At 62.1% G+C, this 51,990-nt stretch overlaps 1 protein-coding gene across 2 annotated transcripts; it reads left to right on the forward strand.

The window, feature by feature from the left end:
• The first annotated feature begins 329 nt into the window (after positions 1 to 329).
• SDK2 (sidekick cell adhesion molecule 2) lies at positions 330 to 51,655 on the forward strand. Of its 2 annotated transcripts, none has more exons than XM_037404336.1 (45): positions 330 to 1,042; positions 21,547 to 21,706; positions 29,347 to 29,453; positions 30,857 to 31,004; positions 31,846 to 31,979; positions 33,046 to 33,157; positions 33,319 to 33,509; positions 33,686 to 33,769; positions 33,841 to 34,035; positions 34,232 to 34,348; positions 34,553 to 34,720; positions 35,005 to 35,107; positions 35,367 to 35,543; positions 35,630 to 35,766; positions 35,973 to 36,120; positions 36,191 to 36,331; positions 36,425 to 36,606; positions 36,894 to 37,009; positions 37,695 to 37,890; positions 38,140 to 38,238; positions 38,367 to 38,558; positions 38,648 to 38,769; positions 38,839 to 38,948; positions 39,038 to 39,188; positions 39,333 to 39,570; positions 39,655 to 39,770; positions 40,009 to 40,198; positions 40,413 to 40,511; positions 40,846 to 41,040; positions 41,129 to 41,330; positions 41,554 to 41,657; positions 41,762 to 41,832; positions 41,944 to 42,079; positions 42,768 to 42,824; positions 43,066 to 43,167; positions 43,367 to 43,482; positions 45,093 to 45,279; positions 45,772 to 45,909; positions 45,989 to 46,150; positions 46,290 to 46,415; positions 47,252 to 47,416; positions 47,761 to 47,901; positions 48,476 to 48,695; positions 49,026 to 49,152; positions 50,270 to 51,655. In XM_037404336.1, exons 1-45 carry the CDS (start codon positions 964 to 966, stop codon positions 50,621 to 50,623), a joined length of 6,615 nt encoding a protein of 2,204 aa, XP_037260233.1. In that variant the 5' UTR covers positions 330 to 963; the 3' UTR covers positions 50,624 to 51,655. The 2 variants fall into 2 exon arrangements, with proteins under 2 accessions (XP_037260233.1, XP_037260242.1); XM_037404345.1 differs by having other exon boundaries at positions 48,557 to 48,695.
• Positions 51,656 to 51,990: the final 335 nt, after the last annotated feature.

A 51,990-nucleotide genomic window follows, 5' to 3' on the forward strand; every position in this document is an offset into this window, starting at 1 on the left:
GCTCTGAGCGCTGTCGGAGAGGCTGGGGGCAGCGCGGGGTGGGGGGCGGTTCCAGGCGCTCGGGAGGGGGAAGCTGCAGAGGGGAGAGGCTGCTGCTCCCACAGCCGGGGGTACGGCGGTACGCGCCGCCCGCTCCGCACGAACCGAGGGCGGCCGGGGGGACGCGCCCGCTCCCCCCGCGGCACCCTGCGCGCCCGGCCGCGGCCGCTGGGTAGCGCTCGGAGCCGCGCCGTCTCCCCGCCTCCCCGGCTCGGGCTGCCCCCGGCTCCGCCGAGCCCCGCCGCCGCGGCTCACACTGCCGCCGCGCCGCGCAGGAGGAGCAGGCAGCCGGCCGGAGCGCCGAGAGGGGACGGCGCGGCGCCGCCAGCCCGCCCGCCGAGCACGGCCGGCGGCTCCGAGCGGGACCCCGCGCCGCTGCCCGCCGCCGCCGCACTTTCTCCGTTCCCCCGCGGGTGCCGGGGCGCAGCAAGGAGGCAAGGGGGAGGAAGAGAGCCCCGGCGCCGGTGATGTCCCTAGGCAGGAGCTGAGCGCTGGGGAGGGGCCGCCTGCCGCCCCAGGCCCCCGGCCCCCAAACTTTTGGGCGGCTGCGGGAGCGGCCCCCATGGTGCCCCCCCCCAGGGCCAGCGCGCAGCCCTGCGCTTCCCGTCCCCCTCCCTGACGCGGGGCGCAACGCCCGGGGAGGAGCCCGGCTGCCAGCCCCGCTCCGGATTTGGGGGTCCCGGCTCCGCACGTCCCCGGGGAAGTTGCACGTGGTGGGGAGCTGCCCGCGGACGCCCCCCAGCCCCACCAGGAGCCTTTGACCCCGCCGTCTCCACCTCCCTCTGAGCAGCGCTGCTGCGGGGGTCCCTGCGCCGGAGCCCGGAGGACGCCGCGGTGCCCGGCCGGCAGCGGGGACCGGTGCCGCAGCCGCCCGGATTATAGAGTCGGGGAAGTTGGCCCCCCGCACCCCGTCTCGGCGGAGCCATGGCCCGGCTGCGGAGCTGGGGGCTGCTGTGCTTCGCGGTGCTCGCCATGCCCGGCCCCCCGGGAGCCGGCGCCCAAGGTAAGGGGATGCTGGGTGGGGGCCGGGACACGACGCCCTCCAGCTCCAATTCGGATGCTGGAGATGGACCGCGGAGGGTTGGGGGTGGGTGGGGGTGTCCCAGCGCTGCTCCCCTCAGCCGGGCCCCCACCCTCCCGCGCCGGGGAATCTTTCTGCCCGCCGGGGGGACGGCGACCGAGGCGGCCCTGGAGCTATTGCCGGGGAGGGTGGGGGGGCACAGAATCGATGATGCTGGAGAAGCTCCCCCGGAGCTGGGGCCCGGAGCCCGCCGGTGCCGAGCACAGCACCCGGGAGAGCTCGGTAGGGGCAAACAGCCCGGCCGTGCTCTGCCTCCTTCCCCCTGCCCTGGAACTTGCTCCAAGGCTGGGGCTGGGGGGGGGGGAATGTTGCTCTGAGCGCGGGGTAGAGACTGCCCTGGACCACTTTCGAGAGGTTGAGCGTCTCCCTGGAGACAGCAGGGGTGAGGGCACCATTTCACCCCCTCCTGGGGGACCCCCATTACACCACAAGACCTGGGGTGCAAGTTTGGGGAGCTCCCTGTGAGCAGCTCTTGCCCTGGTGTTGGTCCCATTGACCTCCAGCTGGCTGGTCAGACCGGGTGGGGGGCTGGGGCTGGAGGGGGGTTGCTTAGCCCTGAGCCCCTCTGGGTGCCCAGGGGGCTCCCTGTGCCCCCAGCCCACCCTTGGGGTGAGGCAGTTTTGCTGGGGAAGGATGAGCCCCTTGCCCCAGGAGCTCTGGCACAGCACAATCTGGTTTTGGCTGCTCCGCTGCCGGAGTGGGATGTAGAAACAGTTTGTGGCCCTTTGAGGTGCAACTGGGGTTCAGAGATGCTGGGGGGGGGGGGCAGGATCCCATCCCCTCCCCAGTGGTGAGGCTCCCCGTGGGGCTGCAGAGGAGGCGCCCAGCTGGTAGGGTTGCAGCACAGCCACATCCGTCCCTGCTGCTTGGACCGAGCAGATCCAGGTTATGAAACATGGGGGGCACAGTGGGGTGTAGCGCTGGGGGTCCTTGCCTGAGACATTTCTTGCCCTTGTTTGCAGCAGCAAGTGGAGCCAGAGTGTGTGCTCCTGTCCTCCCGCTCCCCCTGAGCCTCCCCCAGCACTGCTATAATTTCTCAGTAATTAAGTTCAGAACATAACATCTAAAGCGGCAGTATATTATCCGGGCAGGCCCTGTGTGGGGAGCTGTGAAGGTCTCTTTGATTGATTCACTCCCTTGCCGAGTTTCTCTTCTCCTGGCTGGCGTCTCTGGCTTGGCGGGTCTCCTGTGGTCTGTTTGTTCCCCGCCTGCGGGACGGGTTCCTGGTGTGACCCGATCTTCCATTTGTCCGTGAGGCTCTGGGGTCTTGCCGTGGGGTGGAAGACATAGGGCTGTGTTGTGCTTCAGCCCTTGCGAGGGGTGGGGAAGGGGCTTTGCCCCCCTCTCTTGGTGCAGGAGCCAAGCTTTATGGCTTTGGCTCCCTGCGGTGTGTGTCACGTCCCCGCGGGCGGTATGACATTGCTCGGTGCCCGGGCCCGGCACTGCATGGCAGCAGCAACCACGGGCGAGCGCCAGCGGTGGCTGCCCGAGACAGAGTCACGGCAGGGGGAGCATTGCCGAAGCCTGGCACGTGCCCATCGCCCCTGCCGCGGATGGCACTGGGGACGCGCTGGCAGGGTCACCTCCCTGGCTGCGATGCCCGGTGCGTGTGGGGGCTGCTGCTGCTCACTGCTGCAGCCCATTGGGGTGGGTTGGGCGCTGGGGTGAGGGAGCTGGGGAAGGGGCTGGTGTGCCGGCAGGGTGCCCAGTTTGGCCTCCAGCTCAGCCCCGCGCAGTGGGGCAGGCAGGGCAGCCCCGCGTGGGCATCCCTGCAGGGCTGGCAGCGGAGCTGGAGGCAGGCAGTGCTTTGTGCCGCTGCTATTGATTCAGGTGGCCGAGGAAAATGGGATCAATAGAGAAGGGAAGGAGGAGGGGACGGCGTGAGACCTCCCTGGCCAGGGCACGGGGGCTCCCCAGGCGCAGGATGAAACACTTTAATACCTGCTGTTGGTAAAACAAAGGCCCCTCGCTGCCGGGGAGAGAGGGGATGGAAGTTTAATTACAGCCCGTCTGTGCTGTGTAGTTATTAATTACCCCTCGGCAAAAAATAACTTATTGATTAGGGGCCTCGCGCTAATTACCCAGAGCCAAATGCGGTGCTGGGTGGAAGGCTAATCAGTCAGCACCGCCCAGGCGGGAGCTGTGTCGCAGTGCGACCTGTGCCGGGGCTGAGTGCCGGTGCCATGGCTGGGGGGGCTGTGCCGTGGTCAGGGGGAGCAAGGGCAGCCCGTTGCTGCCAGCCCTGCCCCAGCCAGCCCATGCCTGCAGCAAAGGTGCCTTCAGCTGATTAACAAGACAATAAAGGCCCCCCCAAGAGCTGGGAGGGGGGGGGCTAGCTGGCTGGGGGGTCACAGCCCCCCTACCTCTTTTGTAGATTGTGACCCCCAGGGATACGGCTCACTTCCACACCCTCCCCAGGGCTGGGGGCACAGCTTGGGACCCTCCTCGCTGGCACAGTACCTCTAATGGGATTGAGGAGGCTGCGCCCAGTCCCAGGAGGGATTTGGGAGGCTTAAGGTTCCAGACGGGATTTGGGGCAGGGGCCTGAGATGGGCAGCTTCCACCAAAGAGGCTTATTAGAGGCTGGTGTGGGGGAGTGTCGGCATCTTCTGGCACCCACGCGTGGTGCCTGGTCACATCTGGGTGCATGGAGCCCTGTGGGGCTGAGTAGGATGGGGGCAAGACCCTGCTCCTGCCTGGGGACGTGATGCGGCTGACAGGCTCACGCCTGGACTTCTGTGATGGGTGATGGCGGCAGCAGGGGAGGGATGGCCAAGCGTGGGTGTCTCCTGCCCTGGCTCCATTGTCTCTGTGAGCACAGCCAGCATGTTAGCTGGTGGCCTTGTGCAAAGCTCCAGCTCGGGAGAGAAAGTGGCTTTTAGGGGAGGGGAAGGGAAGATTAAAATTTGATGCTGCTTTGGAAGCCATTAGTGACCACCACGCACAGCAATGAAATTTTGATGACCTGATAAGTGTAAGGGGAGGGGGATACGGTCCAATCCCAGGCAGCCTGTGTCACCACTGTGCTTGGTGCCCTGGCTGGTCCCCGGAGGTTTGGGGTGCCACTGCTCCGAGCCACAGCAGCACTGAGGTGTGCCACCATGCCCGCGGGCTGGGAGCCAGCGCCCTGGGGGAGAGCAGGAGGATGAGGGCTGCCGGCAGCAAGGAGGGTGGCTGTGGGCTCATACCCACCTCTGCTGCCCAGCGGGGCTGGAGCTGCCAGCTTGGCTGGGCACACATTGGTGGGCTGGGGTAGCTGGGGGTGGCTGAGCGGCCCCTGCCCCGGTGCCAGCCAGGGGCCAGGGTGGCTGTGTCGAGTGCTGCTTGTCCCTTAGTGATGGGGATTAGGCTGCGGTGGCGTTGCCGCTCAGTGGGCGCAAATGAGGGAGCTGGAGGAGAGAGGGAAGGAGGGATGCAGGCAGATGCAGATTGCTGGTGAACCTGGGAAAACGCTGATAATTAAACCTGGGAGTAGGGAGGCTGGCTCACGGGATGCTGGCAGGGCGGTGTGATGGGGGGTGACCCTGCGTTTGTTTTCGTGGGTCTTGACAAACTATGCCCTTGTCCCCAGCTGTGCCTGGAGCTGATCCCTCATGTGGCTGGTTCGTGCCTGGGGACAAGCTCCAGCCACAGCATGCATTACTGTAGGCCCTACACAAACTGGCTGGGGTGCACTGATGTTTTGCAGCAGCAGAGGCTGTTGTCTGGGGTGAATAAGGCTCTGCTCAGCCTGGAGTGCAGAGCTGTGTGGGAGCAAAACCCTTGGGGTGTCGGGTCCTAGCTGGGGTGGGTAAGCAGCGGGTGCTATCACCTCCAAGTCCTTGTTACCTCCCAAGATTGTTAGTACGTCGCGTGTCACTGGGTGAAAAATGGTCAGTGTCAGGCCAGTAATAAATATGCTGCTGTCAGTGGTGATGTGATCGTGCTAACGAAGGGTGATCTGAGTCCTCGCAGTGCCCGGGGTTGTGCCAGGGCTGGTGCACAGGGTGGTGCAGAGGGGCCGGTGGCTGTGATGCTCTGCTGGTGCTGCCTGGCACCAGGCCTTGGTCTTCCAAAGCGCCTGTGGGTATTCAGCATCCCTGTGGGGCCAGGATGTCTCAGAGTGATGGGTGCTGGGAGCCAAAGGGGTGTCCTGGGAGCTTCTCCTCCTGTGCGGGGGGGCGTTGCTTGGGGCTGCTGGAGAGGGCACAGGGCCAGGGTCACTCAGAGCTGCTGGAGGTGCAGTGATGATGCTGGGGACCTCCTGCATCCTTGTGGCTGCTGCTCTGTTTTGGGGTTTACCCTCTGCATTCCCCAGGGCCATCTGTGGAGATGGATCCAGGGGGTGCGTTCCTGCCACCCTTCATCCTGCCAGCAGGCAGGAATGTGCTGGCAGCAGCTCCCTGCCTTGCCGGCCCTGCATGGCATCCCTCACGCCATGGGCACGCCAGCAATGCTGCCTGCATGGGCACTGCCCTGAGCACCATGTCCATGGGGCTGGGGACCGGCTGTCAGGGTGTGTCCCTCATCCTGCTCCCAGCGATGCTTTGGGGGTGCATCCCCCTGCTACTGGTGATGCTTTGGGGGTGCACCCCTCTACTTCCAGTCACGCTTTGGGGGTGCAACCTGCACCTCGCTCCTAGCGATGTTTCACCTTCTCCCCAGTCTGCACCCGTGGAAGGCGGCGGCCCCCTCGGCGGCCCCCTCCCCTTGCCCCCAGCCCCGCGGGGTGCAGGAATGCCGGTGCCTGGAAAGCCGTGCCGGGCTCGGGTTGCCTGGGAACTGGGTAACCTGATCCCTGGGAACGGGGCCGAGGGCAGGGGACATTCCCGGGCTGCAGCTGGTCCCCGGCCCCCTTTGTCTCCCCGTTCTGATGGGGTGGCTGTGCCCCCCCGTCGCCACACCCCACCTCCCCCCCAGCAATGGAGACTTGGGGCGCGGGGGCTCTCGGCCTCATGTAGGACCATCCCTGGGGATGCTGTGACTGGCAGCTGCTGCCTGCTCTGGCGTGTCACCTCCCCGCGTGGAGCAGTGTCACCTCCTGGCCAGCAGCCACCGTGGGCTGGGGAAGGCCCTGGGCACTGGGACCAGCTGCCACAGTGTGCCAACAGCTGGGCATCCTGGCCGGCAGTGGGGATGGCACGGTGGCGATTCCAGGAATGCTGGGGCCCCCAGTGCTGAAGCCACCCTTCCTCCCCTCCCTGTCCTCGTCATCCGCCTCAGTGCATGGCAGCTCTGGCTCAGCTGTCCTGAGCGTGCCGGGAGCTCTCCCTCCCCCCCTGGGCAGCTGGGGGGAAACTGAGGCACTGGGCAGGGGTGGCAGCGGGTACGGTGGGAAGGGGACTGTGGTGCGGTGCCAGCCGGTGTCCTGCTGCCGCACACGTGAGTGGCTCTGTCGGCTCTCATCAATCACTGCCTGCCCACGCAGAGGTGCTGAGGCCCCCAGTGTAGGGAAACCTTGATGAGTTTGACCATTAGCAGAAAGAAACCGCTGAGCTAATTTTAGCTGTGATAGCTAATTGCTTTTTGCACTGCTGGGCGAGACGACAACCTGCAAGTCCTCATCTGTAACCTTGAGCCCTCCTGGGCGTGCGGCAGTGATACTTGGGTCCTGCCAGGGCGAGGAGTGGGATGTGGTTTCATTCGCAGGGGTGCTCGTCTCCGGAGAGGTTTTTCCAGGATGCTCGGTCCATGTGCAAAGCTGGCAGAGGCTGGGGTGCCTGGCAGGGCCCTGCTACCCCTGTTGCAAGGATGGGTGTCCCTTGTGCCCCCTGGAGAGCAGGGACATGTGGCATATGGGGGGAGACTCTGGCTGTCCCCTGATGCCAGCAGGTCACCCCAGCCGGTGAGAGACCCCCAGCTCTCAGCAGCATGGCTGCGTTTGTGGCTCAGAACAACGTGATGAAGGGAAACGCTGGTTTTAGAGCCTCTTCACTGGTCAGGGTATATGTGCCCGCTGCTGGGTGTGTGAATTGCCTGAGCATTTCCCCGGGGTGAGAGTGGGGCTGGGGACCTACATGATCCTCCCCTGTCCTGTGTCTGCAGGACTGGGGTGCATTTACCAGGTTGGTTGGAGTCTGTCCCTCTGCCCCCATCCTGCAGAGCCATCCTGTGCAGCACATCCCGGTTCACTGGCTGCGCTCTGCGGCCAGGTGAGGAAACCAGGCTGAATCCAGGACACGGCTGGGCAGTAACTGGGGCTTTATGGGGTCATTTTTGTTCCTTATTCATCCTTTCCAGGAGCCTGTGTCTCCCTGATGGGGAGCAATCGAGCTCTGGGCTGTGCAGGTGACTGTCCCTGGGGCTCAGGCTGTGGGTCTCAGCATGGTGAGATGCTCAGTCCTTCCCCCCCCTCCTTCTCTTCCTCCTTGTCTGGAGCTGGACCACACAGGTCAAGCTGAGAGCTTGGGGGAAGGTGAAGGGGAGCGAATCCTGCGTGGATCTGGCATCCCTATCCCCTGGCAGTCCGTGAAGGTCGGGCTGGGAATGGTGCTGGGGTGGGAGCTGGGTGTGGACATGCTGCTGGATCGTGGGGCCAGGATGGATGGATGGAGGGGGCTGGGGTGCGGCAGCCACAATAGCTCTGGTTGTAGCAACCCGCCTCCTGAATGCCTGAAAAACAGCTGATGGCCGTGAAGGGGGATGAAATGGGATTAGCTGCTGTTTCCAAAGGGAATGTGTCCTGCTGAGCCGGACAATGCGCCCGCTGTGCCCTTGCTTCACGCCTCGGTGCGCTGGCCCTGGCCAAGAAGGGCTTGGCGCTGGCTTCCTGGGGCTGGGGTGATGCCTCCTGCCCTGGCTGTCCCTGGGGGGCCTTGGGGTCTGCCAAGCCCCCCGTGCTCCAGTGCTGGGTGCTGCACAGGCTCCTGGGGGTGCTTGCAGGGGGCTGGAGAGCCTGGGGCAGGGTGGGGACTTCTGCCTGCCCTGCAGCAGCAGTGAGTGGGTCCCAGGGGACCCTGCACAGCCCGTGCTGGGGTGGCAGGAGCTCGAGGCTGCCCGACGCCAGCAAGCAGCAATGCTGGGTGCCCAGCCTGAAGCCCCACAGCCAAAATGGAGAAGCAAACCTTATGGTACGAGGGGCTTTGCAGGGTGGGTGCCTACTGCCCCTGCACCCCCCTGGAGCTTGCCCGCAGTAGGTGCCAGGGCTGGGGCGCGAAGGGGACCAGCAGAGTCTCGGAGTGGGAGCTGCACGCGGCCTCAGCTGCAGCGCTGCTGGGTTGTGCGCGTGTGTGGCACTGTGCTCGGTGGAGTGAATTGATGTTTATTTTGATAATGAGTTCTCAATGCATTCGCAAACTAATAAAATCAACTCATTAGGGTGGTATGTTTAATTCAGAGCTCTGCCGTTGGGAGAACCCTCCCCGCTGGCTGAGCACCGGGAAGTGCCTGAGCACCCGGCCTCCGCCTGCATGCTGAGGTGCAAGGAGAGGAAGGTGATGGGCGCCGCCTTCTCTCCCCATTTTCTCCATTTCCCTCACTTGCATAGTGGAAAGAAGGGCTGGGAGGGCAGTGGTGGGGAGCCGAGCTGTGCAGTGAAGGGTGGAAAGAAGGCATGTGCTGCGAGCAGGAGCAGTGAGCTGCTGGAGCGCTTCACCTGGGGCAGTGGTGGAGTCTCGCTCGCTTGGCTTCTCCCCGTCAGCTTCACGTCAGGCTGGGCAGTGGCACTGGCTTTGCCGCTGGAATCGCTGGCCCAGCTTCATGGCATTGGCTGGAAAAGCCCCTCTGGCTGGGAGAGCCACAAGTGTGCAAATAAGTGCAATGACCAGAGTTTGCTTCTCTGCCCTGGAAATTCAGGGCTGTTGTGGATGGCTGGGGGGGATTGCCAGACTGCAAGTTATTCCCATCCCCCATCTGCAAACAGGGGTGTCTGGAAAGCAAAAGCTTTGGAAAAGGTTTTTTCCAAGGAAAAACTCATTTTTGCTGTCATGCTAGAGCTATTTATGTTTCAAGTGAGCAATGCAATGACTAATTAATACTTAGAAAAAAGGATGTCTGGGCAACACCCCAGTGAGTGCCCAGCGCCCGCTGGCTCAGAGCTGTGCCGTGGGGAAGGGGACCGCAGCCGCCAGCACCTTCGTCCCATCGGCAGGGGTGGGGTGGGTGGGGGGGAGCTGGCAAAGTGTTTTCCATCCCCCGGGGCTGGCGACTTAATTGCGTCAGCACCATGGGAAAGGCTGAGTGGGGTTTTTCTTGTGGTTTCTGTCTTCTGTTTTTCTTTCCCCGCTGTATTCTTCGGTTGGGAAATGCCGCCTTGTTGAGATTCTCGTGGCGAGCCTGGAAAGCAGCTGGCTGGCTGCGAGGGCTGAGCTGAGCATCCTGCTGGGGGGTGCAGGGGTCAGCAGAAGCTCAGGGATGGCAAGGGGGGGATGAATGCCCCTTGCAAGAGTGACATCCCAGGTGCTGTCGGGGTACCGCGGGGCAGGTCTGGCAGTGGCTTTGCTTCCCACCGCTCCTTGGCCATGGTGGACCCAGGAGCCACCGCAGCCCAGGCCTGTGGTTGCCTTCCAGGAATACCTGGAGGATACACTCGACATTCTCCATGGGGCTAAATCCAGCCCTGGGCTGTGCTGCACTGCACCAGGCTTGTGTGCCATCCATCCCACCCAGTGCTGGGACCACCTTGGCAGCTGGGTGTGGAGCCTGTTCCTGCCAAACCGTCGTGGGGATGCTCCGGTCCTGGCTGTGAAGCCTATGGGGATGGCCCCTCCACCCCTCTGAGGCTGCAGGGAGGGAATGTGTGTTCACCCCCTCTCCTGCCTGGAAAGTGTCTGGCTGGCAGCTTTTAGGGGGTCTGGAGGTGATGTCTGTCTGTCCATCCTTCCCCTCCTCACCATTTTAGAGCCTCTCCTGGGGAAATCAGCCTCAGGATCTGGCCCCTCTAATTGCGTTGAGTCACTCTCTGGGTGTCCGTGACTCACAGCAGTGACCCAGATACAGCGGAGCTGCGTAATCGCGGGGTCGGGAGGATTTATGGCATCGGAAGGAGTTTGCTGGGGAAGGAGTTTCAGCTGGAGCCTGGAGCTTGTTAAACGTCCTCAGCTGGGGACAGGGCTGTGTCCTGCCTGGGGACATGCTCAGCAGCGGGACCGGCTCGCTGCAGCCCGTGGTGATGTCTGCCTGTGCCACCTACAGCTGGGCAGTCCTAGGGACATGCCCCCCAGGCTGGAGTGGGCTCCTGTCCTCCCAGGAGCATCTGCATGGCCACTTTGCTGCAGGTCCCTTGCAGCTCCATGCATTTGGGTTTGGGTTGGGACCTCTGTGCTGGGGTCTGTGCCTTGGTTTGGGGCCAGACTCCTAGGGTCCGTGTGCTCAAGACCAGCCATGGGGGTCCGTAGGGGCCACATGGTGCTTCAGAGCACAAAGCTCTGCTTGTCGCCCCCCCCCCGGGCTCAGGGGCTGGGAACATACAACAGTGCTGTGTGTGCATCTGTTTGGGGTTTCCCAAGAGGGGAAATATTTTTTCCAGCCGGGGCGGGCAGAGGGGCTGGGTGTGTGAGGGCAGGCAGGGACGGGCAGGCACACAGCCCTGCTCTGTTCCCAGCCACAGCTTTGCCACGGGGCTGAATGAGATGCTGTTCCTCAGCCAGGGCTGATGTCTCTCTCTTGGCTCCAGGAGCATCTCAAGCCTTACCTGGCCCACGTTGGCACTGGAGTGCATCTAGGCTGGGTCCCCAGAACCACAGGGGCTGGGTGCTGAGGGCTGCCCTGGGCTGTGGTCCTTGTGCAGAAGCGTGGAAGCTGAGAGGGGGTGATGCTGGCACAGCCCCAGCTCTGCTGCAGTGGGAAGAGCGGGGTCGATCTCCAGGTTTGGGACCCTCTGATGGCTGAGGACACGTGCTGGGGGTCGCATGGTGTTTGGGGAAGGGATTGCCTGGATGAGGCCACAAAGGGAGGTAGCATCATCTCCAGCACTGCTGGTGGGAGAGGGGAGGTCCTGAGCAGGCACTGCAGTGCTGCTGATCTTGATGTCCCTTTTGCAAATGCCCCTTGTCCTGGGGGTGTTGTGCTCACCCCTCCCCATGCACCCCATCCCTGGGGGGGGTCAGCATGGCGAGGCTGCCAGCTCAGCCAACGGCCCACTGAGCCCTCTGAGAGCCTGGCTGCGGAAGAGGAGCTTGTTATGGAGCCATCCTGCTTTTAATTAACAAATTAAAATCCTAGTTAACAATCCAGCCCCAGGGCTGTTGGAGGCTGGGAGAAGCTGGAACGTTTGTTATGGAAACAGCAGTTAATTAACAAATAAATAAATAAGTATGGGCCTGGAGACAGATGCGGGAAGAGGAAGAGGAGATGGGAGGAGGAAGGAGGGATGGCAGCACCATCAGGGTGTCCCGTTGGCCTGGCGGGAGGCAGTGTGGGGGGAGGGTGTCTGTCCGTCCATCTGTCTGTCTTGGGGGATGCTCTGGCCCTGGTAGGCAGCACCAACCCTGCTCGGAGCCTCTGGGTGCACCGGGCTGGATCCTGGCTCGGGCTGGCTGTGCCATGGCAGAACCGGCTGTGTACCATGGTGGGGCCACCTTGGCTGGGTTTGGGGCTCCCGGTCCTTACCTGGGCTTTGTGAAGCACGGCTGGCCATGGAAAATGCACTGGCTGCCTCTTCCCCCACCCCGAGGCTGGGAAGCACCGTGGCAGAGCTCCAGTGGAGATGGATGAAGTGTGACACCGGCAAAACTGCTGTGCAGTTCACAGGTGACACCGGTGCTGTGCTGGGGACCATGTGAGGAGGTGGGGGGCATCACTCACTGGGCTGCTTTTGCATCCTGGGATTGCTGCAGTCCCCATCGGCATCCCCTTTGCCCCATGCTGGGTCTGTGCAGGGGGATTTGGGCAGCTCCCCTGGTCTGGCTGCAGCCAGGAAGGGGGACGCTGAGGCTGCGGACCCCCCCTTGGCTGCGCCCTGCAGTGGTCACCTTGCATTAACTACAGGGCTGTCACCGAGAGCCCCGACCCAGTGCCTGCTGCCAGCGGGAATTATCGCTGTGGGTGGGTGCTGAGGGGGCCGTGCAGGGGCTTGGGGTCACCATGCTGCTCCCCAGGGCACTGCGGGTGCCCAGCTGGGCCACTGCAGCCCGGTGTGGTGTCACCCTTCTCGCTGCCAGCGCTGAGGTCAGGTGTGGCTGTGGGGACCGATGGGGGGACATGATCCTGCTACCAGCCCACGCTGGGGCTCCACACAATTTTTCTGAGGGGAGAGGAGGTGGCAGAGCCCACGACCCTCCTGCAGCTTCACCTTTCCAAAGGCTTAAGGGAAGAAAATCAGTTTAAAAGCCGGCTCTGCAAATCCTGCGGGTGTCACACGGGCAGCAGCCGTGCTCTGCTGAGCAGCTCCTCCAAGCCGCGTCTCTCAGCCTTGCACCTAATCCAGTTAACACACCTCTGCAATCAGCTTACGGCATGTAAGAAACGCCAAATCTCCTCCGAGGGAGGCACAGGGGAGTGGGGCAGCGGCAGCAGTGCAGTGTGCTCTGCTGGGTCCAGCCCAGCTCCTCGCTGGGGCGGCAGCACAGGGTCCAGCTCCCGTCCTGTACCAGATCCCTCCATCCCTCCTGTGGTGTGGGTGACATGCGTATCTGCTTGCACCATGGCTGGGAGGTGGCCCCATGTCCCGAGGGCTCCCCCAGCACCAAGAAGACCTTTTTCATCTGCAAGGAAATTGCTAAAGCAATTGCACAAAACTTCAGAGGGTCAGATGGAAAGGAAAAATGCCCACCTCCACCCATGTCTCTCCGGGTAGGCACGAGCCATCGCCCCAGGGCCAGCGTGTCCTTGGCTGGCAGCCCTCCTGCTGCCCGTTCCCCTTTGCCATGGCACAGCAGCAGATCCCCGTGCTGTGAGCAGTCTGATGGGCTCAGTGTGAGGCATCGGAGCAAAGACGGATGCGTTTCGGCAGCAAGGTCATTGCAGGGTGCGTGCTGGTGGCAGGTGGCTGGAGGGCACTGGGTGTCAGTGCAGCCAAGAGCCTCTCAGTTACACCACCCTGCTCCATTTCTTCCCCCGAGGGCTGCGCTGGTGCCCGCTCGTGGGCAGGATGGGCACAGTGCCTGGCACAGCTCCGGGATTTGCTGCTGGAGGGATGTGGCTGCTGCGAGATGCTCCTGTGTCCTCTGAATGCCGGCAGTGCAGGCCCGCTCCAACCTGCCAACAGCACGGGGCCGCGGCCCCTCTTATGTGCAACAAAGGTGGTTTTATTCCTGTGATCTCGGCGTGATTGGGGCCGAGCGAGGGAGGCTCTCCAGGCTGTTCTGCCTCGGCTAAAAACACTCTTAGCTCAGCTCCGCAATTGCTTTCTGAGAAGCAGCTCCTTTTTGGCGTCGCTCCCAGCTGCAGCCCCTGTCATCTCCTGGCTACTCAGGGCTTGGCTTGGCCTGTGGTGCTGTGGGAGGGACGGAGCCGAAGCCCCCCGTGCCTGTCTCAGACCATCAGGGAGGCAGGGCTGCTTCTGCCAAGCAGGAAAATCACAGCCAGCACAGGGTTTTCCGAGCGGCAAGGGAGAGGGCTGGAAAGAGCAGCCCCAGTGTGGAGAAGCAGCAGCCATAGGACATTTTCGGGTCCCACTCTGTCACCACCTTTGGTGCCTGGGAACTCCATGGAAACTGCTGCAGCTCAGGCAGGGCTGGAGGGGACACCTGGGGTTGAGGTCTGCTGCAGCCCGGTGGGGCTCCCGGGCACTGATCGGAGCTGTGGATGGGATGGATGGTGACTTGCATGGGGCAGGGGCTGCCCTGGGGTGGCACAGCCTTGATGGGTGGGTTCTCAGCATCATCCGGGGGTTGCATCTGCCTTTGGGGTGCGGTGGGAGGGCACCATGTGGACAGAGAGAAGGGAAACCTGGTGGGACAGGGATGGGGGTCCAGGCTGAGGACTGTGCTGCGGGGACTGGGGGATGATGCTCTCCAGCATGCCATGGCAACTGGAGCACCATGAGCTTGCAGGTCCAAGAGCATCATTCTTGGCTGATCCCCAGAGACGCTGTGCTGTTTCCCTGCTGCCTTTCCATGCCTCCAGCTCTGGCAGGAGGATTTCCCACGATTGCTCTTGCAGCCTCATGCCGCTGGCAAGTACTGAACCCCCTGGCTCGGGCTGCGCCCTCTAAGTAATGCAGGAAGGCGAGTGCCATCCGCGGGGGCTGCAGCTAAATGCGGTAAATGGCTGAGAAATGGAGCGTGTCTTTTGGGAGCCACCTCTGCGGTTAGTGTGCCGGGCCCCTCTCCCTCCCTCCTGGCCCAGGTGCTGCTGCTGGGCCGGCGCAGGTACAGGCAGGGAGGAGGAGATGGAGCAGAGCTGCCAAGTCCACCGGAGCATTGGAAATTGCATTTCACGGCCGGGTGGACTGGGATACCAACCCCAGCACTGCATGCCGGGCGCTTGGAGAGGAGATAAGATTTGATTAAGAAGGCCGCTGTTAATTTATGGCAAGTACATTCACGATAGTGGAGAGGTTGCTTTTAATTAATAGCCAGAAGGAGAGTTTTAAAGCTCTTGGTCTCAGTAGGGGGAGGAAGGGGAGGGAGGGGAAAAGCAGGGAAGGAAGGGAACAAAATAAGTTGTGAGAATTAATGGACACATCTGCAATTATAAGTCTTTTTCTTAGTAAAAAGAAGAGAACAACACATTAAAAGACACACCATGGATGGGGGTGCATGGGGTGACCTGGCTGATCTGTAGGGCTGAGATGGGAAGGATCACACTGGGTGCCTTTGGCACTGCTCCATGTGCCAGTGGGGACCGGGGCCACCCCGTCACACCCCATGGCCACCAGCCCAGCCTGGGGGGAACACGGGATGACTAGGGTGTCCCCTGTGGTTTACCCTGTGCTCCTGGGCCAGTCCTTTCCACTGGGATCAGGACTGAGGGCCGATGCTGGGATGGATATTGGCTTCAGTGGGTGGTGGGCTGCGGAGGGTGGAGCCGTCCTGCCTCGCTGCCAGCCCTGTGCGAGCTGGAGCCTCCCTGGCTGTCCCTTCCCCACAGCACCAGGGGACATGGGGACACCCATGCTCCTGGGGCCACCCAGGCCTGGTGCAAGTGGGAAGGGAATCCCTCAGCTGGGTCGCTGCTCTGCTCATAGCTATGCTGCTTTGGGGGGTGCAGCGGGACCCCTCCCCAGGAGCGGGGCTGGGGGTCCCAGCAGAGCGGGGCTTGTGCTGCAGGAAGAGTGTCTTGCCCTGCTGCATCTGCCACAGCAGCGCTGCCTTTCATCCCCTGTTTGAGCTGTGCCGTGCCATGCTGTGCCGTGCCATGCTGCGCCTCTCTTACACATGGCTTCTCCCGCAGGGCCGTGCTTTGCCGGGGATGTTTGTGTGAGCACTTTGCCATGCCACCTCGGCACACTGCCACAGGGCACCAAAATCGTTTGCTGGTGGGTTTTGCTGACAAGCCTGCATTTGCCAGGCGGTGAGATGAAAGCTGGGCTCTGCTGAGAGCCCTGTGCCAGCGGGGTGTCATGGCACAGCCATGCTTGGGGCTCTGATGTCCCCGTGGGTGAAGTGCTGCATGGGTGCTGCGATCTCCACTCCTGCTAGTGCTTCTCCATCACCGTGTGGCTGGGTTTGGTGCTTTTTCTGCCACCTGTTCCCTAAATTTGAAGGTGGCGTTGGGTCAGTACAGGAGAGATGATGGATTGAAGGGGTTGTGTTCTGCTGGAGCAGTGTGGGCACCAGCGCATGGCTCCAGCACTGGCCTTGCTGTGCCAGGTGAAGCTGGCATGGCTGGGGGCTGCCAGGGGAGCAGATGGGTGCTGGCAAATGGGGACCACAGGTGTGATGAGTTTTAGGGGGCTGTGCTTGGGGGTTAGCAGCTCAGGTTGCTTCATGCCTGCTCAGGTTTTGGCAGGAGGGTGAGCGGGGCTCGGTGAGGATGCCCACACCATCTTGGCTTCATCCTTGGCACCCAATGGATGCCTGGGTCCCTGCTCGGCAGCCTGTTGTGCTCCACAGCTCCCCAGGTGCCGGGAGCATTCATCATTTCAGTTCTGTGTTTGCTTTTTATTAAGGGGATGAAGCCTCATCTCAGGAATACTAATGGCTCTGGCAGCAGTGGAGAGCGCTGCTAATCCCCCAGCACCTGCCGGCCACCCGCCCTGCGCGGCCCCTGTCACCGCCCCAGGAGGGGACCATGGTGGGGACACCGGGAGCACCGGGGGCTGTGCCAGGGCATTCCAGCGGCTCCTGTCCCCGCAGCAGGGCCGTGCCCTTGATGCCTACAGGGACATGTGCCATTTCATTAGCCCGATGACTTTACCAACAGCTGCTGAAAAATTGATGCCTCCCAACCGCACACTGGCATCTGACAAGTAGAAGATGTAACTTAGCCAAGGGGATGGCTCCTCAGGCAGTGGCATGGCCCCAGGGCTTTGCCTGTCCCCAGGCAGGTCCCTGGGCACGGGGCCACCCAACTGGGGTGGCCGTGGAGGAGATGTGATTTGTCCCCAGGGACAGCGTAGCTTGGCCAGGATGGGTCCCCCGGGGCGATCCCTCATTGCACCCAACCAGGGCTGTGACCCCACCAGGGTGCTCGGGGACATCGTGGTCCCCCTTGGGTGCTGTGTCGGGGGCCATGGGGCACCCCGACGACGTTAACCCCTTCCCTGCCGCGTTGTCAGAGCCCCCTCCCCCACCTCCCCCCATCCCCCAGATGCAGTGTGGCTGCTATGGCGCCGGGGAACTGTGCCGCGAATATGTTACACAAATGAATAATAAAAACAAAGGAAAATTACCCTCTTATTGAAACTCGTTTTATGAATAAAACAATTATTCTGGTAATTGAAAAAATGTGTCGTTAAATTAAATGCAGTGGTTCCTATTAAAATTTTAGTGGATTTCTTCTTCTCTGTTTCTTTTTCCCCCTTTTTCCTTCCCTCCCTCCTTCCCTGCCTCTGCTGGCGGCTAAAGGCTGGTAATTATAGCGGAGGGTTTCGCTTTCTCTTTATTGTTTTTTAATCTCTTCGTGCTGCGGAGTGCCAGCGATAGTCTGATGCAGGAGAGATTTAGCTCCATCTCCCCATGCTGGGGGGAGTGCGGGGGGCCGGAGCGGGAGCACAGGCTGCTCAGTGGCAGTGCCAGGCGGCCGTGCCAGCCCTCACAGGGCACTGCCATCCTGCTTTCGGGGCAGTGATGCCCAGAGAGGGATAGGGGACCCCTGAAAAGCTTGGGGGGCTCTTTCCCCCCTCCCATACTTGAGGTGGGGTGCAGGTAGCAGAGCAGTCCCTTCCCAGGGCTACCCCTTCGCACTGGCCGCATCCTGCCCAGAGCAAAGAGGGGCCAGTGGGAAGGGAGGGAGGCGATCGTGTTATTTTCTTTGAGGCAGATGTTGGTGCTGGGTGGCTGAGGCGGCGAGCATGGCACTGGGTACTGGTACCCAGTGTTGGTTGGGCTCTGCTGGGTTCTTGGAGCCCACAGGGCAGACGAGCTGGACTCAGGGCATCCCACTGGCACTGGTGGGCATCAGCTGGGTTGGGGCTGCCCAGCGCATGCCCGTGTTTCTCACCCTGATTCATGTCAGTTAGCAGGCACGGGCACTGGGCTGACCAGCTTCCCATTAGCGAGCTGGAGTGGGGAGCAGCTGGATGTCACCCCCTGTCCCTAAAGGGGCAGCAGGGTGGTGACCCTGTGCTGAACAAGGGCTGAACGCAAGCAGGGAGCGGGACCATGTTGTCCCCAAGGTCCCTGTGCCAGGCAGGAGGGGGACCCACACCTGCTTGGTGCTTGTGCGAGGCATCCATAGCAAAGATGGGAGAAGGACCTGGGTGTCCCATGAACTTCTGATCCTTTATGGGTGACTGGGGGGAGCGGTGGATTTTAGCCTCATGCCCCCATCCCCACCTTGTCTCTACTCACCGGGGTTTGCTGAGTGTGGGGGGGCTGCACCCTCCTTCCCCTCCGCCAGCAGCTGCCTGTTGGAGCCCTGCCCTTGCCAGGCATTCCAGGATTCCTCCAGGCTTAAGTCTCCCGTCCCTTCCCATCAAGAGGGATTTGAAGCTGAGGAGAAGGGGGCTTAGTTCCCAGCTTGCCCATTACATCTAGGAATTAGGATCCATTACTGCTCTTTTGGCCAGACTGGGGCCCCCTGCCCTACATCCGTGCCCCCTCCGCAGCACTAATGCACCAGGCTCAGACTCAGCTCCCGGCAGCCTTTATGTAAATAAAGTGCAGGGGTAAAGATTGTGATCCCATTAGGCAGGATTAGTGCCTTGTGAGGCCCTGGCATTAAAATGTCATTGTCAGTGGAGGGAGAGAGCCAGGGTCATCCCTGTTCCTGTCCACCTTCCCTGTTGCCAGCTCTTGGCATCCCATTTATCCCATCCATCACCGCCAGCAGCTTGGCTGGAGCGGCTCAGCCTGGAGGCAGCATCCCCAGCACCGCTCCCTGGTGGGGCTCAGCCCTGGCGTCACCAGTGCTGTTGGTGCTGGTGCGGGCAGGATGGGGATGGCATGGTTTGGTGGCGCCTTTCTGCATGGAGGGGACCGTGCTGGGCTGGCATAGCTGGAACGGCATGGCACGGCACCTGGCTGGCAGCCCCGGGAGCTCAGCACTGGCCCGTGCCACTGGCAGATGTGCAGATGTTCCTGGGGACGCTTCTCTCTGCTGCCTGTGTTTGGAAAGTGATGAATTTCTGCACCAACTAATTAGTCTCTAATTAGCAAGTGGAGTGTAAACAGTTACAACAGATGGGGGAGAGGCAGAATTAGCAGTAATGACCCTTCATTTGGGGGGCACATGACTGGCACCAACCAGGAAGCCTTCCACTGGGTCCAGGACCAGAGGAATTGCAGACCCCATCCGTGCTGGCTCTGCGGTGGGGCAGTGAGGTGGTGGGCACCCCTTTGCACCCTGGATTTGGTGGTGCCACGGCCTGTTGTGCTACTGGGACGATGAGAGAGAGGAGCTCCCCCCAGCCTGCTGGGAGCAGAGCTGAAATGGTGCACGCTGCTGGTGTGCTGGGGAGCGGAGGGAAACTGAGGCAGGAGGGCTGCATGAGGGGCTGGGGTGCAAGGGGGTGCAGCACGGCTCAGCATCAGGGCCCTCCACCCTTCTCCCCTCCAAGCCATGGCCCATCATGCTGATGGTGCAAGCTGGCACAGGCAGCTGCCCAGGAGCTGGTAGGCAGGTGAACACTGGGAGTGGGCTGTCTGGTTCCTGGAGTCCTCTCCAGAGACGTCAGCGCTAACAGCCAAGTTCTCCTCCCCAGACTCCTCCTCTCCTCCTGCCGCCCCTGGCCCCAGTGCTGGGGTCCCTGGCAGGGCACGGGGCTCCTGGGTGGCTGCCCTTGCCAGGCACTGGCCAGCCAGGATGACAAGGATTTCACATGCAGCCACCCCAGGGGAGTGCGGCCAGAGCTTGGTGCCACCTTCGTCCCTGACAAGGGACACCTGGTGTCCCTGGTACCCCCAGCCCCACTGTGCCCTGCTGTGGCTGGGGCAGTTTGGGCTTTCCCAGGGGACTGGAGGAGCTGGTGGGTCCAAGGCAGCTGCGGTGACCTTCGCGGGCGGATAGCGATCGCACAATCAATAGTGGAATTAGGAGCCGCCTCTCCTCCTCTGCACCGTTTTTCACCCCTTAATGCAGAACAGATGGCTCGGGCGCTTCAAAGCGAGATGAGCCTTAGCTGCTTAAAATCAAATTAGGATGTATGCGAACGGCGTGTGGGCCCAGGGGAAGGTGCGCCAGGGGCACCCGGCCTCTCAAATGCCTCCCAAAATCCGGGTTCTGGGCTCAGGGGGTGCACTGAGCACGCCGGGTCTCAGTGCCTCTGAGCCAGGCCCTGGCAGCACAGCTCTGTGCTCCCATGGGTTCTGGTGCAGCATACGCACGCGTGACCAGTGCCGGTGCCTGGGGATCAGCCCGTGTTGCTGTGGCTCCTTGCTGCGGTGATGCATTGGCTGCATCTAGCCCAGCCGGACCCCCAGTCTGCCCTGTGGCTCGTTTACTGGTTTAATGCAGGAGGTGTTTGGCACCAGAGCTGGTGTCTTGCTGTGCCATGGCCCCAGCCGGGTGCTGCTATAATCCCACAAGTCTCCAGCCCAATGTGGGCGAAGCCCCAGTGTTGCAGGTCAAGCTCCTGCCACGCTGTGCTGGGGACGCATGTGCACACCCCCGCGCACACGTGTGCAGAGGCGGTGCACGCTGTGCACCAGCACAGATCCTGTCCCTGGATGTTCCCATGAGCCCGGCTTGGTCAGCCCCAGCAGCACGTGTGGCTCACTCCTTGGGCATCCCAAAAGCAGCAGCTTGGCCGCCACAGGGCTGCCACAAGGACCGGGGAACCCCATGGCCACAGGCTGGGCTGGCAGCCAGCTGCCCTTCGTGCCAAACCCTACAGCCAGGGGCCCATGGGCACCCCTCCATCCCCGTGGTGTCTGGGGCTCGCTGGGGAGCCAGGCTGCCACAGGGCTCGGCCCCGGTGACCCACACCTGCTTTGTGAGGTGTCCCGATGCCGGGATCCAGCCTGGACCTGGGGCAGGGGCACTGGGATACGGGCTGCCCACACCAGCCAGCACTGCTAAAGGTCAGAGGAGAGGATTAAATTAAGGAACCGTGATCTGCTCCTTCCCTGCCTAATGACTTGCCTGGCATTTAGTATCACCGTGCCCACCCTGGGGACAGGCAGGACGGGGCAGCCAGGTGTAAACTAGATGAATATTTCCATGTGGGTGCAGCAAGTGGGCACCCCAGGGTGTGCAGGAGCCAGGCCCTGCCAGCGAGGCGAGGGGAGGCACCCCCGGTGCAGGTCTGGCAGTGTTTGGGTGCCTCTGAGCCCCCGCAAACTTGTGACCCCCCTTCAGGGTGGTGGAGCACTGGGGCAGGCTGAGTCCACGGGCAGGGGCACTGCTGTGGTGCTGGCTGCTGGTGTGGAGAGCATGGCAGGAATTCAGCTCGCGCACACAAGAAAGCAAAGCCCTACCCCAAAGAAAAAACCCAAAGCCGTGATTGAAAGCGCACTTGAAAGCTGCTGGGGAATATGAATGTGTCTTTGAAGTAAAAGGGCTTCCATTTGTTAAGCAGAAAATGGAGCTGTGTGTTTCGATTTATAGTTTTACTTAGCAAATAAAACAGGAGAGGAGTAAGTGTTTATGTCTCGCTCCGCTCCCAGCCCCTCCGCCCCCTTCACCCCCAGAGTTAAAAGCTCAGTGCTTCTGAAATGCTACAAAGGCAGCCAGAAATAAAGCAAAGCAAGCAGCTTAGATAAACCCTAGATGGGCTAAGCTGTTGTCGACAGGCTTGTGAAATGGCTCCGGGGGGGGAAAATGGCCAGTGGAGAGGTCTGGGGACCCTGGCTGGGACAGGGGAACGGGGAGATGGCCACCAGCATCCCCCTGCCCACGTGCCCACGTGTCTGTGTGCTGCTGGGTTATGGTTATGCTTGTGATGAAGTGGTCGTGCTGCCGTGGGGCTGGCAGGCTGTGGGGCCAGGCATGTCTCTCACCCCCTCTCTCTCCTCTCTCTGCAGACGATGTCTCCCCATACTTTAAGACGGAACCAGTGCGGAGCCAGGTCCATCTGGAGGGGAACCGCCTGGTCCTGACGTGCATGGCAGAGGGCAGCTGGCCCCTCGAGTTCAAGTGGCTGCACAACAGCCGGGAGCTGACCAAGTTCTCCCTGGAGTACCGGTGAGTCACCGCCGCCGAGCATCAGGGTGAATCCCACCTGGCACGCCGGTCCCTGCCGGCAGCCGCTGCGGCACAGCAGGCATCACCAGTGCCCCTGCGAGGGGATGCCACCCCGGGGAGGCAGGCAGCGCGGAGGCAGCGGGTAGCATGCCTGGAGCTGCCGCCTCTGTTTGGAGAGCAAACGGTGGATTTAAGCAGGTCAACATTGGGAAGGAGGCGTTTGCACAAGCGGGATTACCACTGGGCCACAGATCACAGCCAGCTTGTAGCTCTCCGAGAACTGCTTGACTGGGGGAAGGAGCAAGAAGGGGTGGCATGAGAGATCGCCCTGCGTTCGGGCATCCAGCCCCAGGTACCCACTAATCCTGCCGCAGAGTGGCTGGCCCCGCATCACAGCCCGCTCAGAGCTCGCCTTTAAATCAAGCTGGGCACCTCTCGCCGTCTCTTCTGTGTGCGTGTGTCATCCTCTCTGTTTTAATCAATAATTCAGCCCGAGACAAGCCGTTCCCCGTTTAAAGGCATTGAATCCAAAGGCTTCGTGTTGCTGTAGCAACGCGGGGCTGCTCCGGGATGCCAGGAACACAGACAATGTGGCTGGGTGACATCCCCTCCCCGCCACTGTGTGCTGTGCTGGGTGCTGGGTCCCTGCCCCAGCACGGTGCCATGCTGGGTGCCGAAGCATTGGCCTTCCTTGGGGACCCTGTGGGCTGTCCGCCACTAAGTCGTGGTGGCTGCAGCTTCACGATGCCCCAGGCTTGGTGCTGGGTGGTTGCACCAGTGCTGGCTGTCCTGTGGGACAGGTCCCTTGTCCCTAGCCCCATGTCAAAAGCTCAGAGACCTGTTGAGCCCCACGGTTCCCACAGCTTGTGCCTGTCAGGAGTCATGTTGGCTGCAGTGGGAACAATGCAAAATGTCAACCCTTAAATGGGATTGTGGGGACAGCAGCATGGGGGGACACAGAGCCCGTGCAGGGGCTCCTTCAGGGTGGCTGCACAGGGCTGGGGCAGAGCCACCCACCCCAGGCAAGAGAAGGGGGTCAGGACCCTGACCCTGGGCTCTGCCCCATCCTTGGAACAGGTTGGGGGGCCTGGGGGGCACATCCAAACCCAGAACGGGGACTCCTGGCTTCCTTTCCTGGGTTTGCTCTGTGCCTCAGCTTACCCTTCCGTAGGAAAGGGGCCAGCGCTTGTGTCTCCGCTCTGGGATGCTCAGCAGCTCTGGAGCCCTGCATCTCTGCATCCCTGCGCCAAGGTGACTCCCTTTCCCTGGAGCCCCCAGCCCCCGCCTCTGGCTCCAGCATCCAGCCAGAAAGGATTAAGGAAGGAAGCGAAAAAATAAACAAACACGTGGGGAAAACCCAAACAAACCCAGCCGCAGCTAATGAAGCAAACAGCCGCTATGCAAATCGCTGCCTGGCTTTAACCCGTCCTCTCCGCGGTGAGGACACAACCTGCTGGCATCAGCTCCTTCTGCCCGGTGTGCGCTGCCTGTCCCCAGGTCTCCACGGGGATTTAATGTGTCGAGATGAGGGTTTGGATGTCTTGCCTGGAATTGAAGGCTGCTGGTGAGGAGGCTGAAGTACCAAAATTAGTTATGATGGGCAGAAATTGAATTTTAATAGAGATGTTGGTGGCACGGAGCCAGCCTGCTCAGGCAGTGGGAAGGTAGTAATTAAAAGTTAACGAGTTTAGAAACAGAGTAATCCTTGGAGAGGGGAGGGCTGGTACCAATGGCTGGGGAGGTTCAGGGATGCTCCTGTCCGTGTAGGGGCCAGGAATGGCTGTGGGTGCATCGGCAGCATGGATGAGGGATGTGGGATGCAGCCAGTACCCCCCAGCTTGGGGCTGGCATGTGCCCTCTGGCATGTCCCCACTCTGGGGGCAGGAGGGACCTTCCCCAGGGCCTGTGACGGGATGCACCGTGCTTAGCAGCAGGGCCATGTGCTCGGGGGTGGGGGGGTTGGGCGCGGGGCATGCCTAGGGAGCCAGCGAGGCTTGGTGGCATCACCTCGCAGTTCCTGGCCAGGACAGGGTGCCACCCAAGCATTTTGTCCTCACTACTCCTCCCCAAATCCTTGCCTGCAGCAGGGCATTCTTGTGCATTTTACCCATTTTTCTGGGGGCTCTGGGCTGGGGCTTGCATCCCCTCAGCCCCGCGCTCCCCACGAACCACCCCAGATAACCCTCATCTGATGGTCAGATGAGCTCACGCAGCGTTTTAAGGGAAGGAGCTGCTCTCAGTTTGGCAGCATGTTTCCATGGCGACTGCCCTTTCCTTCCCGCAGCGATTCAGCCGCCAGCTTGCCACCTTGCCACCGGAGCAACTTGTTGGCATGTGGCAAAGGGCAGGTGGGAAATGGGCTCGGCAAGTCCCTGGCCCCAAGCTGGCGAGGGCCAAGGCAGTGCCTCTGCATGCAGGTGGAGCCGACACCTTGGGAGCATCCTTGGGGACTGCGGGGGGACTGGGGACCAGCTTGGCTCCATGTGCATGTGGAGCCATCCTCCCTCAGGAACATCCCTGGGGATCAAGTGTGATCTGGGACTGCAGAGGGACTGAGGACCAGCGTGGCTCTATGTGTGTGTGGAGCCATCTCCCCTTGGGAGCATCCTTGGGGACCGCAGGGGACTGGGGACCAGCCTGCCTTCACCCACTTGCTGCCTCTGTTGCCTGCCGCTGGCGTGGGATGCATGGAGATGTCCTCCCATGGGCCTCCAGCTGCATCCTGTGCCTGGGGACCCCACAGCAAAGCCCCATCCCCTCTGATGCCCGTTGTGACCTTCGTTAAGGTGACAGCAGGGCGGGCGGTGGGGCTTGCCCACGCACTCCGCTCCTGTGCCCCGGCACGCTGGCATCATGCTCTCCAGAGCCAGCTCTGTTTTTCCATGCATAATCTCGCCGGTGCTGGGCTCTCCTGCGAGCTCTCCAGAGCCTGACTTCTTCTCGTACGAGGAATCATAACATGCAAATCAGGCAGCTTGATGTCTTTAATGAAATCCTCGGAAGGAAAGCGCTTCTCTGGTGAATTGAGGATATTTATTTCTCATACAAGAAATTTAACATGCAGATTAGTTGGGTCTGGTAATTTATCACATGAGATTGCCCTATTAAGGGCTGCGTCGAGTCCTGCTGCCTTCAGAAATTACCTTACACATAGATTACCTCTGGACAGACTCTCATCCAAGAGATGCATCTTCTCTATACTAAATCAGCCCTCTTCCCGCATCCCTCCACAGCTGGTGCGGGAGCCCAGCAGCTACTAAAGGATCTCCTGCCTCTTCCCAAGAGCCCAGATCCTCTTTGCCGGGAGCTCGCAGCCTGGGAAAGTGTAATTACATCTCCGACACTGGCTGGCTTTGCTGCAGTGGTGCTCACCATGCCTCCCCCCAGCAAAAGAAGGTTTGCAGGACTGAGCCTCCGGGTGCACCCCTGGGCTGGGGCTGTTCCAACGCCCTCCCACCTTACGGGGATGCTTTGGGCTGCGTGTCCCCCAGGGATGCAGGGAACACAGCACGCTGCACACACGGGACCCTGTCAAGCCTTTATGGCCCCTTGAGGACTCCAGATGTTTGATGCCCATACTGTGTCCCCAAATTATGTAAAACGTAGAGCCAAGACCCTCTGAAAAACACAGACCTGGGGGCAAATGAGGCAGTTCACCCCTAGCTCCCCGCTGGGACCCAGCCTGTGCCGCTGCTCACTGGGAGCGCATCCCTGCTCCGGCTGGGACCAGCTTTTTGCCAGCGCAGGTGTGAAGCACAGCCCCCTCCCCTGGGGAGCTAATTGCCATTCAATAATATAATTAATGGGAGCTGATGAGCACCAGAGGGGTTGCATCCAGGCTTAATGGGAGCCCAGGAGTGAATTTCTGGTGCTTGTGGCTCCAGCCTGGCTGGCTTCATGTTCTGCATCGCTGCGTGTGGGCAGAGCCTCCAGGAGTGGCGGTGAGGCAGCACCATGCCGGTAATGGGCAGCGCGGGGTGGGCTTTGCTTGTGATGCTTGCGCTGTGAGGGCTCCTGCCCTTCTCTGTGCCTCGTCTGGCTTTGAGGGGGACATGGAGGGGTTGGTGTGGGCAAGTGACCACGATTGCCAGGCGCAGGGCAGTGGTGCGGTGGTAGGCGTTAATTATTAAATGGCTCATTGTTCTGGCAGGGCCAATTGAGGCAGCGATTTACGGTGCCGCCAGCGCCTGCTGGATTCCCCTGACCGAAACACTTTGCCAAGCGGAGAGGTGACGGCTCTGGCCATGTGTGTTAAAATAGAACCCTTTCCAATGAGGAGCTAATTGACATCCAATAATACAGTTAACAGGGGCTGATGAAATACCTGGGGGGGGGGGGGGGAGTGGTGGGGTGTATTAAAAAACTTATTGAGCGGCAGCCCAACGCTGCAGCTGGGCACGAGTGGAGGTGCTGGGGCGCGTGGCTCAGATGCTGGGAGTCGTTAAACCTTTGCTAAGTGTGTTTTAATGCTCACTTGACATTTCATTATCACATAGTAACTGTTCAAATACACATCCCCTCTAGAATTAATTAGTCGTTATACAGGATATTAATCAAAGGGGACCGTGCCAATGTGCTTATATCCAAAATCCGATCCAGCTGTTGCTGTTACTGGGCGGCATTGGAAGAACGACACAGATTTCTGCACTCTTCTGGCTTTCAGTTTGATGGATCAAATCCTTTGGCTGATGCTTTTCCCAGCCCCTCTCCACCCCCTCAATCTAATAATAATTCAGCAGCGTCAGCCCCACGCTTCTCAGCAACCCTACAATAATAGAGCTGCAAGCACCAGCCAAGGCTGGGGCATGGCTGTGCCCGGGCGCGGGGCATCGCCGTGCCGGGAGCAGCCCTACCAGAACAAGGTGGCATGTGCAGCCTGGTGTGCCGAGCGTATCGGTGGTGCCGGTGCCTTGCCCAGAGTTGCTGGGTGTAGCGTGGTTATGGCTGGTCACGGGGCTGTGCCCTGCCCTGCCCTGCCTTGCCACGGTCAGGCTGCTGGTGGGAGCTGGGCTGGCTGGCTGGGTGGGTAAATTGTTGTTCCCCACGTGCAGCCCATCCATCTGGCAGATTAATCTGGTGCCAAAGCCTTCTGCTGGCCGGCTGCTTCTGCAAGCCCACCGATCCCCTGGCATGGGGCTTCTGGCTCCGGAGTCCCCTCCCTGACCCTGGGGCCAAGCGTGGCAGAGCTACTTTCTGACCGAGCCTGGGGACTGCTGCTGTTTTCCAGCAGTGCATTTTTTTGAAGCATGGGTCAGTCCTCGCTTCGGAAGTGCTTTTCCCTACAGACGTTGCCCTGTCAACCTCTGTCTTTACAAACAAACCAAACAGTGGAGTCAGCAGCAAGGGCTGTGCCGGGAGCAGGGCCAGACCTCTGTCCTGGCTTCAGCGGCCCAAAGCACGTCTCCGGGCTGGCGGATGGGCAAAGCAGCCCCGCTCGGCCCCAAGAAGAGGAGCTGCTTGTTTGCACGACATGGCAGAGCTGGGAGCTCCCGCTGGGGCTTGTGGCATCTCCTCCTTGCTCAAACTGGGGGGGCTGCGTGGGGTGCTGGGGCAGCATGCTTCACCCCTCGTCCTGCTGCAGCACCCCCGCTGCGAGAGGGTGAGATGGGTTACCGTCCCCTTACAGCTGGGCGTGATGGGGGAAGGAAATCAAATCAGAGCAGTCTTGGATAAAAGCCTCCGTGGAAGCCGAGCAGCGGAGAACAAAGTCTCTACTCATATTTGGTTAATGACTGCGGGCCAGGCTTCTCCCGGTAATTGATTTCCTTTCTCCGGGCTATTTTCAGCCGCTTAGGTGTGTGCAAATGCTCAGCTTCTTAATAGCTCCACTGGCGGACCAGGGCCTGTTAATCGGATCTGCAGGGGTGTCCCCACCGGGGGGGGGGTGGGGGTGCTGCCCATGCCCACAGAGGTGTCCTGGCTCCCAGTGCTTGGGGACAAGGTGCTGCAGGGGGGCTGCGCATCGGTGGGTGCTCCAGGCATGGGTGCATGTGAGCCCCAAGGATGGGGGTGGTTTGGGTCCCACAGGGTGGCTCATGGGCTGTGCTGGGGGCTTTGCACTGGCCCCTTCCCAGGAAGAGGGTTTGGAGGGGACGTGACAATGAGGATGTGGCAGGGGGATGCACAGGGGGGTCTGTGTGGGGACCACGCGTGCCCCTCTGCTGCTGAGCAGGGGTGAGCGTCCGCAAGCATCCATCTGTCTGTCCACTGGCATGCATGTGTGTGTTCAGGAGTCGCGGTGTGTGCGTGTAATTTATTAACGAGGACACCACAAGGAGAGTGAGCCCATTATTCCTGGTGTCTGCATCAGTTCCTGACAGCTCTGTGGAATTGAAATATCTTATTTAAAGCCTCTGGGGATCAGTTTTAAATATCAGTTGTGACACTCAAGGACTCGTTCCCAAAGGGGGAACTCCTTTCTCCCGCAGGGGTGGGTGACCCCCAGCACACCGGGTGGGTTTGATGCCAGCCCTGCTGTGCCTACCTTGGCTGGGTGGTGCCACCAGGCAAAGCAGGAGCCTCATGTCCCCAGACCCATCTCCCATGGTGGGGAGGTGGGCACAGGGGCCTGCTGCACTTCCTGGCAAAGGGGACATGTTCCTTCTGTCTTACGAAAGTTTAATTTACGCTTGGTTATCAAAAGAACAAATAAAGCTGTGATGAAATAGCCCGCAGCATGTTCTAATGCAAGATTAGATTTTGGGCAAGGGGGGGTTGAGCTTATTTATTCCCTTTCTGCTTTATCTCGGAGTGCTCCCCATCAGGGGAGGCGATGATGCAGCACCTGCCCATCTCCCCAGAGCTTTGCCCATCTGCAAGGCTGAGGCCAGGGGCATCCAGCCTATTTTGGGGGGTGATGGAGCAGGATTGCTTGCATCCCTTGTTGGGGGGGGACTGCTCGGGGAGGTCTGGTGGCAGTGCGGTCTGGCTTGGGGATGGGGACAATGCTTGGGAGCTGTGGGCGATTTGAGACATGGTTATTTCCTTTATCTGCTTATCAGCTGCTGGTGGTGGCAGCTGATAAGAGCAGGCGCTGGGGATGATAAGGCAGTTCTGTCTGACTAATCGGAGCGGTGCTGGGATCAGCTGCACGTGGGTCCAAGGCTGTGTGACACCAGCAGACCCCTGTGTCCCTCCGCCGCACACCACTGGGGCTCGGTGTGGGGCTTGGCACAGGGGTCAGGACAGTGGGTACCAGGTCCCCAGCAGCTGCCTCCACCTTTGACAGCTTGAAGCCACTTGCCTAGTGCCTCCTGCTCACGTCACTGAGTCACCATCAACACACACACACCCCCAGCACCGGGTGGGTGACAGCACTGGCTCATGCCATGTGCGTGGTGAAGCGAAAGCACCTTCTGTGTGCGTGGCCATGAGTCCCTATGCAGCAGTGAGGGACACTGTTGTCTCCCCAGCGCGCACACGTGTGTGTGTGTGCACACAAACATGCCTGCACAGACATGCACATACATGCACGGACACACACCTCTAGCAGCCGCTTTTGGGGAAGGACCCAGCACCTGGTGCAGGAGTTGCTGCCCAGCAGTAAGTGGGGGGTTACGTAGGACCTCCAGCCTCTCCGGGGGTGGTGATGGTGACTTGGATGTCCTCACCACCACTGAGGTGGATCCTCTCTCCTGCAGGTACATGATCACGTCGCTGGACCGCACACATGCTGGCTTCTATCGCTGCATTGTCCGCAACCGGATGGGAGCCCTGCTGCAGCGCCAGACCGAGGTGCAGGTGGCCTGTAAGTGACAGCCCCGCTCAGCGGGGGACCGGCTGGGGACGCCCAGCTCCCCAGCACTGGGGACAGCTTTGGCACTGGTGCAGCCCATGGCCAGCACACACGTGTCCGGAGCACACCTAGGGCGATTCTGGCAGGGACAGGGCTGTTGCTGCCTCTGCTGCCCGGTCAGGCTGTGGTGGTTGGGGTGCAGGGGGGTACCCCAGGGTGCAGGCAGAGAGCACCAGGGCTGGGAAACCCACAGCACCTATCTGGGTGGGTGGCTCTGGCTTTAGGGACGCTGAAACACTTTGCAGCATGAAAGCAGCCCCGCTTCTCCTGCATGGAGCGCTGAAAGCAAACACCATTGATAATTGTTTCTGAAAGCAACCAGGAGCACATGGGGCCGGGTGGCTGCATCCATCAGCGCAGGGGAAGGGGCAGCTGGGGGGGCAGCTCGGTCCTGGGTGCTGCTGCCATGGCTGGGCATGGATCCTGGGAATGAGCAGGTCCAAGCGGGATGGGCCAGACCTCGGGGTCTGCGCTGGGGGGTGATGCAGAGGCACCACGGGGGGGGTTAAGCAGGACAGGAGGGTGCTGAGGCTCAGGACGCTGGCTCTGTGCCTCAGGGGACCTGCCCCTCTCCATCACCCCTTCTCTCCAGGATGTCCCCAATCCCATCCCCTTAAAAGCCTTCCTAAAAAGCAATGACAAATCAGGGAGCTAATGAGAAATTAATAAGGCAGCTGTGCTAACAACTAATGATAATGGCAAAGTCGTTAAAAAAAGATTCTTTACATGTTTTTAATTACAGCAATTAAGGGAAGTCAATAAAAATCCCTTGCCCCCCCTTCTCCATGCACCCTGCTTCACTCTGCTTTCCTCAACTGCTGTGCACTTCCAGCCTGCAAGCAGCTGGGCAGGACAGAGGCAGCGGATGCCCCATCCTGGCCCACAGAGCAAGATCATGCTGGGATGCTCCCGGCACTGGGCACTCTGTTGGGGCAGGGAGAGGTGCTGGGGAGCTCTGGGACTGAGCCCGCCTCACTGTGTCTGCACCCCATCTTTGGTGGGGGACACAGGGGCAGGGTTCCCCAGGCTGGCATGCGGGTGATGGGCCTGTGCAGCTCTGGGTACTGCAGGGGTGGATCCTGGTGGGAGCACAGCCCCGGGCATGCAGTGCTGCTCTGGATGGGGCTGAGCTGCCCCACCACCATCCCATGCCCTGTGCCAGCCAAGCCACCCCAGCTGAGGAGGGGAGCAGAGAGCAGACTCCAGGGCAGCCCCTCTGCATCCCCTGGGGGAGCCCATCCCCATGGCCTCCAGCCTGCTCCCCAGCCAGACCCGGGGCTGGATGCTGCTGGGTCCCCAGGTGTGCTGCTGGCCCCTCCCCAGCCTCTGACATGGTTCTCCTGCACATTTTGCAGACATGGGGAGCTTCGAGGACAGCGAGACACAGCAGAGCGTGTCCCATGGGGAGGCGGCTGTCATCCGTGCGCCCCGCATCGCCAGCTTCCCCCAGCCGCAGGTCACCTGGTTTCGTGAGGGCCGGAAGATCTCCCCCAGCAGCCGCATGTGAGTACCCCCAGCATCCCCCTGGCATCCCCCCGGCATCCCCCCAGCGTCCGGGGGGCGGGCTGCGTTTCCCTTCACTGCCGTTGTCCTTGCAATAAGGATGTTTAACAGATGTCTTGAGCACATCATGCTAAAACCCGGAGAGAGAATTGGCAACTAATGGCTCTGTCACTGGGGGAATGAATTTTTAAAAAAATGAAAATAAGAGGGAGGAAAGTGAGTGAAAGGGGTGCAGCATGTGCTGGGCCAGCAGCTGGTGAGATGGGGGTGGGCATGGCACACGCATGTGTGCGAGGGGTCCCAGTGGGGCCATGGCAGACCCCGGTGCTGCCAGAGCAGTGAGCCTGGTGCTGGCAGACACAGTGTAGGGGAATTGAATTTGTAACCCGCATTATGCAGGAATTGAACTGGTCTCCTTTCCATTTGCAAAGCAGGATTGAGGAGATAAAACTCCTTTATCTCATATTTAATGGTAAAAAATATGTTCCCCAAACCATTTTATGTTTCCAGCAGATTAGATCGTTCCATAAAAAATAATCATAATAATAAAAAAAAAAAGTCCTATTAATCTGCAGTGTCCGATGTGCGCTGCTTGGCACGGGGTGGGGTGTGGGGCTCGGTCCCAGCACCGTCTCGGGCCAGTGGCTGTGCAGAGCCCCGGGTGGGGCTGGTGGCCGGTTCCTGGGGCAGGCAGGAGGAAGGCTGGGGGTCCTGCCTGTCCCATGTGGGTGCCCCAAGGCTGGTGTGGGTGCTGAGTGGGGGAGCAAGGGTTCCAACTCACTGCATCAGTGTCCCCATTGGGTTTGCATCCCCATCTCATGCCACCCACTCGTCCCCACAGAGCCATCACGCTGGAGAACACCCTCGTTATCCTCTCCACGGTGGCCCCGGACGCAGGGCGTTACTACGTGCAGGCGGTGAATGACAAGAACGGGGACAACAAGACGAGCCAGCCCATCACGCTGACCGTGGCCAGTGAGTGCGGGGGGCACTGCCCCCTGGTCCCACTCCCCCTGCGCTGCCTGGCTCACCCCCAAGTTTAATTTGCAGTAAATCTCTTCAGAGGCTCCGGCTTCTGCTGACTTAACAGTTCAGCCGCCTCAAAATTTATTTAGGCACTTCGGGCTGTGTTGCAGGCGCTAATTGTATCATGGGCAGAGCCTCCCGCTCCATCCCTGCTGCCGGGGCTGGATCCGGCCGTGCCCCGGGACCAGTCTGCGGGATGGGATGGTGCGATGGAGCCCCACCGGGAGCAGCTTTGCGGCAGGACACCCTGCCCCACTCCTGCCCACGTTCCCCTCCCAGCCCATGTTGCTCCAGATCAGCCCCTGCCTGGGGGACACCCCTGTGGCCCCTCCATCCCTCCAGTCCCCTGGGACCCTGCAGGACCTGGCCGAGGGTCCCCTGGCCCCTGTTCAGGTGGTGACAGCCCATCTCAGAGAAGCTGCCCCAAAGTGGCATCAGTCCTGTGGGTACTCTTATCCCATCTCCCCTCCCGCTGCTCCGTGGAGGGGTTTATCCCTTTCTGCAGAGGGCTCTGCCTGTCCCCCTTCCCCTCCTGCCCCATTAATCTGTTTTTCTGTACCTCAGCGTCCTGGTGCGCAATAAACAACCTGGAGCCCATGTTTATGGATTCAGCTATATCAGCAGCTTTCAAGCTGATCGCATTTTTACAGCGCCTACATGAGGGTTTTTTATTGTTGCAATCATTTTGCTTTATATACTCCCCTTCTCCCTCCTCCCGGCCAGCCGGTGCTGCCGTGCAGGCTGGGGGCCAGGCTGGTCCTGTGGGCTCCCGCAGGAGGAGGGGACTTAGGGAGAGCTATGAAGGCACCCTGATGCCAAGGTGATGGGCTGGACGTGCCCTTCCTACCCATGGGAGAGCAGAATCCATGGACCTTTGGTCCCTGCCACCTTTGTCACCTCCATGTCAGGCAGGGCAGGCACAAGGCTTTGGGTGCCTGTCAGCCTCGCTGGGAGCTGGGGTACCCGGGGGTGAACAGGGGGTGCTGATGTCTGTCCCTCTGGCCTCCTCCCCCAGATGTGGGTGGCCCGGCTGATCCCATCGCACCTACCATCATTGTCCCACCCAGGAACACCAGTGTGGTGGCCGGGACCTCAGAGGTGACTATGGAGTGCGTGGCCAATGCCAGGTGAGTAGCAGGATGGGGATGGGGGATCTCCCCATTGGCATCACCCAGCCCTAGGGCTGGATGTCCTCAGGTCCCTTCCCACCACGATTCCGGGATGGAGGGAGGTGTGGGGGCTCTATGGGGGCTGGGGTTGCCTCTTGACATGCTCCTGGGCTCCCCAGGCCACTGATCAAGCTGCACATCATCTGGAAGAAGGATGGGGTGCCCCTCTCCAGCGGCATCAGTGACTACAGCCGCCGGCTCACCATCCTCAACCCCGTGCTGAGTGACAGCGGCTACTACGAGTGCGAGGCTGTGCTCCGCAGCAGCAGCGTGCCCGCCGTGGCTGAGGGCGCCTACCTCTCTGTCCTGGGTGAGGACCTGGCTGCAGGCAGCCCAAACCATGTGTGCAGTGAGCTGGGGCAGCCTCAGCCCTGGGGCTGAGGTGGGAAATGACAGGCAGGCGTCACTGGGGGTGTTTGGACAGTGGGGCCAGAGGACCACGGCTCCAACGCAAGCCCCTGCCCATTGCTGTGCTTCCCTTTGCAGAGCCACCACAGTTCATCAAGGAGCCGGAGAGGCACATCACAGCCGAGATGGAGAGGGTGGTGGCCATCCCCTGCCAAGCCAAAGGTGAGCTGCTCCCCAGCTGCCCTCCCTGTGCTGCCACAGCCCTATGCCTGACATGGCCCTGGGCTTTGCAGGCGTGCCCCCCCCCGAGATGGCCTGGTACAAGGATGCTGCCCTCATCCACCTGGAGAAGCTGTCCCGCTTCCAGCTCCTGGCAGATGGCAGCCTGCAGATCAGTGGGCTGGTCCCCGACGACACCGGCATGTTCCAGTGCTTCGCCCGCAATGCGGCTGGCGAGGTGCAGACCACCACGTACCTGGCCGTGACCAGTAGGTGCCAGCCCCCGCCCGCCCTGGAGCCCGGGATGTGCCTGGGACCCCCTGGCTGGGCTCCACAGGGGGCTTGGGGACCCCAGGAAACCCTCCTGTGGGCATGGGACCCCCCCCATGCCCTGGGAATGGGTCAGTTCCGGGCTGGGCACTGGGAAGGGCTTCAGGGGAGGCTGTGCATCTCTCTGCCCCACAGGCATCGCACCCAACATCACCAGGGGTCCTCAGGACAGCACGGTGATTGATGGCATGTCTGTAATCCTCAACTGCGAGACCTCGGGGGCTCCACGCCCGGCCATCACGTGGCAGAAAGGTATAAAGGGACTGGGGGCACTGGGGGGTGGGCAAGCCTGCCCTCCAAGCATTGTCCCTGCCCTGCCCATCCCTGCCTGCCCACACGGCCCCAGGGCTTGTGGCTCTTTGAGCTCCATGGCCCACCAGGCTCATGGCCACCAGTCTTGGCCGATGGCCGATGGCTGGGGTGGTGGGAGCTGATGTGGTTCCCCGTGTCACCCAGGGGAGCGGATCCTGGCCAGCGGCTCGGTGCAGCTGCCGCGTTTCACCTTGCTGGAGTCGGGCAGCCTGCTCATCAGCCCTGCGCACCTCGCTGACGCCGGCACCTACACGTGCCTGGCCACCAACTCCCGTGGCGTGGATGAAGCATCTGCCGACCTGGTTGTCTGGGGTAAGGCACCCGCCAGAATGCCAGTGTCACCCAGCTCTGTGGCAGCTGGGCTCTGTCTGCCACCTTGCCGGGCGCATGGTGCAGGGTGGACCCTGCCCAGCTCCGTGGGTGGCTGGGTGCTGCCTCCCACCATGCGTGGTGTGCGATGGAGCTCTCTGGGGGTGCCAAATGGGCTTTGGCGTGTGGCTGGTTGGTTTGTGTGGGTGCGAACTGGGGCTGGCCTTGCCGATGCCACCCCCACAGCCCTCCGGGCAGTGCTGGTGGCTCATTCTGCCCCCCTGCAGCAAGGACACGTATCACCGACCCGCCGCAGGACCAGAGTGTCATCAAAGGGACCAAGGCTGTCATGAGCTGTGGGGTCACCCACGACCCCAGTGTGGATGTCAGGTGCGTGCTACGGGGCTGGGAGGCTCGGGGGGTGCAGGCACCCCCAGGCTGCTTGCCTGCTGTCACCGCTGCCTGCCTGCCTGCCTGGGGAGGAGCGGGCAGGGGGGTGGCTCCATCCCCAGCCCTGTGCTGGTGGTCCTGCAGTGCCACCTGGTGCCCCGTGCGCGGGGAGCCCGGCGCGCTGGTGGGACCCCGGTCCCCTCTTCTTGTGGGGAGCTTCAGGGTGCTTCAGGGCTCAGGTCTGTGCCCCCCTGCACAGGTACATCTGGGAGAAGGATGGGGCACCGCTGAGCCCGGAGAGCGGCCCAAGGGTGCGCCTGGACAAGATGGGCAGCCTCCACATCTCCCAGACCTGGTCGGGTGACATCGGCACCTACACCTGCAAGGTGGTCTCAGCCGGGGGCAACGATTCACGCAGTGCCCACCTCCGTGTCCGGTGAGACACCCCTTCATCCCTGCCGGCACCCCATGCCGGGGCTGTGCTCCCTCCCTAACTGCCCCCTCCCTAACCCCCGTGTCCAGGCAGCTCCCCCACGCCCCTGAGAGCCCCGTGGCCACCCTCAGCCCCCTGGAGAAACGGGCCATCAACCTTACCTGGGCCAAGCCCTTCGACGGCAACAGCCCCCTGCTCCGCTACATTGTGGAGGTCTCCGAGAACAGTAAGAGGCTGCTCCCACCTCCCCGGCCCCGCTGGTCCTGGCGAGGCTGGCACTGGGCAAAGTCCAGTCTCCAGCATCACCCCAGGGCAGTGCACAAGGGGATGCTGCGGGGAGTTTGGGGACACCGGGGCTCATTAGCTGGACAGGGGACCCCAGCACCCTGCAGGTCAGCTCTTCCACCCCACTTCCCCCCTCTCCCCATGCAGATGCGCCCTGGACTGTGCTGCTGGCCAGTGTGGACCCCGAGTCAACAACGGTGGCGGTGCAGGGCTTGGTCCCTGCTCGGTCCTACCAGTTCCGCCTCTGCGCCGTGAACGACGTGGGCAGGGGGCAGTTCAGCAAAGACACGGAGAGGTGAGCTGCAGCCAGGGGTCCTGGGGGAGCCGGCGGCCCTGGGTGCTCACTCCTGCCTTGTCCCTCACAGGGTGTCCCTGCCCGAGGAGCCCCCCTCCGCACCCCCTCAGAATGTCATCGCCAGCGGCCGCACCAACCAGTCCATCATGATCCAGTGGCAGCCGCCCCCCGAGAGCCACCAGAACGGTGTCCTCAAGGGTTACATCATCCGGTAGGCACGGGTGGGGGAACACAGGCATCCCATTCCCAGCATCCCAGGGCACTGGTGGGGACACTGGCAGCTCTGACAGCAGCTGGTCCCCAGATACTGCCTGGCTGGGCTGCCTGTGGGCTACCAGTTCAAGAACATCACCAATGCTGACGTCAACAACCTACTCCTGGAGGACCTCATCATCTGGACCAACTATGAGATCGAGGTGGCGGCATACAACAGCGCTGGCCTGGGGGTGTATAGCATGAAGGTGACCGAGTGGACTCTGCAGGGAGGTAGGCAGGGACAGGGGCTTGGTGTTCACCACAGTGGTGACAGGCTGTGCCATGGGGATGATGGGGATGGGTGGCAGGAGGATGGGTGTGAGGATCCTAGGAGGACTGGGACCTGCTGGGGAGGGGTGATCAGGGGCTGCAGAGCCAGGGGCATCTTGGGGCACCATCCTGGGTGCCTGGGGTGCTCCCCGCTGTGGGTGCCTATGCTCCTGGGGTGCTGGTACCTAGCTGATGAAGGCGACCCTATGGAGCTGGAGTTGCTGCAAGCCATCCCTTCATCCCGGCAGTCCCCACGGTGCCTCCGGGGAACGTGCAGACTGAGGCCACCAACTCCACCACCATCCGCTTCACCTGGAACCCCCCCAGCCCCCAGTTCATCAACGGCATCAACCAGGGGTACAAGGTAAGGGGTGATTGCCATGGGTCTCCCCAAAAACAGGGCAGCCAGGGCTGGGGAAACTCGTCGGCCAGCCTCCACAAATTGGCTTGACTCCTCCTCCCAGCCTGACTGTTAAAATAATATTTACTGAGATTTAACACTTGCATGGGTTTGGAGTCTTCCATGCTCTGTAATTAATTCCAAATTGCAATTAATTAGAATTTACATTAATGAAATTGAATTAAAACATTAAACTTGTTTCTTAATCCACTCAAAAGAAGTTCAGGAATTTAATTGCCGCTGAATGAGATAACCAGAGCAAGTAGGATATTTAACATTCTTATTAAATGCCACTTAGTATTTTTTATTAGTATTTTTAGGGCCTAATTAGTATTTAATTAAGTTGCTATAGGCTATCTTGCACAATACCAATTAAATGCCCAAACATCCCTCCTAAATGTGGGTGAGTGGGCGATTACGTGTCGTTATCAATGGGAGTTAATCACAAAGCGCACACTCCGTATCGGCTCTTACGGGTAAACATGCATGGTTAAAGGCATCAAGTGTTCCCTGCACTGTTAATTGATATTTAATCAACTCTGAATAAATAAGAGGAGGCTGGAGGTGCCTGGAGGATGGTGTTTGTAGTACTGATGCGGGGTGGGGACGCTGGTACCAGCATCCTTGTCCCAGCTCCTTCTTCCCGCAGCTCATCGCCTGGGAGCCGGAGCACGAGGAGGAGGCGGCGGTGGTGACAGTGCGGCCCAACTTCCAGGACAGCATCCACGTGGGCTACGTGGCGGGGCTGCGGAAATTCACCGAGTACTTCACCTCGGTGCTGTGCTTCACCACACCGGGGGACGGCCCGCGCAGCCCCCCCCAGCTGGTGCGCACCCACGAGGATGGTACGGGGAGGCTCTGCGTTCCCGCGGGATGCCCCCTGCCCATGTGCGGCTCCTGGGGAGGGTGGGAGCAGCCCCGAGATGGGGGACTTGGGTCCCACTGGTGCTGCCGGTGGGGATGTGGAATGGTGGTGCTGCCAGTCCCTGGGGAGCCCCCTCCACGCTCGCTCCTTGCAGGGGTCCCGTGGGTGTCGAGGGCTCCTGCCCTTGGGCGCGTGGCTGCGTGCTGAGCCCCTGGGTGTCTTTGGGCAGTGCCTGGTCCCGTGGGACATCTCAGCTTCAGTGACATCCTGGACACGTCCCTGAAGGTCAGCTGGCAGGAACCACTGGAGAAGAACGGCATCCTGACAGGTAAGGGAGGACTGGTGGGTACCCAGCTCCCACATCAGCCCCCTTCCTGCCCTGCAGCATCTCCCCCAGCCCCACTCAGCTCCCCAGGGTGGGGGATGAGGGGGGCTGACAACGTGGAGTGCTTTCAGGCTACCGGATCTCCTGGGAGGAGTACAACCGCACCAACACACGGGTCACCCATTACCTGCCCAATGTCACCCTGGAGTACCGCGTCACCGGCCTCACCGCCCTCACCACCTACACCATCGAGGTGGCTGCCATGACCTCCAAGGGCCAGGGCCAGGTCTCCTCCTCCACCATCTCCTCGGGAGTGCCACCAGGTGAGCGCGGCAGCACAGGGATGCTGCCAGGCTGCCGGTGGTGCTGGGGGTGAGCGGCCGGTGCCTCCCATCCTCCTCTCTCCCTGCAGAGCTCCCCGGTGCCCCCACCAACCTGGGCATCTCCAACATTGGACCCCGCTCTGTCACCCTCCAGTTTCGCCCAGGCTACGATGGCAAAACCTCCATCTCCCGCTGGCAGGTGGAGGCACAGGTATGGGGTGGCTCCAGGGGGTGGTGAGGGGGTGCCAGGGGAGCAGCTCACCCCACTCCCGTCCCACAGGTGGGCCAGAGCGGCGAGGCCGAAGAGTGGGGGCTCATCCACCAGCTGGCTAACGAGCCCGATGCCCGCTCCATGGAGGTGCCCAACCTGAAGCCCTTCACCTACTACAGGCGAGTGGCCGGGACGGTGCTGTGCCATCCTCCCCGGGGGACTGGAGCCCTCTCACCCCCCATGGTGACTCCCCAATTTCCTCTCTCAGTTTCCGCATGCGGCAGGTGAACATCGTGGGCACCAGCCCCCCTAGTCTGCCCTCCCGGAGGATCCAGACCCTGCAGGCCCCCCCGGACATGGCACCTGCTAACGTCACCCTGAGGACAGCCAGCGAGACCAGCCTGTGGCTGCGCTGGATGGTGAGGGGGGGGACACCATGATGCGGGGGTGTCTGTGTCTCTGGGTGCAGGGCCGGTGGAGGGGTGATGACCTGAAGGGGGATGGAGCTGGGTGGCTGCAGGACATCAGAAGTGATGGTGTCTGTTTCTGTGGGCTGGGGCCAGCCCCTCCTGGAGCAGGAGTACAACGGGAACCCCGACTCAGTGGGCTACAGGATCCGCTACGTGCGCTCAGACGGGCGAGGGCAGGCAGCGGTGCACGTCATCCATGACCGTGTGGAGCGGGAGTACACCATCGAGGACCTGGAGGAGTGGACTGAGTACCGGGTGCAGGTCCAAGCCTTCAATGCCATCGGCTCGGGGCCCTGGAGCCACTCGGTGGTGGGACGCACCCGGGAGTCAGGTACCGCTGCCCACCCTGCAGTGCCGAGCACCCACCCCCGCTGGATCTGGCCACTGACACTCCTCCCCTCACCGCCCCCTCCAGTGCCCTCCTCTGGCCCCAGCAACGTGTCAGCACTGGCCACCTCCTCCAGCAGCATGCTGGTCCGATGGAGCGACATCCCTGAGGCAGACTGCAATGGCCTCATCCTGGGCTACAAGGTGAGCTCCTACCACAGCCCTGGTGCTGTGGCTCTGCCTGCCAGCAGCCCTGCATCATGGCAGCATCGTGCAAACCTGGGAAGCATGGCTTTCCCGGGGAGGAATCGCCCTGCAGGCTGCCAGGTCCCTTGTTGTGCCACATCCAAGAGATGGTGCCCATCTGGTGCTGGCCTTTGCCACAGTGCTCCGTCCTGGGGCTGTGGCCCTGCCCGGCCATGTCACACGGGGTCTCTTGCAGGTGATGTACAAGGAGAAGGACTCGGATGTGCGTGCCCGGTTCTGGCTGGCGGAGGGCAATGCCTCCCGCAGTGCCCAGATGACCGGGCTGGGTAAATACACGCTGTACGAGATCCGTGTGCTGGCCTTCACCAGGATCGGTGACGGCGTGCCCAGCCGGCCTCCCATACTCGAGCGGACACTGGATGACGGTGGGTAACAGCTCCTGGATGGGCAGAGAGACCTGAGTGGGCTGGAGGTCCCCTGGGTGCCTAAGGCCATCCCATCCCATCCCATCCCAGGTCACTGGGGCAATCCCTCTCCCCCCTGACCAGGACACCCAGGGCTCCCATTCCTGTGGGATGGGAACTGGTGCTTTGCGTGCACTTGTGCACTCCCTGGTGAACCCATCTCTCCTCCCTCCAGTGCCCGGCCCCCCCGTGGGGATCCTCTTCCCCGAAGTGAGGACCACCTTGGTGCGGCTCATCTGGCAGCCGCCCGCAGCACCCAATGGCATCATCCTGGGTATGTGGGGAGCCATCCTGATTGTGCCATGCCAGGATGCTCTGCAGAGGGGTGCAGAGGTCCCATGGGACCACGGACCCACACAGGGAGGCAGATACCAGCTCCCTGAGATCCCCTGAGCATTGTGGTGCCCGTTGCCCCCAGGGCTGGGGTCTCCCCACTCAGCAGGCTGCGTTGGGTCCCTGGCTGTGTGTGAGCTCCCAGTGCAGGGAGCCAAAACCCCCTTGTTGCTGGCCCCGTGCGTGGGCAGGGATGGAGGAGGAAGGCATGCATAGGGGGAGCCCAAGACGGTGTCCCCTCTGCCAGCCCCACCGTGCCACTCCCTTCCCCGCAGCGTACCAGGTCACCCACCGCCTCAACACCACCACGGTCAATGCAGCCGCTGTGGAGGTGCTGGAGCCCAGTGCCCGGCAGTACACAGCCACCGGCCTCCAGCCCGAGGCCACCTACCTCTTCCGCATCGCGGCACAGACCCGCAAGGGCTGGGGCGAGGCGGCCGAAGCCCTCGTGGTGACTACAGAGAAGAGAGGTAACGGGGTGGGGGGTCCAGCCCGTGGCAGGGGGCTGTGCATGCCCGTGGCGTGCCTGCAGCGCTCCCAGCCCCTCGCCTCTCCCAGACCGCCCGCAGCCCCCCGGGAAGCCGCTGGCGCAGCAGGAGGAGGTACGAGCCCGCAGCGTGCTGCTCTCCTGGGAGCCGGGCAGCGACGGGCTCTCCCCCGTCCGCTACTACACTGTGCAGACCCGCGAGCTGCCCGACGGCAAGTGGGCACTACACTCCGCCTCTGTCAGCCGCAACACCACCGCCTTCGTCGTGGACCGGTGAGGCACGGGCCGGCCCCGAGCCATGCTGTGGGGTGATGGGGGGCCAAGGAGGTGATGGGCTCTGCTTTTGGGCAGTTGCCCCGTGCCTCAGTTTCCCCATCCGATGAGGAGTGCTTGCACCAGCGTTGGGAAGACTGGCCAGCGTGCCCTGTGGGAGGGAGGGTGGCTCATGCGCTCACCTGGGGCTTCACTGTCCCCATGCTGCTCTGCTCCCGTGCAGGCTGAAGCCCTTCACCTCCTACAAGTTCCGCGTGAAGGCGACGAATGACATCGGGGACAGCGAGTACAGTGAGGAGTCGGAGTCGCTCACCACCCTGCAGGCGGGTCAGCGCAGGCTGCACCAGGGACAGAGGGTGTCTCCCATGGCCTGGGCATCCTCCAGTGCCCAGGGCATCTCTGGAGCCTCACCACCTGCTTCTCCCCCACAGCCCCCGAGGAAGCCCCCACCATCCTCTCCGTCACCCCACACACCACCACATCAGTGCTCATCCGCTGGCAGGTAACTGTCCCCTCTGCCTTGCGTGGTGGCACCAAGGTGTGCCAGGGACAGCCATCTCGGGGTGTCAGGGAGCCTGGGTCAGAGCAGCCCCTCACTGTCCTCCCCACGCAGCCCCCGGCCGAGGACAAGATCAATGGGATCCTGCTGGGTTTCCGTCTCCGCTATCGTGAGCTGGTGTACGACAGCCTGCGCGGCTTCACCCTGCGCAGCATCGGCAGCCCTGGCACCACGTGGGCCGAGCTCACCCGTGAGTGCTTGTGGCCCTGCCACGCCTGGGGACATGTGGCTGGGCAGGTGACGCAGTGGTGGTGGGTGGAAGATGGGGCACAGCAGCATCCTGTGCTCCATGTCCTCTCCTGGGTACCAGCCTGGAGCTGGTCAGGCTGTGCTCCATGGAGCTGCCACCAGCCCCCTCGTGCCACCAGGTCTGTGGTCCCTAGCATGCTCGTCTGTGATGTCCCCCTGTGCTCAGCCCCTGTGTCCCTGTAGCGCGGGTGTCCACGTGTCTGCACCTAACATGGGTGTCTGCGTGACATCCCGCTGTGTGTGTCCAGGTGCACTGCTGTCCTCAGGCCCCAAAGGGAACAGGGTCACATCACTCTGGGGGCAGCAGGGACATGCGTGACAAGTGCAGACCCCAAGACAGGACCTTGCCATGTCCACTGCTCTCAGCTGCGGTTGGACCCTTGAGGAAACCCGCATGCCCAGACCCAGATTGTGCCATTCAGGGGATGGAGCTGGAGGATGGAAAGGCTCCTCAGTGCTGTGACAGCCCCGTTGGCCTCTGGGGGTGACAGGCTCCTTGCAGGGGACCCCTGGCCCACACTGGGGTGGGCAGGCATGCTGGGGTGGGTACCTGGTGGCGGGACCCCACCGGTGCCATGCTGCATGCGGGACTAACCAGCTGCCTGCTCTCCCTGCCCCATGCCGCCCAGCCATCTACGCCGTGCACAACCTCAGCGAGGTCTCCCTCACCCAGTACGAGCTGGACAGTAAGTCACCGCTCCCCCACCTGTGTCCTCGCTGCCACCCCCTGTGCGTCCTTCCCTCCGCCTGCCTGTGCTGTGGGGTGAACCGGGCTGAGCTGAATGCCCCGGGACACCTCTGCCCACCTGCTCCTGTTGCTCCTTGGGGACACCCCCATCCTCCCCAGCAAAGGGGGCTCAGCCAGGACCCCCACCCCTCTGCCTGCAGGGAGGGGCCCGCTCACCCCTTCTCCCCCTTCCCCCGCAGACCTGAGCAAGCACCGACGCTACGAGATCCGCATGAGCGTGTACAACGCTGTGGGCGAGGGCCCCCCCAGCCCCCCTCAGGAGGTCTTTGTGGGTGAAGCGGGTGAGTCTTCTGGCATGGCCTTGCCTTGCGAGGGGCTGCCGGCAGCTGGGAGCTGTGGGGAGGGGGCTCTGCTGCCCTGGTACCCCCAGCTCGTGCCAAGGCGAGGCAGTGCATCCAATGCATCAAGGGAGGGGGGGGGGGGGCTTTCCCCTCCCTGGTCTCAGCTGGGCTGTGACACTTGTCCCCTCCTTTGGCACAGTGCCAACTGGTGCGCCACAGAACGTGGCGGTACAGGCAGCCACAGCCACCCAGCTGGATGTCACCTGGGAACCGCCACCCACCGAGAGCCAGAACGGGGACATACAGGGCTACAAGGTACCCGCACCCTGTCACCTGGGAGCTGGCAGGGAGCCGGGGCTGAGGGACACTGGGTGTGCTGGGAAGGTGCTGGGTTCCTGGGGGGGCACATGGTGCCCTGGGGAGGTGCTGAGTGTCATTGGAGGTTGCTGTGTCCCCTGGGACACGCTGTGTGTGGTGTCGGATCTGGAGAGATGCTGGGTGCCCTGCGGAGGTGTAGGGTGTCGCTTTGGGGTGCTGGGTGCCCTGGGAGATGCTATACATGTCGTTGGGGAAGGAATTCTGGGGACGTGCCGGGTGTCCCAGCCCGGTGCCGAGCGGCCGCGGGACGGCAGGTGGCGCCGTCGGCCCTGGGATGGAGCCGGGATGGAGCCGGGATGCAGCCGGGGGCAGCAGGGATGGAGCCGGGATGGAGCCGGGATGGAGCCGGGGGCAGCAGGGATGGAGCCGGGATGCAGCCGGGGGCAGCAGGGATGGAGCCGGGATGGAGCCGGGATGGAGCCGGGGGCAGCAGGGATGGAGCCGGGATGGAGCCGGGGGCAGCAGGGATGGAGCCGGGATGGAGCCGGGGGCAGCAGGGATGGAGCCGGGATGCAGCCGGGGGCAGCAGGGATGGAGCCGGGATGGAGCCGGGATGCAGCGGGGGGCAGCAGGGATGGAGCCGGGATGCAGCCGGGGGCAGCAGGGATGGAGCCGGGATGGAGCCGGGATGGAGCCGGGGGCAGCAGGGATGGAGCCGGGATGGAGCCGGGGGCAGCAGGGATGGAGCCGGGATGGAGCCGGGGGCAGCAGGGATGGAGCCGGGATGGAGCCGGGATGGAGCCGGGGGCAGCAGGGATGGAGCCGGGATGGAGCCGGGGGCAGCAGGGATGGAGCCAGGATGGAGCCGGGATGGAGCCGGGGGCAGCAGGGATGGAGCCAGGATGGAGCCGGGGGCAGCAGGGATGGAGCCGGGATGGAGCCGGGATGGAGCCGGGGGCAGCAGGGATGGAGCCAGGGTGCTGCCACGTGCTGCAGAGATGGAGCCAGGATGCTGCCAGGATGGAGCTAGGATGGAACTGGGATGGAGTCGGGGTGCTGTCAGGGTGCATCTGGGGTGCTGCCAGGATGGAGCCAGAGTGCAGCTGGGGTGCCAGGATCGAGCCGGGGTGTTGCAGGGATGGAGCTGGGGTGCTGCCAGGATGGAGCCAGGGTGCAGCTGGGGTGCACCCAAGGTGGTGCTCGGATGGAGCTGGCGTACATCCAGGGTGCTGCCGGGCTGCCCATCCCCATGCTCTAGGCACCTCCTTGACCACATCCGTGGTGGTTCCTCCTGCTTGGCTCTGTCCTTTGAGAATTAGGCACAGCTCAAGGGTCATCTGAGCGTGCTTGCTCTGCAGTGCAGCGATGCTGAGCCCTGAGCCTACTGCGAGCGGGGGTCATGTCTGATGACCAGCACAGTCTGGAGCCATCCTGGAGGAGAGGCAGTTCCTTTCCCTCTGACATGCCCCCAGCCACGCTGGGACAGGGGCTTAGGAGCCCAGGCAGAGCTGCACGGGCTGTTTGAGCAAAGCAAAGGGCCTGGGGAAGGCGAGGTGTGCTGGATCCATGCATCACCCATGTCTCCGTGCTCCCTCCTCCTCCTGCAGATCCACTTCTGGGAGGCCCAGCGCCAGAACGAGAGCGCACGGGTGAAGACACTTTTCATGCCTGAGAATGGGGTGAAGCTGAAGAATCTGACGGGGTACACCTCCTACTGGGTCAGCGTCGCCGCCTTCAACGCCGCAGGAGACGGGCCCCGCAGCACCCCCATCAAGGGGCGGACGCAGCAGGCAGGTGGGGCCCGTGGCATGGCTCCCCCCAGCCCTTTGCTCAGCACCCTCCTGCCCCTGGGCTGCACAGGGAAGTCTTTCCATGGGTCCAGCTCTGGTGATGTCTGGCTGATGCCCCTTCATCCCAGCTGCACCATGGCTCCTGCTGCTGCAGTCCTAAGCAGAGAGCAGCCCTGGGCTCACTCCGGAGGGTTTGTGGGTTGGGGGCACGTGGAGATGAAGGTCTTGCCTGAGACTTGAGAAGGATGAAGGTCTCGGGAGAAGAGACAAGGAGAAGGAGGCTCTTTCCCTGAGCCCTGTGTGGGGTCTTTGAGCCTGGCAGGGTCTTTGCTGCGGTGGGGATGGGGGCACAGGCAGGTGGCACCAGGGTGGTGTGAGATGGTGATGGCAAGTACCCCGGCCCTGTTAGGGAGGAGGCAGGGAGAGGGGCTGGCTTGGTGCTGGGGGTGTCCCCTGGGAGCACTGAGCTGTCCCCGGCCGCTCTGCTCCCTCGCAGCTCCCAGTGCCCCCGGCTCCATCCGGTTCAGCGAGCTGACCACCACCTCGGTGAATGTGTCCTGGGAGCCACCACCGCTGCCCAACGGCATCCTCGAGGGCTACAGGCTGGTCTATGAGCCCTGCATGCCCGTGGATGGTGAGGACATGGCTGGGACATGAGGGGAAGCTGGGGGGGGGGCTCTGGGGAGGACCCAGCTCAGCCTCCATCCCTGCAGGTGTCAGTAAGATTGTGACAGTGGACGTGAAGGGCAACAGCCCACTGTGGATGAAGGTGAAGGACCTGGCAGAGGGTGTGACATACCGGTTCCGGATCCGGGCCAAAACCTTCGCCTACGGGCCGAACGTTGAGGCAAACATCACCACGGGGCCTGGGGAAGGTAGGGGGGACATGTGGGATGCTGTGCTGGGGGCAAGGGAGGAGATGCAGTGGGGACAGTTCCCACAGTACCACTGGGGCCGGCATGGCCACGTGCCAGCTTGTGCCCCCGCGCCACAAGCTCCACTCTGGGTCCCCAGGTGCCCCTGGCCCACCTGGTGAGCCCTTCATCTCCCGCTACGGCTCAGCTATCACCATCCACTGGTCAAGCGGGGACCCCGGCCAAGGGCCCATCACCAGATACGTTATCGAAGCCCGTCCTTCAGGTACTGCAGCTCCTCTCTGCTTTCCACCCCCACCCCCATACCAGTGGTGTCTTGGATTCAGGAAAAAGGGAAACTGAGGCAGGGAGTGCTGATCTCACCCAGGCCACCTGACAGGCTTGGGGATTAGGACCCGGGTGCCCGGGGTGTTGGCCATATGTTGGTCCATGAGGACCATGCTGCCGAGCAGGTGTTGACTGGGAGTGATGGAACGGGGCAGATGAGCTGCGGAGCAGTACTCATTGGTGCTGTTGCTTTCGTAGGCATGGAAATTGTGATGCTCCCCCAGCCGGGCAAGGGGGAGCCGAGGGGCACCAAGGTTATCCCAAAACAGGAGGGCCCTGCTCCTGTGCAGGCAGGGCTGGCAGCCGGGACTCCCCATCCCCGCGGCAGGGAGCCAGCAGGCATGGCCCCGCTCTCTCCTGCAGCCCCAAGTTAATGATTTCTCCTGCCACAGAGACCGCAGCTCAGACAACCCAATCGATCGCTAACAGGGGTGGGTACCACTCCCCGTGTCGTGTCGGGGAGCAGCACCCAGGAGGGAAACCCCTCACTCCCGTGAGCCCGTGGGGCTGCCAGGGGTGCTCTGGGGCTGTGGTGGCAGCAGGTCTCCAGGGAGGTGCCTTGCCCTTGGCCAGGGCAGGTGATCAATCAGGCATGTGCATCACTGGGGCTTTTTAATGATGCTGCAGTGAGCGAGCTCAGTGCCTGCCGGGGCTGGAAGGGGAGGGCGGGCAGCGGGCAGAGGGCAGGTGCTCCTGGGTGGGGGGGATCAGCCTCTCGCCCAGGGGGGCCCCACAGAGCCAGTCGCCCTCTCCCAGGCTCCCCCTCTCTTCCAGATGAGGGACTCTGGGATATCCTCATCAAAGACATCCCCAAGGAAGTGACCTCCTACACCTTCAGCATGGACATCCTGAAGCAGGGGGTCAGCTATGACTTCCGTGTCATCGCTGTGAATGACTATGGCTATGGGACCCCCAGCACGCCTTCTCCCTCCGTGTCAGGTAGCCAGTGGGGGCAGCACGTGGGTGTCTCTGGGGGGATGCTGGTACCCCTGTGCTGGAGGGAGAGTCCCAGTGCTGCTCTGTCCTTGTGGCCACCACTGAAACCCATCTCCCCAACCCTGCCTGGCTCCTACAGAGCCCCACATCCTGCTGCCAGCAGCATCTGCCAGCACTCCCCTTGCAAAGCCCCCTGTCACACACACCCCTTTAACCCACTCCTTCACATGGATCCAGGTCTCACAAAGTTCCCCATGGCAACCCCATGCCTTGCAGCCGGGGCTCCCCATCCATACCGGTTTGCCCTGCATGCTTGTCCCCCTCTGATCCTCCCTGCTGTGCCCCAGCCCAGAAAGCCAACCCGTTCTACGAGGAGTGGTGGTTCCTGGTGGTCATCGCCCTGGTAGGGCTCATCTTCATTCTCCTGCTTGTCTTCGTGCTCATCATCCGTGGGCAGAGCAAGAAGTATGCCAAGAAGTCAGACTCAGGTGAGCACTGGGGATGTAGTGGGTGGTGATGGGACCCTCTGAGGTGCCAGCCGGGGGTGCAGAGTCCTGACCCCGTAGCAGCCTCTCTGGGGCCTCCCTGCCTGCCTTTGGGGTCTGAGTAGGGTGGTGGGAGCCTGCCTCGGGGCATGGCTCCTCCATGGACCCAGTGACATCTGATAGAGATGCTGTGGGCTTCCCAGAGAGCACTGGGAGCTAAAGATTAAATAAGTGATTTGTCCCACTGTCAGCTGCAGAGGCAGGACAGCCTGGGGGGCTCAGCAGAGGTCATTGGGATTAGTCAAACACAGCTCTGTTTTCTTAGCTGTATCAAGGGCTCAAATTGTGGGGAAAATCCAGACCTCCTCATTAAGCAAACAGAGCCGCTGAGCCGGGAGCCAGAGGCGATGGGGCAGGTCAGGGTGCGAGCCAAGGCAGGCAGGCTCGGCACGGCTGGCGGTGCTGGGCGCGGGGCTGATGCGTGGCTGCTGCTCCGGGACTGGCACCTCGTGGCCGTCCCCAGGCTGTGGTCTCTCTAATGCGGAGCCAGCACAACCCTCCCTGGGTCATTCCCCAGCCCCCCTGTGCAGAGTCCAGGCCCCCCCTGACTGTGCTGCCTGGGGAGGGTCTGGGGGAGGCTCAGCATCCCGTCCCCCAGGGAACAGCTCCAAGGCGACCGCTCTGAGCCACGGTGAGATGGTGAGCCTGGATGAGGGCAGCTTCCCCGCCCTGGAGCTCAACAACCGGCGCCTCTCTGTCAAGAACTCCTTCTGCCGGAAAAATGGCATCTACACCCGGTAAGGACCTGCCGCTGCAGCCCGTTCCCTGGGCAGGGGGGAGCTTTTAAAGTCATTATGCCCATCCCTCCATCATGCAATCACTATGGGATGGGCACAGGGCTGGGGAGGGCTGGCACCCCAACGGGGTGACCCTGTTCTGCCCGGTGCCCCCCCAGCCTGAAAAGCTGGGAATGCCTGAGAGCCCATGGACCACAGGCAGGGTCCTTAGGGGGAGCTTGGCACAGCATATGGGTGGTCCCAGAGCCTGCCCAGGGGGTCAGCTGGGCTCGTCCCCACATGGCACAGCCCCGAGGGGGGATCTGCGCTGAGCACCTGCCTCTCCCCAAGGTCCCCGCCGCGGCCCAGCCCTGGCAGCCTCCACTACTCGGACGAGGATGTGACCAAGTACAACGACCTGATCCCCGCCGAGAGCAGCAGCCTGACGGAGAAGCCCTCCGAGGTCTCCGACTCTCAGGTGACCACCCGGGGCTGCACGTGGGGATGGGGACCTGGGGCAGGGGCAACAAGGGCAGGATGGAAGATGCTGGGAGTCCTCCCTGAGCATCGGCCCTGCTGTCTGCCCACCACAATGCAGGTCCTGGTGCACATTTGGGAAAAGCAATGCTGATCCTGCTCTCCTACCCCATCCTGCTTTTTAGGCAGCAGCATTCCCCATGGCTTCACGGCACAGAGCTGGAGTAAAGCTGGCACAGCCCATAGCCCATGCACTGGGGGGATGTGGCACTGCGGGGGGGAACCCAGGGCTGCTGGGGACAGCGGACAGGAGGGCAGCAGGGTTGGGGACTGTCCTGCTGTGCCTGGTCGCTGGTGGCAACGGCCACAGCTCTGCCAACCCTGCAAAATGGCACCTTTGTCTCCTCCCGGAGAAAGGGGCAGCTGTGGCCGGGCAGGAGCGCGGCCACGGGCAGCTCCCCAGGCAGGCAGCCTCCAGCGAGGCCACAGGAGCATCACCCCCAGGACCGACACTGGGCAGCATCTGAAAAGACCGAGGCTGAAGCCCAGGGAAAGGTCCTGGGGGTCTCCGTGGCTGTCCCCGAGCAGGAGGGGGACCAGCCCCAGGGGGCCCCCCTGTCGCTGCCTGCATCGGCTGTTTCTTTTGCCTTCTGTGGCAGATGCCGGCTCTGCTCCCTCTTGCCGGAGCGGGGCTTGAGTGGCTTTTGAGGAGCTGTGAAGAGCGGCGGGAGCTGGCGCTGGTGCGGTGCAGCTTCCCCACCGCCCTCAATGGGCCCTTTGTGCAGGGCCAGGGGAAGCTGAATCCAATTACCGCCAAGGGGGAGGCAGGGCTGCCAGCACCCGCCTCCCAAAAACATCCTCCCCGCCAGCCTGGGGGTCTCACAGCCTCGGGGATCCCCCCTCCGAGGGGCCCCAGGACCCTGCAACCCTTTTCTATGAGGTTTTGTTTTGTAAGAGGCAGAAACACCCCAGTGGTGCTGCAGCCGTCCCAGCCCCCGATGTCTTTTGGGATGTGCTCGCCAGCATCCCCCAAAGAGCGCTGGGAAAGCTCACCCTCTTTTGGGGGCTGGTGGGTGATGCCCCCCACCCCAGGCTCACTCCCCTACCTTGTTCTATAGGGCAGTGACAGCGAGTATGAGGTGGACCCCGGCCACCAGAAAGCCCACTCCTTTGTCAACCACTACATCAGCGATCCCACCTACTACAACTCGTGGCGGCGGCAGCAGAAGGGCATCTCACGGGCGCAGGCGTACAGCTACACTGAAAGCGACTCAGGGGAGCCTGACCACGCACCCCTCTCCAACAGCACCTCCACGCAGCAAGGCAGCCTCTTCCGCCCCAAAGCCAGCAGGACTCCCACCCCCCAGACACCCGGCAACCCCCCCAGCCAGCCCGGTACCCTCTACCGCCCACCCAGCAGCCTGGCCCCTGGCTCCAGAGCCCCCATCGCTGGATTTTCTTCTTTCGTTTGATATTTAAACAGAAGCAAAAACAAACAGGAGGAAAAAATTAGAAAAAAAAAAAAATAAAAAAGAAAACCCCCAAGAAATTAAGGAAAAATTAAAAATCGGCAAGGGGGAGAAGAGGAGGAAGAAGAAAGAGGTGGAGAGGCCGAAGGGCCCCAGGCATGGCAGTGGTGCCATGGTGGGCAGCGGCCCCAGGTTCAGGCTCGGTGCCGCAGCGGGTGCTTTGCTTCCTCGGCAGAGCCGGAACAGAACGCCGAGCGCCTTCCCTGGGGCTGGGGAGCAAAACCCAGCTCCTCTTCTTGGCCAAAGCTTTCTGTGCTACGGAGCCCTTGGCTGAGCTGGGGCAGGAGGACTCGGCGTGCCAGCAGGATTGCAGGGACTTTGCCCTTGGCACCTGCTGGGCTGGGCGCAGGGGGTCTTGCCATGCCAAACCCCAGCCCCTTTGTTTGCAGTCCCCCGGGACATGGAACAAGTGGTGACACGGAGACCCCAGCTGCAGAGAGGAAGAGGAGCTCTGCTGATCTTAAAACCTCTGGACATGAAACCCCCACCCTGGACCCCCCAGCCTCTGCGAGAAGAGGGCACCCACTGTGCTAGGAACCCAGGGGACAATTAATTCTTATCCTCGTTTGTGCCTGGCCCAGCACAGCCCCCCTAGGAGAAGCCAGGACTGGAACGCCAGGAGAGCCGACCAGGGTGCACATGGTGCTGATGTCCCCCCCCCCAGTTTTGCACCCTGGGGCTGTGCAGGGGCACGGGTGAGGGCTCAGAGGGGGCGATGCAGTGACTGTAGCCACCCCTCTGCGTTTCTCGTGGTTTGGGGATTTTTTAAATGGGGTTTTGTGCAGAGGCCTGGGACCATAATGGGCATGCAGGGGTGGCAATGCCTGGGGAGGGGGGTCTGTGGCTGGGGGCATTTTGGTGGTCTCTGCATAGCAAAACCCCTGCAGTGCCTACCGGTGAGCCAGGCACCAGCCCGGTGGGGCCGCGGCACCCGGGCTGAACCGAGGGAGATGCCAATAAACAGCCTGAGGATCAGCACGTCTCACCTCTCTGTCACCGTGCTGTGGCAAGAAGGGGCCAGCGGGATGTGTCCGCTTGTCCAGTTGCCCCGGCAGGGCTTTTGCCAGCCCTACGGCACTGGGGAAGGAGCCAGGCAGAGGGTGCCAGAGGCTGCAGTGCCAGGATCGGGCCCAGAATGCGGTAGGGAGTGGCAATGGCTGTATCCCTGCATGTTTCCAGCCCAGTGGGGTCTGGAGCTAGAGGGAAAGGGGACCACGGGGTGGGACAGGGAAGGAGGGAGGTGACCCCATCGCCAGCAGCAGCCCTGTGTCACTGGCAGTGGGGATTTCTCCTGGAGTGGTTTGCAGCCA

The sequence above is a fragment of the Falco rusticolus genome, chromosome 1, assembly GCF_015220075.1.
Source record: "Falco rusticolus isolate bFalRus1 chromosome 1, bFalRus1.pri, whole genome shotgun sequence".
Lineage (NCBI taxonomy): Eukaryota > Metazoa > Chordata > Aves > Falconiformes > Falconidae > Falco > Falco rusticolus.

Bases quoted from the DNA above. Each gene is read 5' to 3' on its own strand.
- SDK2 (XM_037404336.1), top strand. From the start codon at position 964: ATGGCCCGGCTGCGGAGCTGGGGGCTGCTGTGCTTCGCGGTGCTCGCC. The intron at 29,454-30,856 runs GTAAGTGACAGC...CACATTTTGCAG, and splicing joins GACCGAGGTGCAGGTGGCCT to ACATGGGGAGCTTCGAGGAC. The intron at 37,891-38,139 runs GTACGGGGAGGC...GTCTTTGGGCAG, and splicing joins GGTGCGCACCCACGAGGATG to TGCCTGGTCCCGTGGGACAT.